The sequence below is a fragment of the Tinamus guttatus genome, unplaced genomic scaffold, assembly GCF_059628265.1.
Source record: "Tinamus guttatus ecotype Peru unplaced genomic scaffold, ASM5962826v1 Tinamus_guttatus_pri_ptg000153l, whole genome shotgun sequence".
In the NCBI taxonomy this organism is placed as follows: Eukaryota; Metazoa; Chordata; class Aves; order Tinamiformes; family Tinamidae; genus Tinamus; species Tinamus guttatus.
In genome coordinates, this window is record NW_028288687.1 from 1676248 (window position 1) to 1748336 (window position 72089).

The 72089-nt window shown below is 42.7% G+C and overlaps 1 pseudogene across 1 annotated transcript; it reads left to right on the forward strand.

The window, feature by feature from the left end:
• Window positions 1-29321: 29321 nt before the first annotated feature.
• Window positions 29322-54796, forward strand: LOC104575679 (FRAS1-related extracellular matrix protein 1-like; annotated as a pseudogene). The gene is made up of 4 exons (XR_015913254.1): window positions 29322-29557; window positions 42482-42757; window positions 52922-53127; window positions 54736-54796. The product of XR_015913254.1 is annotated as an FRAS1-related extracellular matrix protein 1-like (transcript).
• Window positions 54797-72089: the final 17293 nt, after the last annotated feature.

The following is a 72089-nucleotide window of genomic DNA, read 5'->3' on the forward strand; positions in this document are numbered from 1 at the left end:
CAAATTTCCAAACCTCTCCTAGCCACCATTCTGCAAATAGCTGTATGCTGGGATGAAGTGTAGACAAATATGCATTTGAACCTAAGTATCACTTTCTGATAGGAACTGCTGAGAGATGTGTGCTCAAACTTCTCATAGCTGCTATAGGCCACATTTCGGATTTGGAGCCTGAATGGATCCTATGTAATGGTTTCCATGGTTGCACAGGGTTCTATGTACCTGTGCATTAATACTCTAGTCCAGCGAGTAAGAACTTCACAAAAGCAATATTTGCCTCTTTATTTCCCACCATAAATAATTATTGTGTAAATGATTGAATAAAGTTAGAATGTTAAAGTTGTTATATTAAACCTAATAGTTTTAGAGATTATTTTGCTCTTCAGCAGGAAAATTTATCCAAAAACCACAGGTGAGCTCAACCCTGCAGTACTTAGGTGAACAAAATTTTAGGTGACCCCTGAGTCAACACTGTAGGATGTGATGGGTTATGTAATAACTTTCTTTACTAGCTTCCTAGTGCCGTATATCTTATTCTAGAAGCTGACTGCTAGTTCTTGCCCAGTGAAGTCAAGTCTACTCACAGTGGCAGACCCCATTTGGAAGGAGGTCAGGTGAGGCTGAGAATTTACAGGTGAGATCTCAGCTCATGTAATAACATGACATAACTTTTAAGCACAGTAAGTTATGTTGGATCAATCAATTTTTAAGGGAATGCTTCCTTTTGTATTTTAATAGTGGGGTGGAAGGGATTGTCATAATTGTTATCTAGAACTTTCAAAAGCTTGACCTCTACAGGAAGTTTTCAACTTCCTCATTTCTCATATTCATCTCAAAAGCTAGGCTGTCATTTGTGGTAGTTATTAAGAAAGTCTTAATTACGCCCAGCAATCACAGAAGTCCCTCAATAAATTTTAACATGCCTGGGTAGGTCCGCTAGTCTGTGGCATTCGTACAATTTAAAAATGCAAGTGCTTAGGCTATGTGAATGATTCCTTTTAAAGTGACAGTAATTTGCAGATGCTGTTTTAATACTGAGGTAAGCCAGGCTTGAATGAGAGGTAGGCTCAGAGACATTTTTTGCTGTAGGGAAGGCCTCAGGGAACTGCCCATTCACGTAACAAGTGAAAGAGTGTTCTTGTAGATCTATCTGATGTTCCCCGTCTCATACAGTGTACTGGTGAATGGAGCCCTCTCTCCAGAATGGGGTGTATGTATCCACTCAAGGACTGTAGAATGAAATAGGCAGAGACTTTAAGAGAACTCTTCAGAAATACTTTCTTTTTCTCACTGTTGTATCGAAATTTGAGTGACTTCGGTACTTTTAACCATCAGTTGCTATTGAGATATAATTGGTGTTGGGTTCTGAATGCTTGTGAGTGTGCAGAGCTCTCAAAGCCACCCAGTGACTTATCTGAAGTGTTTATTATCTGGCTTACAGATGTGTACTAGATGTGTACTGTTTAAAGAGAAGAGCTCAGTGCGCAGAAAGGTTAAATTCTTTACTTGTGTAAACTGTTTTCCCACTGAAATCAACAAAGTAGCGTTGTGCCTTACCCTAGCTAGGACTTGCTCTCTAATGAATGTGCAGTGTATTGTTCTTGGCTGCTTTCATGAATATTTCAGAATGTGCTGAAGTCAGGTTCTGAATGCATTCATTCATAGACTACTGCACAAAGGATCAAAGGAAAGGCTATTTCTTGATCTTGGGTACAATAACTCCTTTGCTTGCAGGTTTGCTGGCCTGGTTGCCATTGTAGAGATGCTTGTTCTTCACACAGAGATCAGGAACACGAGCAACCTATTCCTTGCTTTGGACAAATGTCTGGAGGTTTCCGAGTTGCCTGGCACATCTAACAGAGCAGGCAGAAACATCTTAACTTTTGCATACAGAGGGGCTGGGCCAGGTACAGTTGTCACTGTGAGGATCTTTGGATCTCATCAAGTCCTGTGAGGTCTTTGGAGACTTTGCTTAACAGCTTTAGGCAAATAGCAGTGGCGAAGGAGATGTTTACCTGACATCTGAAAAATATGAGCAGAAGGAAAGGTGACTAATTTTAAAACGAGCTGTATGTGTCGGGAAAAGCTTACTTTTTAAGCTCAAACTATTCTAAAAATGCTACATAGAATTTTAACAAGGGTTTATGTTTTTTTTACCCTTCCATCTAATTTTGTTTTACATCTTGCAGGTCTCTTTACAGAGCAGTAGTAAATCCTCAGGGCTAAAATAATGTGCAAGCAGTTTCTGGGTCATAAAACAATTACAGAATTCTCCTTAGTACGATCTTTTGCCAGCAAAGCAAGTAGTCATATTCATATAAGAGTTGTTTAAAGACAACATTTGCTAAGGGTGTTTACATCCTGGATAAATTAGAAAAATGTACACAGCAAGGACTACCTCAGTAAGGATTAGATTTTTTTTATACCTTTTTAAGTCTCCAAAGGGGATATTAACTCATTTCACAGAAACGCACATCACTGAGTTGTGGGATAAAAATAATAGAATTGACTGTGCTCAGATCTGTTCTTAGTCAAAATATCATAGGAAGGAATTTAGGAATTTGCTTATCCTATGTAGAGCACTATAGTAATATTGGCTGAAAATCTTCACATCAAAACTGCCTTGGTGAGGGCCTCCCATACAAAGGACAGAGAAACAGGGATGGGTAGCAGATACAGTTTTGAGAGGCAGCCTTTCCTAAGTGATTTTTCTTTCAGAATAAAATATTTTTCTTTCAGGATAAAATATTTTAACTTCTGTTGAAATTTTTCTCTATAGAGTTTTGGTCCTCTAATATTGGTGAAGTTTACTAGAACTGTTTTCATGAGCTTGAAAATGCAAACTGAACTACTCCCAAAGACTCTCTATAGAACACTGCATAAAGTTATTTTCATATTGAAGTCTCAATTTTGACCTATATTGCCGCCACCTCTTACTAGAGAGTGTTGTTGAGAGCTGCTTGTTGTCTAAATGAAATTTTTGTATCGGGAGTGGTCCATCAGAAGATGCTTTAGCAGCAAGTGAGATGTTAGTTCTTTAAATGTGAAGTAAAACTCTTTGCAAGATGTTTCCCCTAGTTAGTCAAACCAAACTACATTGCCCTAGTAAGAAGCCTGCCATCCAGGGTCAAAAGAAATAACACAGTATAAAGACTAACTAAATATTTTCTGGATATAGGTCTATGATACCAGCTCCAAGATCCTCCATCACCTGAAAAAGATAGCAACCCCATCCAGGTAGAAATCCAAAATTAGAAAGACCAGACAGTTTCAAGAGAGAGCAGATATTGGATGTTTGACATCTAACCAGTATTTCTCTCCAAAAGTAGCAAAGCCTTCCTAGCTGCAGCCAAACTATATTGATTTATTGGCCAGTGTTGCACTGTTGGGAATGAGTTGGATATTGTAGCTTCTCTAGTACCTGGGCTTGTCACACTGATCAGCAGTCTAAAGTGCCTTGCCATGACTAAGATGTATAAGAACTAGTGGTCTGTCACAATCACTGTCTGTTACTAGAAAAGTTATTAGAAAGTACCTGCTATTTGTCTTTGAATTTATATAGTTTTAAAAAGTATGGTGAAAGGTTAACTTAACTTCTCCGATAACCAAGTCTCAGCCAGAAGTAGCTACAGCCAATTCAGAACAAAACAAGGTCACTTTTGTGAATTTTGAAAATGTGTTTTGCCCAATCAGAATTCAGGTTTTCTGGATGAATGAGGAGGGTTGGGATTTTGAAGTTTTCAAGGGTTTATTTTAACTAATAAAAATCAAGTGGGAAAGTCTGACCAGTGAGTGACTGGACTGTTTGTTTTGCTAGGTTGAGTTTCAAGCAATTGATAATGTCTTCAGGAGCAGTTCTGTCCTTGCAGTTTGTTTTTCAATAAGAAATGCAAACATTGCTGTTCCAAGGTTGCAGGGAACATGGACTTGGTGGGTTACACACAATTTTACTTTAGTGTGTTGGTTTGCAGTCCTTTTGAGTGTGTGGTAATATGTTGTTGTGGGTGCAGTTAGGGTACATTGGTACATTAGGATAGTGGAGTTAGAGCTCTGTGTGACGCCTGACGAGCAATTTTAACCATACCTTGGACAGTGTCATCCTCTATTGGTGTTAATTCTGCTAATTAGCAACATGGAAATGAAAAAAAATACATATATATGCCTTGAAATCTGCCAATTTAGGGGCTGGCTGCACCCCCTTTTTTTTGCGTGTGTGTGTGTGTTCTTGAATCTACATTAGTACTCCACAGTTCAAATCTTTGTCAGCATGTTGGTCTGGAACAACGTAAAGCTGCTACAGTTCTGATACACAGCAAACAAGCTGGCTAAGTTGAGAAAGGTGACATTCTCCCAGGCCTGCTACAGCTCTGACCTAAGCAAGAATTCCCTTGATACAATATATTGTTGCGGAATTAGACTCAGCCTTTACTGGTGTGTTAACAGGATAGTTCATCCAGGCTCAAATAAATATTATAAAAATTCCCTTCTCTGAATGAGCTGCTTAAATTGGACGTGAGAGAACATTTCCTATCTTGTGTTTTTCTGAATACCTCTTTGTGAAGAGGGGTACAAATCCTAATGGTCAATCTTAATTAATAAATTGTAAGGATATGTTTATTATTTAGCTTATCCTGTTAAAAAGACAGTTGTGTTCTATTACTTCGGGTGCTCTACAGATTGTTGATAATGATAACCTGGATGCTGTCCAGCCCTTGGTGTTGGAAGATCCCCAACATGGATGGATCACAGTGCAGGGTATGTTGTATCAGGTGTGAGTTAAACTGTGGGATGCAATCCAATGCCTGCAAAATGTAAGCATGATGTCTCTTGCAAAACCTATTTCCATAATTTTCCTAAGAAAGATTTGATATCAGTTTCGTGTATTCTGGAAAAAAAATAACAGAAGATCCTGTGGAAATAAGAGGGATTTTCTTACATTTTTCAGTTTCTGCAGTGAGAATATGTAGAAGAATGGTTGCTCCAAGCAGTCCAGTATACACCTGAGGCTGTAAAAATAATCATGTCACTGGTTTGGAACCTGATCTAAAGTTCACTGAAGTGAATAAAAAAGGTCCTGTTGATTTTAAGTCCAGCCTTTACACCATGAACAGAAGACTTGTGTCTTATCTGCTTACATGTGCAAATGCTATTGATAATTTATATTGATGGAGCACATGGTAAGATTCTTCCTGCATTTATATTACAGGAGGTAATAGCTTGAAGTGCACAGTTAAATACATCAAGGATGCAGTTGTCTATTACCAGCATGATGATAGTGGCAGATCCAAGTACACTGATTTAAGAATATTTGATGGAGGGCAGAGTCCTGGTAGTTTCCCATTAACCTCCTGCCTAAACGTGACAGCCTTCCAGTCCTGGCAAACAGTACCAACTTCAGGCCTGCAGAAGGGAAAACGCCCCTTGCCCAAAGACACATATGAAGTCTTGTGATTCTGATTCAAATTACAAATGTATGCTCTTCAAAATAGTCAAGCCAATGAGTGCTGTAGGGATTATCAGGAAATCCATTCCCACAGGGCCAAGTAGGATATATTTATAGTTTGATGGCTATAGTATCAGAGACTGGGAGTAAGTTACCTTTACCAGCTTAAGGTGTATAGGAGTTATTGTCCCTAGGGGTATGATAAATGAGATTACCGTGGGCTAGAATTAGAGGGCTGAAGAGAGAAAAATGGTGAATTATTACTGAAAATGATTTGTGTTTTGTATTTTAAGGAATTATTACTGATGATCCCTATCAAAGTGAAAGGGATCTTCTTGCATATTCTTGCAAAGGGATCTTCTCTATGGCCTTGTTTCATTATCATCATTTTGGAGAGGAGATTTTTTTAAGGACTCAGATGAGTTCATTTAATCTGATAGTTAAGAACCTCCTAATCCTTTAGATACTCAAGTAAGTACAGCCATACTCTTAAAGATGACCTAGTCTTCAAAGGAGATCCTGAAGAATATTGTGTAGCAGGGAGTTGTGCAGGGATATGACCAAGGGAGCCACTCATCTGTGATGATGATAACCTGATATTTTGTATGTCCTATTCCTGTTTTACACTACAGTAACTTGTTAAAATTCTAAGAAGTTGCTCTGCGTTTTCACCAGCGGTAAAAGAAGTGAGAGAAAGCAAAGATACTGTCTGGTATTTTTTTCATACTTTTTTTTTTTTTTTTAAATCATGATTCAGATGGCAGTGGAGAAAGTATAAAAAAGGAATTGAAATTTCAAGCCACTAGAAAGCACAGCGAATTATTATGCATTGATGACTCTCGAGTTGAGCTGGTAGCAGCAGAGGAGGATTTGCTGTCAGTCAGTGGTCAGATTCCCCACTCTCGATCTCCAAATGCTTCAACCATCTTCTAGGCTGCAGTGACTTGCATTACACCAGTGGAAAAATAATTGCCAGAGGAAGTTTTTGCAACTATACAGCAATTTGTTGTCAAAGTAACTCGCACACATCCCAAGGCATCATCTGCACTTTATAGGCACTTCAGATAATTAACTTGCGTACAGTTACTAAACCATGTTTCTCTTCCACTTCTCACAGGTACTTACAAAGCTGAATACATAAGGTCAAAGGAAAAGACTTAACTGTCAGTTTTCTCTTTTACAGATTTTGTGATGGGGGAAGCTAGTTTTCAGATCATTTCAACCATATTTCAAGGCAGGAGGCTTTTCCCCTTCAAAGTGGAAGATAGCTTTCTTTGTAAGCTTCCTTATGCCCCTGTGTGTATTCTGTGGTTTCCCAGGGCCACATGCTGTCCTAGTACCTCATAGGAGATTGCAGTGTAGGGACACAGAGGTGGAAGACCTTTCTGAGGCAGGCAGGTTAAGAAAGTGCTACTTTCTTGCAGAAGTCAGGGGCTGAGAGAGATGAACTAAACAGTACTTCATCTACAGTTTTTACTCAATGTAATTGACTAAATTTTATGAGCAATATGATGGAAAGAAATATATTGTTAAACTAGTTTTCTGTTTGCTGCTTTGATTCATGGTGACAGGTCAAAAATATTATGCTTCAGCTGGTAGTCTGAATGATTTTTCATCAAATTTTAGTCCTACAAAATGGACTACATCCTTTATAGTGCAAGTTTTTCATCAGAGAAATAGAAATAACGGTTATTTATGTCAGTTAGAGTTTGGACAGTCCTATTAAGCTCTAAAATAGGGAATATCAGAGTCTTTGGATCTACTGAGAAGCAAAATAAACAGTGTTTTTCCCAAGTCCCTGTTTTCCTGATGGATCGGTCTCTCTGAAACTGCACTCTATAGAGAAGCATAAATTCCAAAAATAAGAATGTGGTTTATTTCATTGGATTGCTGTTATTCTGCTGTGAAGTTGTTGCAGTGCAAAAACTCCCTGTAAGACAGACAGGAGGGACAAAAATAACATAAATAATGTTCCTGTAGATTGAGTAGGATTTGGGTGGAGGAACAGCTCTCTGGTTCTAAAAGCACACGCTGCTCTTGCTTAGCTTCAAGGAGCCTCTTTCAGTTCCAAATAGCAGGCAGTAGCCTTCATTGCCTCCCTAGGCCAGGCATGGAGAACACCCACCACCCCCGCTGCTTGGAAATCACAGATTTAAACACAAACAAACAAAAAACTCCTTAACAGAAGCCTGATGTACCTTTGGACTTTATCACTGTTTCAGATTTTCACCAATCAACTAAAAATAAAGAAAGCTTCCAGTGCCTTCAACACTGGAGGACATCTAATGGTAACCTTCCTGCACCAAATATAATGAGTTTCAAATGCAGCTTAAGAAAGGCCCTCTGCATGGGCTCATTGAGCTGCATGGACTTGCTGTGGTGGAAGCGGATATGTTGCTGTAAGTCTTCAGGACTTACAGGCTTATAAAATCATGTATTTGTTGCATTTGTCATCTTTTTTTAAAAAAAATCTTGCTGAAAACTATTCAGAGTTTAACGAATAAAGATCCTGTTGTGGGACTTGGGGCAAAACAGAGTCTGTATTGCATCTATAAATATGTGATAGTGTCTGATAATGCACATTTTCTTAACTGATTTAGCAAGAAGTATTTTAATTTAGTGAGGTGGATTCCTAATATAGGAGAAGAAAACAGATCGAGGGCATCAGAGATCAGGAAAGTCTAAAGTGGGGGAGTCTGTGGCATAAATTTTTGCTCCTGTTATCTGCATATGCATTTAAAGCGGCCGAATTAAAGACATTTTAAATCACTTGGCATCTAAGATACAAGCATGAAAATATTGCACATTTATTCTGTCAGTTTTACTGAGCATTTAGAAACAGCCCCCTCTGCTCTAAGTACTGCCCAGAGGTAGAAAGGGTAGATCTTCTTTCTCTTGCCATCTAAATGAGGGGAAATCCATGTGATAAGAACCCCAGGTTCAGGACAGCCATTTCTTCTCATACATGTGAGGATTTTCCTGTGTTTTTTGTCCTGTCTCAAACTGCTGTTATGATGAACGCTCAGTTTATTTTTCCTGGGCCCCTGTGCCCTCGTGTAGACTAATGACTACCATGAACCCACTGCTCTTGCCTGACAGAATAAAGATCAGGGAGCAGGTCCCCATGGGAGGAATCAGAGAAACAGTAAAATCAATGGAAAAAGATCTGTGCTAATCAGAATCCAAAGCAATATTTTAAGTGAGAGCAGCCAACATGATCAATTGTAGAAGTGGGCAATGCTAGACCTTAGTTCTTCCTTTGGTCCCCTCCCCTCATATTTATAGGTTTCTAATTTCCGCTGGATAATGAATATCGCTCTTCATTATAATTATGTTAAAAGGTACCAGCATGATGATTCAGAAACCCTTGAAGATACAGTCATATTTTCAGCAACAGATGGATTTAACACTGCAGATGGAGTGTTAAGAGTGCAGGTAATAACAAACTCAGCAATGTACTGTACTGAAGTATAATTGGAAAGTATTAATCATATATTGGTTACTTCAGCTTCACTAAGTAGATGTTTAATTTTCATCAATCTTTTTACCAGATTCCCGGAAAGATTTCTGTGTAGACAGAGTGTGGCTTCTAGGTGAAATGATTGCAGAAGTTATTAATGACCAAGGCCTTGATCTTGCAGGCATGTGCCCATGGCTTACCCAGGCATGCAGAATAAAAACCATTTGTGTTAATAAGGCTGTCAGATGGGGCCTGTTCAGACAGGCTAAGTTTCAGCTCGTGACTAGTCAGTAGTAAAACCTGGACCCCACTGAACCTGGGAGTTACTGAAACCAGCAGCAACTACAGGGGCAGACTGTGGGGTAGAATGTGGGTGATTGGAAAAGCTCAGTTTATAGAGATAAACCATGAGTCTGGGTCTGTGCAGGGCTGGGATTTAGCAAGCAGACAAACCGGCGGACTGGGCTTTGCTGTTCTTCATTATCTTTCCCAAGTATTGGCCTTTTGAAATCTCCATAGACAGGAACGGTGAACTACTGTTTCCATAAATCCTGCTATTTTGCTGCTTATTTTTGTAAGTGTTTTTTTTATTATTATTGTTTTGGATATTTTTTCAAAAAAAAAAAGTGCCTCTTCTAGAGATTGTATTTGAAACTCAGGTAATTGCTGAACTTCAGGTTGCAAGATCAGGTGAATCAGTGATACCTGATGGCACGGTGACCCTGGTACTTAATGATACTCAAAATTAGAATTTCATTTATAGAATCAAAAACTAGATAGTGGTCCAGTGTGTTTCCTGGGGATCTACTGGAAAAAAAAAGTCCAGATTACACATGGTGGAAAATTTTGTCTTATTTTTTATGTTAATACTATAAAGTAGGCATTTTTTTTTCCTGAAAACTGATATATTCTCTTGAATGTGTTTATGTGGATGCCGCACCTCAGATACTTTATGCTCACATCCTTCCAGTGAATTTTGGTGCCTGGTGAGGCTGCTTCTCTGTTTTCCTCACATGTTTTCCTCCTTTCCTGGGTAGATGTCCTTAGCCATAGTGTGCCATGAACTGTATGGTCTGATTAAGCTTCTAGACAAGAACATGAGCATGCAGCACCCAAATTACAAGTCTAACAAAATACTTGGAAGGCTGAAGGCTTTGGTGTTTAGCTGAAATGGTTGTCTATGGACCCTGAAAAATTTAATGAAAAAATGGAAATCTCTCTGCAAAGTTTACCCTGTACTTGATAGTACAATAAGATCCTGTCTTTTTATCTGATAGGGAAAAGAATTCAGATAATAAAATTTAACATGACTGGAAGTAAAATCAGCGTAACCAGAAACCACAGTTGAACATGCTTTCTAGTTCAGAATTAGCATGCTCTCCTCTTCCTGACATACATTTGTATCCCAGAATGTTACAGCCAAGTGCTACTGATCATTCACCATGACAGTCAAACAAAGTTCTGTTAGTATAAATGGTTCTAAATATTATATCTCTTTAAGGCTATCAGGTAAGATTACTTATCTATAACACAGGTTTCCACATTGCTGTCATGGCTGCGAATCTCACTGTTAGGGCGAGAAAACAAAACAGAATTTTTGTTTTATTTTGTTTCCACTTATTTCACTTATACTTCAAAATCATCTCTCCTTTATCTTCTCTTCTTCTGTGCAGATCATGCCAGTGAATGACAATCCCCCAAGGCTGCAGCTGGGATTAAAGGCAAGACTGGAGGTGAGTTATCCGCACCAGATACCTGCGTGCAACAGATGCTGGCAGTGATGACATGGAGATGACATGTGCGACCGCCCCAGCTGCAGCCTGTGACGTGGTGCAAAGGACAAGAGTCATGGTGGATAAATTTTCCCAACTGTATGTATTCAGAGATCTCCTAGATCCATGCTGGTAATACAGAATCTTGGTCTTCCTTCCTCTCTTCCCTTTTCTCTTCCTCTCCTTCTCTCCTCTCTGTCTTTCTTTCTTTCTTTCTGTCTTTCTTGTCATTAGGCTTTTTCTTCTTGGTTTAAATCATATGTTTTAAAATTTGTTCTGCCCTTGTAGCACCCAGTTACATACCTAAGGGGAGGTTAAATCTCACTGTTTGTTCACCAGTAGGACAGCCTATTTGGTACTTGTTTGTAAGAAACAGGAGAGCAATGTAATACACTGCATATGCATGTAAATAGTGATGCAGCTTAACACGCATTAGGAAGCTGTACAGGTCTGTATAGAAGGCAGTAAGAGGTAAAGCTCACTGTAATACATCATTCCATATCTTGCTTTAAAGGCTTACACTACAGATCAGCCAAAGAGGTTTGAGCAAGTGGGTGGAATTAACTCATGGAGGTGCAGTGGCATGAGTACTTCTATCTGCTCCTGGTTGTCTCGCATTAAGTTACGCTGTGGTGCTTGATTTTTCCAATTATTGAGACTTTTTTTTGGCACTTGTGATTTGTAGCAACCTGCTTTTGGAAAAGAATTGTAGTTCAAATACAACTGCAAAGCACTAGCTTTATAAAGACATTTTATTTGCTGACTAAAGGTGTGTGAAATTTGCTAGGCGGATCACATAATAAGGTAAAGCTATCCTGTATTTTGGTAAGGTGTCAAAGGAAGAATGCTCTGAGTTAAACCATCGGATGGTTTGTTACCCTTTGTGCTTCAAGGTCTTTGGACTAGTGGATACCATGCTTTAATTGCTTAAATCTTTATGCTGGGCAGTTCTCATCAAGTGGAGGAGAGAAAACACTCCTGCACCTCAGCTCCTCATGAAATTCTAAACTTGAATGAATCAGATACTGAACTGAGTGAAATTAAATATAAATTGAGATGAAGAAAATGTTCTTTTTGCAGCTAGGGAAGCAGCCATACCTGTCCAGAGCTGATTTTGATCACTTCAGCAAAACAGTAGCTGGGTCACTAATCACATCATCTCTTTCAATGGCTGGACTTTCTGTAAAACTTTGGCATAGAGGTATTGCTTTAGTGTTTTTTCATTTAAATTGATTAAAATCAGTTTAGTGCATGACTCTCTTAATTTCAAATGTAACTTTTGGCACAGATATTCAAAAAGAAAAATCACACTTTTAAAATCGGCTCTTTTTAAATGCCCATTTCTTTCTTGCTATCTATCATGAGCATAGTATTTAATAGTCTGACAGAGTAATTTAAAAATATAATGAGCTTTTATTATTTTGAGACTTGTAACCAAGCAGTTTATGCAAGGTTAAGGATTTCTGGAGACGAGTGTTTGTGTTTTCTGGCAAACTGAGCGTTGCAGCAGTGCTCCTTTCTTGGGATGAGCCTGGGCTGTCTTCACTCACCTTGGTTTCTCTAGGCTTATGTGCACAACTGTACAATGACATAACGCTAACTTATTGCCCAGTCACCCTAAACAAATACTAAATTGTCTGCTCTTGGGAGTGATTTCAGACCATTTAGATTTCCAGGACTAAGGCCTAGACCTCTCTTGCTGCTACACTGAATTACACGGAAAAATTTCCTTGAACTCAAGTTGCTCTGCTGTCCTTGTTGTTTTAAGGGAAACTATTATTTAAATGTTGTGTTTTTTCAGGTTATTTTCTTTCCCATGCCACTTTCCTGACTTTACTTTATAACTATGCAACACAAAGTACACCAAGTAATATGACACAATTTCTCCCTTCCCACGTATGTTTTGAAATGAAAGAATATTAAAAGACAATCAACTTTTAAAATACATTAATTACATAGGGAAAAAGAAACAGCAACTTATTGCTTGGTATTTGGTCTTTTTTGTTTTGTTTTGATGCAGTCCTGTCATTATTCACTTTTCTACCACAGCAACTACGCTGCCATCACAGGGAAATCAAGCTTGGCAGATAATTGCTTGAGCCTTTGACTTGGAGGAGAGCTTTACTTCAATACATTAATCCTTCTTTCAAGTTCACAACCACCTGCTTCTCTTTCTCCCCCTGCTTTTAGATGTCTCTCGCCACTTGTGACTGCAGCAGCTTCTGAGATAGGAAACAGCTTTCCTTGCTGCTCTGCTCTTTCTGCCAGCAGCCCAGTTCCTCATCCCGTGGGCAGAATGGACTTTCTAATCACTGCCAATTTTGTGCTGGCCTCCTGAATGCTGTTCCTGGCGGGTACTGTTTTTTTAAGTAGATGCCTCCAAGTTGCTGTTAAATAATACATATCTGCCTTGAGATCTGCTGCATTGAGCCTTTGTGCAAGTCGGGTCTTCTGTGTCTCTTGGATTTTCTGAAATATATTCTATGAGATCCCTTAGGTTTTCTTAGAGCTGTTCTCTGATTTTCTTAAAGATGCAGTTGATTTTGAGAATGACAAAAAGGTTGTTTTTCATTTTAGTACAGCATGGAGGCCCACTCAGTTCATAGGATTGAATGCTACATGCCAAAAACATACCTTACAAAACTTAGATTTTTAATTTTAATACTGTACTACTTTTTTTTTTTTAAGATGAATTTTAAAGTTGTTCTCTCTATAATGCTTGGTGGCAGTACATAACTGAAGAGAAGCCTTTTTTGTTTTTAAAGGATTTGTACACTGTCAGATGAACAGATGTTAACATGCATCTGTAGCTGTCTCCACTGGGAACCATATCTACCTTTACTATTTAGAGCTGGTTTGAAATTTTTTGAACCAACTCTGTGTTGAAGGAATAGATTTTACATGGAGAAAACTTCACTGAAAAGCATCTGCTTTCTGTGTCTTTTTTTTTTTTTTTTTGCTAGAACTAAAAATTGATGTATATCTTTTGACTTGAGAATTTCTGTTCAAAATATCAACTTTCTGTGGAAAAAGAGACAGAGAAAATCTATCTGTGTACTTGTCAAAATTCTGTCGAGACATGGTGATGACAACTTCTGGGTTTTAGCTACTTATCATGATTTATTCCTGCTTTAGATACTCCTGTTTGATATTTGTATCAACGTGGTTTTAGTAAATGACTTATTTGAAGTTTATTTCTGATTTTGCTATTGATTTTCTGTGTACCCGTAGGCTTAAATTTTCCAAGACATCTGCCAGTTTTGCCTGCTTTGCTGTAGGAGATGGGATTGAGGGGATAGAGATGGGGTAGAAGTCCCTTAGAGACACCCAGCCTTAGCTTTCTGAGGTGCTTGGTCCTCATGTTGTGAGTCAGGCAGGAATTCCCAGTGTGATTTAAGTTCTAATGCTGTTGCAGAGCACTGGGAAGACATCACCGATGCAGGCGTGCTCCGCAAGGACAAGGTCACACCAAACCCAGGACAGAAAAAAACCTGATCAGAAGAATGGAGCATCCATCTATCATATGAGAGAATTGACATGGGAGCGTTTGACTTGTGGAGCTCAGCAAAACAAAGTGTAATTAGGAGACAGAATTACCTCTAAGTACCTTAGGGAATAAACGTGTGTGCATGGGGGGGACTAAATTATTTAGGGTAATAGGCGACATTGGCACAAAACCAAACAGATATAAACACCAGGAAGAAATTCAGGCTAGCAATTAAAGGACAATTTCTATCCAGTAGAGTAGAAAGATTCTGAACAGCTCTCAAACAGAGGCAAAGAAGCTTCAAAATTGGAGCATAATGTGTATGTGAAAAGGGTTTTGCTTTCTTGACTGGTTTTACCTTACTTGACTGTTTGTGTCAAGTGGGGACAGAAGATGACCAGAGCTGTGGGTTCTCTCTTCAAACGTTTAGTTGGGATTAACCCATGCTCTCTGTGAAGAAAGCCCCTCAGCCCACCCATTTCATACTCTGTTTCCAGCTCTTTAATAAAACTAATAGAGACTTTCACTATGTTATTAAGCAGTACAACTTTTGCAATTACAGAGAGCATTGAGGATCTTCATAGAAGATACTACTGAAGTGGCAAATTTTGCATTATTTTGCTGTTAAAATCTTACTAGTCCAGTGCCAGTGATTTGTATTCCCTCTACAGTACTAGTTACTGGTCATTTAGCCTACAATTCAAGGGGCTGAAGTCTTCAAATGTAGACCTTTTTTGAAAACCACATTTAACTCGGATCAAAATCTGAATAGGTAAGTCTGTGTTAAAGTATTAAATGTTCACAAATACTTGAGCTGTTTCCCAAGAGAAGAACTGATGTACTTTATGTTCTTGGATTGGTTTATGTGTTCTTTCTGGACCTGTACCCTCTGTTCCTCCCTAGGAGGTGAAGCAGGACGTCATTCTCACCTGGGAATAAGCGCTCCGTAATCAGACGGACGAGCATAACAAATAACAGGGAGACAAGTAGAATGAGTGGTGTCCACCTCTACCAACTCTGCCCCTCTCCCATTTTATGAATGTTATGTTCTGGCCCACTGATAACCAGTGGTCCAAGATTCATGTGGGTATGTCATCTAATACGGTTTCGCTTTCATATTGAACTTTAATTACTATATGTATTTTTTAGTCAATTCCTTAGGCTATAGCGCTCTGCCAGAACAGTCTGGTCCAGGACTTATCATGGACTGAATCAAAATCATGCTGTTTCTTCAGCTGTAACATGCTTCTTTGAGCAGGCAGAAAATGCTGTACCATTATAAACTGGATGCTGCCTAGGAGCCAACGGCAACATTGTGCTTCTCTTTAGAGGAGTCAGGCTATTTCAGACTATTTGGCTAATCAGTAAACTGAGAGGTCTGCTGCTTTTCAGACAATATATGATATTGGCTTTGCCTCTGTGCATTGCTTTACATTTTGGATCCTTTGCCATTAGAAATTGAAGCATATAGACAGCATCTAATCCAATTTAGCCTGTTCATTTTGGCAATGCTGGCAATGCTGACAGCTTAAAGAAAACACTTAATTTGACTAAGTGTTTCCAGTTTACATCTCAAAATATTTGAAGTCCTTATGGCCAAACTACTACAGCTCTGTGATGTATGCAGTTCAGACCCGTTTTAGCAAGTTAATTGCTATTTGTGGGATCCTGTAGCCTTTGCTATGCTGAAGGCTCACGTAGGAGTCTGCCTGTAAGGCTGCGCAAGGATGTGGTGATATCTCCAGATCTGAGGTACCCGCAGGCGATGCCGAGCAGCCCTGGACGTGCCCTGGTGAGTCCAGGCTGCGGGTTGGTAGCACTGGAGCTCCTGTCCAGGATGGTGACCCCTCTTCATTGGGAATCTGTGACCACCTCCATTCCAAAGAGCCTTCGTGGGCAATTTCTCCCACACACATTTAAGACTGGTAAAGAGCTTTGGCCCTGAATAGAAGTTCCTCTGTGGCAGCAGAGCATGTCTGAGTGGTTCTCAGCAGCAGCAATCCCCTGTTGTGATGCTGGGTGAGTCACTAGACCTCCAGGGACCTCTTGAGTGCCATCTATGTCTGAACTCATGGGCAGCATGTGCCAGCCTGTGCTGGGCTGCGCTCCCAGGCTGCACCCCCGTCCTCTCTGCAATGCAGCTGGGGAATTGCCACCGTTCCTTCCCTGACAGCATCTCACCCTTCACCTGCTGCCGCCCAACTGGAGGAAGTGGAATCTAAGCTTTAAGTGAATTACTTTAAATACCAAACACAGATCCCAAACACTGAGCAGGATGTAAGTAAAATGGAGAAACATAAACGAGAATAGAAAAGGACTAAAATAATTTATCACTGCAATCAGGGAAGTGTTATTCTAGTGCGAGGCAAGTGTAGTTGCAAATGCAATCACAAATAACTCCAAAGCAGGCTGAGCATCAGTACAGGCTAATGAACAGCAGACATATCTAGGGCTCTGCAGCGATCTTGCTTCTTTACTAGTGCTTGCCACCATGTGTCCTCTGCCACTGCAGGTCACAATAGCTCACTTAGCTGTCTTGCCTGAAGTTCTGGGAAATTTCAAGATATTCCCAATATTCTGAGTGTCTGTATAGCATTGAGATTCATACGTGTTGTAGAACTGAAGTAATGATTCAGAATCGGAATAGATATGTCCCCTTTCCTACAAATATTGCCTTAGAAAATTTCCTGCTATGAATGAATCATTTTGAACTGCTGGACAGAAGCAGGTTATTAAGGATGGTGGTTTGGTAGCACTAGAGAAACTTTCTAAGATGATGAGGCTATCTGATCTTGCAGGGGTTTGAAGGGCAGATGGTCCTGCTACGACAGCACAGAGATAGTTTTCTTTGGTACATAAATGTGATATAATTTTCCTCTGTGTATATGTGTGGGTTTTTTTTTTTTCTTTTAAATGATTTGCTTAAGGCTTCCCTTTCAGAGACGCATGCTGGCAAGTTGCAATACCACTGAGAATGGAAGGTCCATAGCTGCAGTAGGAGTAAGGAACTTGGAAAATGCAACTGGTGCGGAAGAGTGAGCAAGGTCACTGGTGACGAGGCTCTGCTCCATCTGTGCAGGCACGGTCTTTAACAGAAGCATTCCAGCAACGTGGCATTTTGTCACATTATTCCATTCCTTTTAGATTTCAATAGCCAGTTATTTGCCTGCCTTTGGTTATGAAACAAAGCCCCTCTTTGTGCAGCAACACAACGTGGCTATCTCATGTACAGGGGAAACAAAATGCAAATTTCTCAGATAACACAGGAATTGTGCTTGTCTGTGCAAGAAGGAAGCTTTGTCTAGTGACAGGAGCAGAAGAAGGTGCTGGTGCCCAGTGCCTCTCACAGCCAGTCCCAAAAGGTGGAAGAAACCACAATTTGTGGAGTCTTCTTATAACATTGGCATTAAAACCTCCTGTGACCCCATTTCATCTTTCATAAAATAGCAACAAAGATTAGTCTGCTCTTGTTTTCAATTCAGCAGAGCATTTTGGCATTTTTTTTTTCTTTTAAAGTGTACAAGAACCACCCCATAGGTCTGCACAGAGCAATATGCCTGCTAAAGTATTATGTATTGGGTTTAAGTGGTTTGTAAAGGTCTTAGAGAACTTTCAGGTGAGGACTATTAATTACTAAGAAACTTTTTTTTTATTATTTTTTATTTTTTGAGTATTTTCAATGAAGTGGGTATTCTTGCACTATGTGTTAAGATTGTTGCTTCATGCTTTTAGTTTAGGCCTTGTACAGAGAAAAACAACTAGTTAAATAATAAAGTAAAAAGAAACCATAAAGCTGGAGCAAAGATACAAACACCTTCAGGATATCACTCAGAAAAGAACTCAGGATACTAAATTTTTGCACTGCCAATAACAGGAAATGCTCAGGCTTGTTTTGTTTATTTTGCTTTGTTGTAAAATACCTGATTCCTCACTATGAATTCCTGAGATTCAATCCTGGTTGGTATTACTGGCGAGTGAGAAATATCGTTCCTCTTTTAGGAGGTTCTTAACGTGTTGGTGGATCAAAGATGCTGCTCTTGCTCCTGCATTTGTTTACGCGTATTTCTTCTCTCTCTCATTTTCCTCATCTTTCTCCAGTCTTTACTTCATATTCCGCTCCACCCCTTTGCTACGTTCCAGGTTCAGATCTCAGGCTGTCATCACACACGCTTTTCTCTGTGGAGTGCTGCTTCATTGTTCCTCGTATCTTCCTTTCCTCTTCCCCGCTGCTTTCCTAACCAAGCATGTTCTGCTTTGCACTGGCCATGACATGTAAGAACAGCACCACTAAGGTGTGATCCTAGAGCTGTACGCTGATGACTTGGCAATTTTAGGAGATCTTCCAAGAGCAGGTTCCCTCCAGATGGGAATTAGAGGTAGTTCAGGTACAGCTGTGAGTGAACATGGTTCTTCGGTAGTAGTGAACGGTTTGTCTGCATATCAGACAAGAAAAGCTATACTAACATTGTGGATATGCAAAGCTATTCTGAGTTCAAACTAGCGATGCTGTCAGGAGTAAAATTGACCTCTGGCATCAGCTAGAACTGGGCAGAGATACGAGCCAGTGCAGTAGTGCTAGTTAATGCATCCCCAGGGGACAGAAAAGGCTCTTGGCCAGTACACCGAAGACACACGTCTGTTGGTGCCGGGGTGCCAGTTAGAGCATCCTTTCATAAAAATAACCCATGTGGAGAGAAAGAGGAAAGGAAGATTTCACATACTAGAGAAAAAATAAAGCTTACACATAAAATAATAAACTAGACTTAGTGATGTGCCTAATTCATTAATACTTCCCAACTGCCTTTTTCCCTTCTCCTAAGTTATGCTTCCCACAGCATGTTCACTTGTTTTCTCTTTCACACTCATGTACAATCCCTTCCTCTTATTATTCATTTAAATATAATAATAAAACGTTCCAAGGCTACATTTTAAATGGCAGCACTGGGAGCTCAGGGGTCTGGCTGATGGAAGCTTGTCATGCTTTTCCATCATGCTCCTACCTCTGCTCCTGGGCAGGCGTGCTGGGAGCAGTGACACAGTGTCTCTTCACCTCCATGACATGCTGCCCAGCACTTCCGAGCAGGGGACCTCGAGCTCTGCAGCTAACTCGGGTGCATCTGGGGAAAGATGTCTGTCTAGACTGATGTTAAACACCAAACAAATCCCTTTTGGACTGAAGAAGAAACCAGGCAGGGCTTTGTTTCTTGTTCTGCTTCTGGTTTAATATCAGCAGTATGTTGCCCTTTGCAGGCTTCCGTTTTCCCTAGCTTAAGTGACAAACATGACCAAACACAAAGCAGTCCGCAAGTTGCCCATCCCTGCATATAAAATCGGGAGGTTGTCTGTGTATGACAGTCTCTTGGCTTTATCAGATGGCCAACTCTTGATAACCGATACTAGGAAGCAGTTTTGTTCAGTCTAGAGTAATTTTAATCTTTGTTCTCTCAGGAATGTGTGGTGGATGGAGCATCTTCAGCCAAGTATCCATTTGGAATATCTGAATGCTTTGGAGGAAGACCAGAAGGGCGTCTTTGTTAGAGACAAACCTTCAAGTGTGGCTTCTCTCACCTGGCTGCAAGGAGAGCTACGTTGGGATTGATGTGAGTATACACCCTACAATGCACAGCTATTTGTCTAAAAATGATTTTATTGGAATTTAACATGGTTAAAAGTGCATGGTTTTATGGGGCACTACTTTACAATGGCTTGTATGGTAGGAGAGAGGACCCATTTGGCAAATCAGGCTAGACCAAATGGCATTCATTTGGTTAATCACTAGCTATTAAAATAGCATCAAATCATAGCAACCTATTTGTTTATCATTCAGTGCACAATTTTATGCACAGTATATTCGTAACTGCTGTACCCAAGCTAATTTTAAATGAGCCAACAAAGCCATTTTCCAGCACTCTCCTGGAAATGGATCTGTAAACTGACAGATCTCACTGCTTCTGGGACTATGCCCCCATAAAATCAGAGCTGAGGACATTGGCATTTAACTTTGAAATAAGCTGATACATGCTTTATAATAAGCTCTAAAACTGTGTTTTTAATCTTTTGCATTACTCTGGGTTTTCTTCAATTTATGGTGTCCTTAAGCAGGTTATATTAACTACGTCTGTTCAAGCATGAATATTCAGGGCCCATTGCAGATTGCTTTGATACTTCTGTTAGTGATGGCCTTCAGTAAGTCTACAGTGTTTCTTTTCTGTGCTATCATGAATTGAGTAAATGACAAAGCTCTCTTCAACTCAGGAATATAGTGGTAACTTTGACCTTAATCTTCAAAGGTAAAGCACCAATGTATTTCTAAGGGCTGGTCTTTCACACTAGAGATGAGTAGGAGTAGAAGCTCCCAGGGATTAAAAAAAGCAGAGCGGTAGAGCTGTGATCTGTGCAGAGATTAAATTAATTGATTTTAGTCACAAGAAAAAGTAAAAGGATGAAGATGCGGTAGAAACAAATGCACAGAGAAGTCCTTCAGTTATTTGTACTGCACTATTGCTTAGGAGCCTTCATGACGAACCACTGTTTTAAGAGTTCTGCAAAAATTAGAATGCAGAATTTCTCCCTTGGTAAATCTAGGTGTCCTCCTAATCTAGTTTGCCCACCTTTAAATTTACGTATTTTTATTTTGGATAGGCAGAGGCCATACATGCAGAGGAATGAGTACAAATTGGTTTGGCAGAACTGGTCTTGCACAGATTCCCACTGTGTAAGCGAAATTAGGGTGTCCTTATTTTTAGGGATGCAACGGGAAGCATTCAAAGCTCAGAGCTGCCTTAAAGCTAGCTGAATAGTTGGCTTGGCATTTAATTCTACGTGTCAGTTGATTGGTCATTTTATCACCAGTTATGGAGTGAAATTAGATAATCTAGATGCCATATGGTATACAGTATTTATAGTTTAGTATGTTTTCAATATATGTGTGCTAAAGCCTGCTTCAGGGAGTTGTTATGGTCCTTGTGTTTACAGAATTTGGGTTTTGGGTGGAAGAAGAAATTGACAGTTTCTGATTATTTGATTTAAACTGATACATCAGTGGCCACATGGATGAGCCCTAATTAATGTCAGTTTACACTTTCTGTCCTTAGTCAGGAAGGCTTTCAGCTGCTGTCCTGGATTAGACCCAGTGCCCTTGGAGTTCTCCTGCTGATCTCTGGCAATGGTCTGGACCAGAAGATCTTGGAGGAAGGGGTGAGACCCTCCCAGGAGCCCCATGATACTCAACTTCTACCCAGGTCCCCCTTCCCACCCCAGCCAGCCACAAGCATGTGGTATCTCATGAGCATCTCCAACCCTGAAGCCTCTCATTGAGGATCATTGTCAGCATGACAAGCTTTGTTTTCTAAATTCTTGCTTTCCATGAAAGTGCTCTCTTCCCTATAAATCTTGATAAATAAGGAAATACAAGATTAATTATGTGGGACATTAGTCACTCAATTTATGCCATTATGTTCTCAAAGCAAGAATGAATGCTTAAATGAATGCCACGAAATCTTGGAGATCTGCATTTGGAGCAGTCGCAGTTGTGATAAAATAGAAGTGTATCCTTAATCCCAAACAATAGTCGCCTCATACAGGTATGGGGAGCCTATACAGCCTAGGGAGCTGCAAGGTGTGAGTAAAAATAATTTATTGACTGCTTTTCATCAAACAAGATCCCCATGCATGTTCTCAACTCCAGTAATAGTAGTAGCAAAATGTGCTGGGCATTAGAGCACGTGGGCCTTTTTGAGATCTGCTTCACAGCCATCGTCGTCCCTCCTGTATCATGTCTTAGATGCTCAAGCTTGTCATAATGGCAGGCCAGGCAGAAGCTGGCCAAAACTAGACGAGCAAGTTTTTTAAAAGTGGTGAATAGTAGCAATAACAACAAACTCTGACAAAAAGGAATGTTCAATTGGCCTTTAAGAACCCAGAGAGCGTATGAACAAAGCAGAGTTAATAAATGTTGCAGTCTTTTTTTTTTGGATATAATTCCTGCAGAATATGATTTCATAATCTGCGGTCTCTAGTGAACAACAAGACCTCTGTAAACACTCAATATTCAAATAGAAAATTGTTTCTTGTAGGCTTCCATGGCACAAAATAAAAGCTCTGTAAATCTGGGCCTCCATATGTGGTTCTCAGCTGGTGTAAGTCCCTGAATGAATTACATGTGAACAGAGAAATTAATGCTACGCACATGGTGGCCAAACTTGAAAGCAAATATTGCAACTGAGAATACACTGCAGTGGATGGTGAAATATTTGAAGATAAATGGAAGCTTGAGTCCTTGTTGATATGATGCATCATTGATGCATTTCAAGGGATATACAGCTATCACAGTGAGAAATTATAACATGGAGATCAAATTTGGGGGAGTAGAAGGAATCACTTTTTACAACCAGAGATTGAATTTAATCAGAAGGCAAACTGAAAGGAAAAATAGACAATAATGATATGTGATAACATAAGAAATAAATATAAAATATTCCATAATACCATCATTTTGAACATAAATTCATTGGATAAACTACTTTCGCTTTCTTTTGAAATCCCACAATTTAACTGTTGTGGCAAATGAGTAAGTTATACAGGTTTTGAAGCAATTACACTCTAAACCTACCTTTTTTAGTCTCTAAATGTTTATGACAAATTACACAAGAGTTTCTGTGCTTTTGAAACAGTTACAGTCCTGTTGTTGTTGTCATCGTCATCCCCCTTCTCATCCAGGCAGAGGAGGAGGAAAGAGTGTGCATGTTATAATGAATTCTAAATGAGGGCTGTGCCTCCCCTGTTTGTAAAAAGCCAAGCAAAGCAGTAAAAATAATAAATAAAACAAATGAAACCCTCTTTAATCCATTCATGAGCTTGAGTGTCTCAAGCAGGCCATAATATTCAAAGAGAGAGTTCTGAAAGAGATGGATCTGAGGAAAGGGCTGCTGCTGAGACAATGTCAGCCCGTTTAATTGAATTACTTATTTGTCAGTGTTGTATTTTCCCATGTCCGGGATTTTGCTGTTGACTCAAGGCTTAAGGCCTAAATAGAAAGTGCAACAACTGTCATATGTTTTGATCCTGAGCAAGCTGTGTCCTTTCGAAAAGCCAGCGTTGGGAAGAGCACTGGATGTTGGGCTGCAGCAGAGGGCAACAGCAAATGAGCTAATGAAAATGTTCCCCCCATGTATTTTGCCTTGCTGCAGATCACTGCGAGCATGCAGGGAATGTGTCCTGAGAATCCTTACACCTGGTGTTACTTCTGTAGCAGGCTGCTTGCACTTGACTGGGACATCCACGTCTAGGGTAGTGAACCAAGAATGGGGCTAGAAACCAGGAGCTCTCAAATCAATCATTTCTTTGTCTGAATTGATTTAGCATTTTTTGTACATAAAAACTATACCTTAGTCATGAACCATTGCGAATATTCACTGCTTTATGGTCGGAATTTAAACTGTTTTTCTAGTTGATTTGTGGCAGGGAATAAGTGGTTTTATTTCTCTTCCCTAGGTGGTTATCTCACACCTTATGCTCTGCAGTCAGGCAGGAGGGGAGCCCCTGGGACTTGCAATGCAACAGTTCGGGTTGAAGTAGGAGATAAATAAAATTTACATGCTTTTGGACAGTGTATTGTTTCTGCTTGCAAAGAGAGAGCTTGGCACTTCTTGTTTGTACTTGACACTTGAGTGTCTAAGCCACCTAATTACTGCTGCCATATAAATAAGGATAGAGTTTGAAATTTCATAGATCTGTCATAGATATTGACTATTTCTTCTCTTCAGTGCCCATAGCAGCTTTGTTTGCACAAAGATTGAGGAGAAGAACCCGTATGTTAACATCTACTGGTTTAAATTTATTCCTTCTCTTTTTGCCTTTATATAGAGGCAGCATAGGTGTCTCTCATAATGAAAGTCACGATCAGAACTTTGTATAACTTTTTAAACTGTCTTTATGAGAATTTTGAGAACCAGTTCCCACCAGTATGCCAAACTTTAGCTATACCAGGAAAGTGTCAGCCGAGTACTCAAAAAGCTCTAAGGATGACACTGCAAGAAGGATGCTTGAAACTGGCTTCCTCCGTGCAACTGTTGATCCAAGAAAACTCTGCTGAGATAAATTTTAGAACCTAACCAATGGGTGATATTTGCCCAGTTTGCTGTGTCTGGATGACAAATAAGGCCTATGAGCCAAATAAGGCCTATGCATTCAGCATTCAGGTTATCTGTGTCTTTATTTCAAACACTGTTTTTTATCAACTTTTTTTTTTATCAAAGTACTTTGTTGCAGCTTATGTATATTTTTGAAATGATTTGGTCAGCTCTATTCTGAGTGTTACAGACATATGCTCACAAATATATTTATCACTTCTCTGCAGAGGTCTAAAATTTACCCCAAAATTAATCCCTAGAAGAGAACCTTGTGCACTTCATGTCCAAATTTGAGACTCAGAAGGGAAAATTTCATAATTTCATGAATTAAGCTTCTGATTTAAAGTGTCTCTATTAATGACACACTCAGTTTTTATACTTTTTCTTTAATGATTTTTTTAACTTCATTCAGTTCAGAAGAGTTTTAAACACATTCTGCTCATTTCCTAGTTATGATTTTGATGTGTGAGAAGAGCATGTCTGCTCTGAACCCGCCACATGTTAGAAGAATGAATATTAACTTTTGTTTTTTCAAAATAACTTTTTGATTGAAAATTTAAGTATTTAATGATCTGTTTCTCTCCAGAAAAAAAGGGAAAAAGATCTACAGTTCATCCCTGGACAAAGCTCGTGCTGGAGTCCGATACAACAGTGCTGAACTGGAGGTCTATCAGCAGCACCCCCAGCTCTGCTTGCAGCCCCCTCATTAGGGGCACAGGTAACTTCCTACAGCCTTCCTCCAATATTTAAGTTGGAAGCAATCTCTGGCTGTGGTTCTTCAAGTTCTTACTCCCTCAATGTCTTTGGGTAAAGTTTGATTCTATTCAAATAAAACCTGCAATAGAAATGAAGGACACTTCTGATGGAGCAAGGACTCCTTGGTAGCAATTCTGTTGAGATCCTTGGTTTACGTTTCTCTCCCCACTTAGGAGACTAAACTAATTTATTTATGAAAGCAAAGCGACATACCGGATTAGCCACGTAACCAGTTACTGGCATTGTTTGGATTCCCTTGTTTGCTTTCTCATGACATTCCGGTAAACAAGCGACATGTCAGTGAGTGTTGGCACTGCTCGTGTATTATAGACTAGTTTGAAGTGAAAAAAGAATCCTGTAATGGGGCTACGTGCAGGGTGGGTTTTTTTTCCTGTGAGCATATGCTGTGAGTGGGAAAGGCCTGCGCAATGTGAACGGAGGTTTCATTAATGAGGATACGGAGCAGTCCCTGAATAAAAAAAGTAAAAGCCGATCTGGGAGCACCTGTGGAATCTGCAGGCTGGTGTCTGTGCGGAAGAGGCTCCCACGTGCACGCACCGAGGTGTGTTTCCCCTTTAGCCCTGCTCTGGGCCTCCCTGCACATGCGGCGTGTTTGCCAGTTGCAGGCAGTTTGCTCACAGAACGGGTCCCTTCGTGCACGCCTGCTCTCCAGAAGGCAGGTTTTACAAGCACGAGGAAAGCAGGCATTTCCACTGGAACTCCTAATATTTCTCTCTATCAGAAAGACAGGGAGTCTGTTAGGAGATGTTTTTTGCTCTCCTGCAATGCTGTGCTTTAAAGTTCCTATTTGTCCTTTTCAGAAATGTTTAAAATTGGCCTTGCCTTGCTTCGTGTCCTCTGGCTTCTTGCTTTTAACAGGTAGTGGAAGGTGACTTGTGTGTTATGGATGGAGCACTCAAGTGCCGAGAACCTTGATGTCCATCCGGATGCACCGAGTGTCTCTGTCACTGCCCCCCTCCCGCTCACGACTGATATTAAATGGACTCTGTGGCAGCGATGCCGGCAGATGCAAGTTGCTGAGCTCAGCGAAGCTGCAGTGACACTTCAGATTCACGGCTTTGCCCCGGCTGAACTCGCACGCAGGCTGAGTAATGGCACTCGCGCTTTCCTTCGCTGCCTTTTATTGTTTATGTGCTTTTTGCTGCATCAGGGAGCATGCCGCGTCTGTATTATATACGACTGCAGGCGGGCAGACTGGGGCGATACCAGTCCGTGAGGAGCCCGGCATTAATTGCGGCCCCTGGTGCAGCCCGCCGGGCAGGGCGCAGGGCTCCGTCCTGGGGACGTTTTTGCACCGGAGGGAGTTTGCAGCCCGAGGGCAGCGCGGGCCGGGCGCGTGCGCGGGAGGCCGCGGCGATGCGCGAGGTGCGGATGGCCTCTGCTGGGAGCCGCGCTCATTGCACGGGCGTGCGGGTTTTCCGTGCGCAGCGAGCCGGGGTTTTGCTTCAGAGCAGAGCGCGGTGTTGGCAGCACTGCGCAAAACCCGTGGCCGCCACGTTTTCACAACCATAAGAGATACAACTGTGCAAACACTCTTCCTCTGCCCTTTCCCCCCTTCACTAGTCCTTCTGGTTATTCCTTCTAGCTGCCCTGGAGCGTTGGCATGGATCCGGCCAGAGGCTTCCACGGAGCTGCTGCTTGTCGGGCTGCACCTCTCCCTGCCCGCGGCACACGAGGGACAGCAGCCCTGGCCAGCCTGGGCGCGAGCATGAGCGTGTGAGGGACCCAGTGGCATCTCTGACGCTGCCAGCACAACTGCCTGCGGAGTCTGCTGAGGAACCAGATGCAGCAGGGAGAAAAAACCCCGACCTGCCTTCCCCAGCCTGGCATCTGTGCTGTGCACGAGCCAGGCGGGGAGAGGCAGCGGGCTGGGCAGAGGGAGAGGCTGGGGCTGGGCGCTGTTTGGCACCCCAACAGCCCGCAAGCAGTTTTGGTTTGGAGCTGAGAAGCAAATGACTTGGGCTAATGTAAAGCGTGTGATTTCTAAATGCAAAAAGACCTTACTGATTTTTTTTTTTTTAAAAAGTAAATTCTGCAGAGTGAGTTCAGCGGAGAATAAGTCCTCCTAAAAAAGAGAGGCCTTTCTGGGAGGGAGGGGAAGGTTTGAGACCAGGCTAAGCTGGTTGCAGTTGCAGGAAGACCATTCACTATCTGTTGTAGTTGTGACACTCCAGGATGTGTGGAAGGTATTCTGGGATGGTTCAGCACTGACAGTCAGATCATACAGCTCCAAAACCTTTTTGCTTGTTCAATGCTCAAGCCTGTACACACTGCTTGAAGGAAGATATAAAGCAGGTGTTCGAAGCCTCTGGAAGCTTTGCTGTCAGTTACTGTGATTTCCCCTTCCCAACAAAGACTTAAAAGCTGAATGGATCTTTTCAGTTATGTAAATGGACTTTTCCATAAATACTTTTTTTGCAGCATAAACCAAAAGCTGTCTGCATGGTGTGCCGCCCTCTTAGCTCCTACCTGATCTCACCCTGCTGCCTCCAGGTTGGTGCACAGGTGCTGCAGCTCGCAGCCATGTCCAAGACCCAACCCTGCTGCTAGGGTGCATCTTTCACCACGTGTTCCTGATGACCCAAACACATTCCCCAGGGCATGTGCTACTCTCCAGCAAGGAGTAGAACTTGCATATGATGCATTTTTCAATTTTGAAAGATTTTATTCTAATGGAAATTCTGATTTATTAGGAGAAAACCTCCTCCTCCCCAGTTTGAAAGGAATATATCTGCATAAATTGTATATTGAGGCTGGGTAGGCTAACCTCTTGCTCATTGCTTCTATAGAGCCGGGAGCTTGCCCAGCTTCTGCAGTGGGCATTAAAACTCCTTCGCAGGCTCGGCTGGGGTCGAGTTCTTTCTCTGACATTTCACCCTGTGAGGGCCGTGCCAGTTCATGGGAATGCTGCACACTAGGCTGGGAGGGTCAGGCTTAAGCGCAAGCTCTTAACCTGGCAAATGACTGGTGAATTCAGGAGACAGCAGTGACTACAGCTGCCAGTGTGCTTTGGGGCAGGGAGAGAGACCTGGGTGAAACTGAGGGATGTCCTGGTTTGAGGGTAACACCTTAACCATCTTCAGAGAACAAGAAAGTGAAAAAAAAAAAACAAAAGTCCTGTCTATATCTCTCTTTGTTGCTCAGGATGATTTTCATGGAATTAAGCTAATTATTTCTAGGAATGTTTTTCCTTCAGCGCTGTCTTTGAAATTCAGAAATATTCAAATATTTTTCCCAATGTATTCAAGCACCTAAGGTTTAGCAAACTTGATCCATTCATTTACTTGCATGCTTCCAAGCTGATGGCTATCCCTGTTCTAGTTAAGCACCTTCTGTAAGCAGCTTGATGAGCTTCCTCATTAACTCCCTGAAATGGGCCAAAGATCTGTGTAAGGTCAGGAAGTTACATTAGGTTTCCAGGAGGATTGTTTGAAATCTTACTGTGGTCACTGACTTTCTAGGTTACTTGTTTCATTGGGCTTGTGCCTGTCTGTGTTTTCTTTCTGCATCTAGGTTTTGGCAAGCTAAGTCCACTGGCTGAGTGTGAAACACTTGGACAGCGTGGTGATAAGGGCTATGTCTGTGCCCACAGAGCATGACATTTAGCAAAACCTCTAACATATTATATATTACTCTCTGTTTTTAAGTGCCCCCAAAATTTATTGGAGAAATAGCCAGTATTTAATTGGCAATCAGGGACTCCTATGGGAGCTGCTCCAAAGCTTGCCAAACTTGGATGGCCATTTGCTCTACAAGTTAACTCAGGAGTGATTTCAAAAGCCAGCCATGATTCTTCTGGTCTTGGATTTGTAGAAACAGCAGCAAAATTAATTGAATTCACCCAGGGCTGCTAAACACAAAGGTACTGCCTCTGATGGAGTCACTGTAACATGGGAGAACGCAGGACAGAAATATCAAATTCCTTGCACTGATCTTACCCCCAATCCTGGCACTCACGGCTGGTCCTTACCAGAGGCAGGATCTGAAGCTGTGCAGCCATTGCCACGCGTGAGCACAGCCATGGTGCAGAGCAGACACTGTGAGAGGAGGAGCATCCTAGTTGGTGGCCATAAATTGTTAGGGTTTGTGCAAGGTAGAGTCCTCCAGGACCCTCTCCAGGACTGCATCTCCATAGGAACAAGGCTGTTTCATTGGAAGCAGGATAGTCCCTTTGGCTCAATGGAACACTGATTCTGTAGTATTTAAAGATGACAACAAATGTCTTAAATCCCAGGGAGAATTGAGATACTTATTATTTCTAAAGCAAGAAATAATATGACCTCTGTGTTTTAAGTTCGTAGTGGCCACGGTTTTCATTTTAATTTTCCCCTCTTTCCTGTAGGACTGATGCTAGTGTACATGCATGATGACACAGAAAGCCTAGAGGATAGTTTTACCGTGCAGCTGACAGATGGCAAGCGCACAGTCCAAGGGACACTTTACATCTACATCATGCCAGTCAACGATGAAATCCCTCATCTTTCCAGGTTAGCTATTTAAGTGACATTCAGTGCATAACAACTTCTGGGAAAAAAGAAAAAAAGAAAAGAAATGGAAGCAACCTATCTCCTCCTCAGCCTCCTCAAACCCCACCAACAGTAAACAGGAAAATCTGTCTTTCTCTGTATTATTTTTTTCTGGGAAAACAGTTTGTAAGAAGGCTGTAGTGCAGAGCTGTAGCTTGAGACAGACAAGCCTTGCAGTGCAGTCCAGCAAAAATCATTCATGTAGAAATAGCTGGTTTGTGGTCTCTGGGTGGAGGCTTGTTTGTATTTAAGTTAGTGACAAAATTCTTGTTGTCTTCAGTTGGGCCTGAATTGCTTCTTTTTCACATTCTTTTTGTTTATTCCTTTCTGTATTTTTTCTCTATTCTCTTTAATCTACTTTTCACAGTGAATCTTGATGACAAGAACATGGGACTTTTGTTTTTTTCAGTATTTAAGGGCCAAACCTGGTCCTGTTGAAGGCAGTGTTAGGGTTCACATTCCTTTCAAGAGAGTCAGAATGTCACCCCTGGAAATAAGGGTTCAAAATCTGACCTTGATTCAAAGAGAGGGGAGGGAACCCGGCATGCAGCAACAGTGCTCCAGTGAGAGTGACATTAATTGACTCTGTTCACTAGGGGTAAAGGCCTTCTGCCATGATTTCATCCATTAAAAAGGTCTAAATTATAATGCTTTCGAGTGGTATTACAAAACCAATTGTCACGAGAGTGCTGATAGGAGCTTTCATTTATTGGCTCGGTGAACATAGGGAGCAGCCTGGCCTGGTGGCATGTAATGTGATGGGATGTGGGAGATGTGGTTGGACTCACATGACCGCAGCTCCTGCTTTGGCCTAATTCTGTTAAGAATTCACAACTTGGAAAAAAAAAAACCCTGTAGAGCTGCTGAATCCCTCCAGAAATGCCAGCTCTGGACTACAAAAAGAAAAAAAAAAAAAGTTGATTTAGCTTCTTGCTTTTTGTAGATCTCAGGAGCCATGGGTTGAAAGCTGTCACAGTGAGGGTAAAACTCATGTGCACTCTCTGTTTGCCTGTGGTAACAGAACTTCCTGGATTCAGAAAAGTACGTTGTAGAAGTGAAGAGGAATTTCTCTTTTCATCTCAGAAAAGGTTTTGTGACTGGAAAAAATAAACAAAAACTCTTGTTCAAAATAGGGAAGAAAATCAACCTTGATCCTCTGTAACGTGTAGAAATATTTCATAAATGTCATTGTTAATTTTATATCCAGATAGCTGCAATTTTGCAATTACATTTTAGTACTTAGTGGTTGTTAGTATGGCTAGCACTGTTTTTTTTTTTTTTAATTGTGTGTTTCTTTTTGAAAATGAAAGGCATGTTGACTCCCAAACTGTGTTTCTCTTGTTGTAGAAACTGGCAGGAGAAATGCTTCAATAAGTTCAGACCCCTGCTTTTTCCCCCTCAATTTTTTGAAAGAGGAAATTTATCCATGTGAGGTTCTTCCCACTGGCAGAGTTCAAATCCCCATTTCCAGAGGACAAGAAACCCCATGTGATCACAAAATACCCGTTTAGCTCTAGTTGCAAAGATAAATACAAGCTTTCATTACAAAGCGTGAAGTGGTGCACATATGAAATAACATGTTATTCTCCCTAGATATCTCAGACCCCTTGGCTAGGGTCCTTCGTCAAGGAGAGAGCTGAGAAATTTGCTCCCGGTTCCCCCTCTCCGGAGCGGAGCCGCAGCCTGCAGCCCTCACTGAGGGGTGCTGACACTCACCCGCCTGAAACGGCTTTGGCTGCATTCCCAGAACATCGCGTGTGTATTTTTAAAATTTTCATAGAAGTAGTAAACAATGAAAAGTTACAAAATGGACACGTGTCCCTGCTTCCTTCCAGCGTTTCCTCCGGGGCTTGCTGCTGTGCCGAGCCTCCGAGCGGCTCCTTCCGCTGAGGGAAGCGGTGCCATCCGCAGCCTGCAGGTGAGGCGGCCCGGGGGCAGCCGGCATTTATGACCCCCTTACATGTCACCCTGCAACATCTGACGTTTCATGGGACATGGCTGCAGTAAATACCAGGCTCCGGTGTGCGGGGCGCCCCTTCCTAACGGGCCTGGTGCCAGGTCTGATGTGATCCTGGCACCGACTCTGGGGGGCATTGGGAAAGGGAGGGAGGGGACGCGCATGGGCTCGGACCCCGTCGGCTCAAGCCCAGCTGTGAGGGGAGCAGTCGCCCGTGCCACCGTGGCAGGCACTGAGGGTGAGGTGCCAGCCAAGGCATCTGGCCACATGGGTGCCTGGCTCCAGCTGGAGCTCCAGCACAGACACACTTTATTCATTTATCCTGCCCTTCCAGCCTGGCTCCTGTTTTTAATATGCTTCATATATTCCCTCCCTGTGCTCCCATCCTTGTGATTTCCGTGTCGTTGTTGACCTGAGGTGAGATCCTTGTCGCTGTTTCCATTCTTGTGAAGGGGCTTGCTGGAGTCACTTCAGTCATATGTGCACTTATTCTTAGCATGAGCAACCCCGTGGAGACAGGCCTTATTTAATCTTTTAACGTCCACATTATTTTCTGGGCCGTCAGAAGTGAATGTCATCCCTTAAATGTTGTTTATATGTTCCCAGTCCGTGGAACAAACTGAGCCCTTTTGTTTAAGTAGGGGGTAATGTAAGCGAAGAAAACGTCATTTTTATCATTTACCAGTGAGCTCCTGAGCAGGGAGCGCTCTTCTTCCCTCACGGAGACGTGAATTTCCGGGATTCATGTTCTGACCAAAGCCTGTGAGGCTGAAGGACAACATAAGAAAAATTGCATGATCATATGTGGCGAGTCCCACAGTAGCATATTTGTTTAAATGTTTTTAAAAAATTCTATCTGCTCGATGCTAAGAGAAGCCTGTTCATGCTTAATAAATTGGAGAAATTGCTCAAAGATTCTTCATCCATATGAAAGCAGGAGCCCTGTACTGCTGCCAAGAGAAGTGAGACCTGTGGTGTCATGCCGAGTAAGTGATGGTCACACAAATTAGAAAGGCTTAGGTACAGATCCCTCACTCGTGCAGTTTTCCCTGAAATGTGAAAATGTAACAGGGAAATTACTAAGCAACATTCAGTCTTTCCAGCTGGATCTTCCTCTTTTAGATACGATCATGGGCAGTGCACCATGCAGCCTAACAGAAACCGAAGCAACAACTTTAGATAATTTGAGCAGTAGGGCACTGTCCTTTCTCACCTTTTTAAAATTAAAAGCAAGGAAGAAAATGAAGCTTCAGGAAAGATTGCTGCCCATCCCATTGTGCTGAGTCCTATACATCTAAGTTACTCATGCTACAGATTACGCAGAAAAAGCTAATGGCATTCCCTCCAACACATACATATATTGTAATGATTATTGTTACCTAGTTTCTTTATGGCTGTTCTTAAGTAGTCTTTGCCCAGCCCCTCCCTTTAGTACAGCTGCTACTTCAACACCAGTTTGGACAAGTCTCTTGATTCCCAGGAGCTTCAACTTCATTCCTAAGGAGAAAGGATGACACTGGAGGTTCTGGGACATAAATTATGCTCTGATGTTTGGACAGAAAATGTGTGAACCAGTAACCTTTGTGCAATATGAATAGAGGATGAGCTCAAGGGACTTTGGTTCACCCATACTAAAGGTGAAGTTAGCTGCCTTTGTTTTATTTTTCTTTTGTTTCACTATTTCACCGTTTTCCCTATTTTGTTTGTCTCTCTCTTTCCTGTTTTGTTTTTTGTTTGTTTGTTTGTATTTTTCTAGGAATATGGGTTTGGAAGCCAAAGTAGCTGAGAAAAGTCATTTCCTCTGCAGTATTAGAAGCAGAAAACGAAAATTCTCCAAGGAACAGGCAGTGTATGACCCAGAGTGCCCCCAGAGCTGGAGATCTGCAGTTGAAGGTAGCAGTGTCTTTAGGATCTAGGCTCTTTTCCTTGAGACAAATGAAATTCCCAGTCTGCTCCTGATCACATTGATAGAATAAGCACTTTATTCTGAGGTCTAGCCCAGGCAAAATTTCATTTTCCATTCCTGTTTCTCTTGGCTGCAGAGAGATCCATATTCTTTATACATCTCCTGGCTGGTGCAAGCATGACACATCTACAGGATATCTGGGTGAATGAGAAGTTTTCCTCCTGCCTCTCTGCAGCATCCGAGCATCTGCGTCAGTGTAAGTCAGAGAAGAAGCTTGGCCCCTTTAGCTGGGACCCTAGAAACTGTTCCTAGCTACACGTCTCCTTGCACCATCTCTGTGTTGTGCTGAAACATTTTAACTGACTTTTATATTGGTTTGCTAAGCCACTGTGCTGTCTTCTTCCTTTTATAATTAAGCAACTTGAGAAATCCTTTGAGGTCAATAAATTCTGAGAGAGCTTACATAAAACAGAATATAAAGTGGAGAGCTCTGCCATCAGAAGCCAGTAAAAGTCAGTCCCTTTGTGTGACACCTCTACAAATGGCATTATGTCATTGCATAATATTAGTAAGAAACTGTAAGTTCTTTTTTTTTTTTTTTTTTTTGTCCAGAGCTATAAAATTTAACGAGTCTCACATAATCTACTAAAGTGAATGGGAGGGGGAAGAGTACAACAAGGGAAGAAGGTGATTTTAAAAGCAAACTTCTATTTTTTGGCATCCTGAGTGCATAAGGAAATCTAGCTCGTAACACCCAAATATACTTTAATATGCTTTGTTGTATGGATTTAATTTTGTTTTGTTTTGCTTTGCTCTGTGGGAACACACACAAAAGCTTTCAAGAGTCAGGTGGTCTTACGTGACAATTTTTTTTTTCAGTAAAAACAGCGAAATGATCAGAAACTGAAAAATGTTATAGGGCCAGCGAGGGTGACTTTATTCATTCTGGGCTAAGATAGAGTGCTGCTGATCCCTGCTAGATGAAGCAAACAGCATTATCCTAAATCTTCAAAAACAAGGTGATATATTTACAGTGCTAAATGTTTGCTTTTTCAAAGTATGACTTTAAGTGCCCAACCAACAAATCTTTGGTGTCATTGATTTTGCAAGAGGAAGGAGCCGATTCTCTGAGGGCGGCTTTGTGTTACGGTCCTGAATACCCAGGTTGTGCTGGAGTTAAATACGAGCTGTGAAGGCCAGGAGCTAAGCACACCGCTTCCCGCTGAGCAGAAGCAAACATGTTTGTTAGCAATAACCTCTAATAAGGACTGGACTTTCTACACAACGAGCCAAGGGTGGTGGGAGATGTTGTAACGAGGAGCTCGTCTTTGCATCCTGTTTGATCCCCATAAACATGGGAGCACACTGACCAAAACGGCGTGGAAAGGGACCGGTGCAGCCTGTGCCCAATAAATATCAAGACCAAATCTGGGGTGAGGGGGGAATATTTCAGCAGCGATATTCTGTAACCAAATGAGAGGAAGGCTTTTTTTCACACGCCGTAACTGTTCACTAATGCATGCATGAACTAGCTGTCCTTTCTGTCAAACAGCTTCATTAGTATTCTTTTTCATTCTGTACTGGAGTTAGACTGAAAGAGAGATTATATTAAAAGTTGGCTGGCTTTCAGTTGGTCCAATTTTATGTGTTTTTAAATGCGTGCTTTTTATAGGACTAAAAATTGGTCCATAGCCTCTGTAAAAGTAGCAGCTTCTAGGGATGGTTGCTGCTAGCTCTGCGATTGCATTCCCAATTGGATCTTGTGTCTTCATCCCAAATAGCACGGTCCTCCCGGGGCTGCTGAGCTGCCCCGCAGGAGCCAGAGCGGGTGGCTGAGACGTGGGGACCAGCACAAGACCCGTTAGCAGCTGCTAGGCCACAACTTCAAATAATCAATATTAATTCACTGAGAAGCGTATCCAAAAAAAAAGAAGAAATATGGCAGCAATTCTAGAAGGTGCTCCAGCTGCTCTGGCTTAAATGGTCATAGGTTGGAAATGAAGCGGGTTTTTATTATGCTGAGCTATGTCCAAAGCCCTCCTCCTCCTCCGTGCTCTAATACCAAGCACTGAAGTTCTTCCTGGGGTGTTGCAGCCCTTATCTCCTCTATATGTTTCAAGTGATCCCTTCCAGAGGTACTTCCAAGAAGCTTCCAGTATTTTCCAACTTACCTTATAATTTTTCTATTCTTGCAATAGCTCTCAAAAAGGAAATGGTCAGTAAAAGCACCTTGCTAAGGGTTCTCTCTTCTTCCTGACATTTTATCTAGGAAAAACACTGAGGAACATCGGGATTTGCCCTGGACTGATGCAGAGTGGCCGTGTGGGGCCTTGCTGTGGCCGCTGGCAGCACCGGTGCGTACCAAGCGCGTGCACGAGCAGCACCTCTGATAGTGTCAGCGAGGGCTGCCAGGGGTCCCGGGTCCTGTAGGGACCACAACGTATGCCCGGCACAGGGCCGTATAGTGCCCAGCACAGGGCCATGTAGCACTGGCCCAGCAGACCCGACGCTTTGTGCAAGGAGCCGGGCCCGGGCGGGCGCTCTCCGCGCGTGCCGCAGGGTTGGCACGTGGCGGGAGCGTTGGACCCCGCTCCGTACGTGCCGCCGCGAACGCGCTCCGACATCTGGGGAGTCCCAGGGAGACAGATGGCAGCAAGGCTGCCTGCACCTGAATCCTTAAAAGCGTTTGCTCCCCGAGTCGGGCGCGGGCTGCGTTTTTGCAGCACTTTGTGCGCGCGGGGCTCAGCGAGGCAGCCCCGGCCCCGCGCAGAGCCTGGCCCTCAGATTGCTCTGCGTCCCCCTGCCTGTCCACTACAAATGTTAGCGAGTCACCCGGTGTGTGAGGCGGCTGTTTGTGGTGTCTAGACTTGTGATTACTGAAAATTAATTAAACCGAAGGAAATTAGGCTGGAAGGGGAGTAGGCTCCTGGGAGGGGAAAATGGAAGAGAAAAAGGCGACTGCTGTTAACCCTTTCCGGCTACGGAGCGAGAAGAGCTTTTCCATGCCAGGGCATCTGGGAGAGTATTTAGGGAAAAAGTCACAGCTAATGCATGCAAACAGGAGCTGCTGTGAGTAATGCCTGCAAATGGGAGCCACTGGGATTTCGGGAGCGCTGCTGGCTGTTTGCACATGCAGGCCAGGCTGCCGAGCACATCCCGAACTGGCACTCTCTCTCTGCCGGCGCCTTTTAAATAAGTTGCTTCATTGCTAGCCAGACCTGAAATAACTTGCAGAGCAGCAGGTTTGCAGCAAGCCAGCGTGACTCCGGATGACGGCAGAGGATCAGAGTTTCTCCTATGAAATCCAGTAATCAGAGTTTTAGGGGCATGGGAGGGCATGCGACTGCGGGAAGGAAGGAGGCGGTTGCTAGTGGAATAGTCTTCTTTTGCTTTTGGTTTGCCTCTTACCTGCTCTTCTGTTTCTTAGCAGTTTCTCTTATATAGCTTTTCAGCATGGTGTCTAAGTGCTTTGTGCCTTCCCCTTGGCATAAAGCCACCGTCTGGCTAGCAAGCAAGTACAAACTGTAACACCTGGGTGTCAGCTATGAACATTAGGGTGTGCTACAATGGACCCATCTGTAGTACTTGGCACATGCTGGAGATTTTTATATGTGGTTGGCTGAAAAGCAGGATCAGAGAGAGAAAGAGGAGGGAGATGAGGGGAAGAGGACTCCACTGGGCACACAGAGAACATCATTTTGGCAAAGGTGCCAGTAGGTTTCCATGGACTTGTCTGTTTTTTTTTGCTCAGCTCCTCTTTCAATAAAAATATCCAGGTTGATTCTAAGAAAGCAAGAGGAGATTTCCCTAAAGAACAAGCTTAGAAGCTTCACTCTCTGTCTCTAGAGAATAAATTTAATTCTATAAGCAGATTCAATAATAATAGATTTAATAAAAATAGATTTAATCCTCAGCAGTTTTATTGTTCTACTGTGTGAAGCAGGTCTTTCTGACTGACCCCCTGCAGGATTTCTGGCTGGATTCAGAGGGAGGAAGAGCCCATATTCAGAGCCAACTCTCTTGCATTGTTTTCAGACTTTCTCAGCTTTGACAGGGTTGTATCCTGGAATAAATTCCTGTCAGGTTGATATGGACAATGACTGCTGCTGCTGTTTCCACACTTGAACCCAAAGAGTCATGATAATTTCCAGTTTTACTTGATATCTCCACTGGACAGTGTCCATGTCCGTGTGAGAAATGCCAGCCAAGGTAGGGAACAAGTCTCCAGAAGCAGTAGCTTATTGAGATGGGTTTGGCTAAGTGAAAACCCCGGTGCATTCAAAGGAAAGGAAATGTTCTTTTTCACTTTATGTGGCACGGATACATTTTAAAATGCATGGGCAAAGTTTGTAGCTTATTTCCTCCAAAGGGGCCAACTCCTCCTGGCATTCTTATGAACAAGCTCATTAGAATAAAATCCATTATGCGCATAACTAATGACACAAATTTACAAATCTGTTGACAATTATGACCACATCCCTCATGCATTTGCTTGTAACTCACTGAAGTGACCAGAAGAAGGAGTTCAATCCAGAAGTTTTACAGCTCATGAGCTCCGAGTGCAGTGATGTGAGATTATTTCCCAACTGGATTACAAAGCTGTCATTAGCCAGGGCAGCTCGGCAGGACCAGGGCACAAGACCGTAAACTGCCCTCAGGAGACCTGAAATCACTCTGAAGGCAGGGCGAGATACTCCTGGCTGCAGAGACCATTATTTTTTTAGCTGGGGGGGAAAACACATGCGCGTGCACACAAGCCGCTTCTGTTCCAAGTAGCATCTCGTGTCCTCTAGAAATGAATAGAAATCAAATTGAGACACTGGTGTCCTCAGAGTGTTAAATATTTCTAAGTTCTTGCCAGGCGGGTGTAATTTATTGAATGTAGGTTTTGTGAAATAGTGCTCCTGTCAGGGAGAGATTGGCACAAGAGAAATGAAGGCGGCTAATTCTCAGGGGGTCCTCGCTGGCAAAAACCCTCTATTGAGTCCTCATGCTACTTGTGCTCATAACTGCCGAAAAACCAGGAGTGCCATCTGCAAACTGTGATTCATAAACACTCTGTCAGTCTGCCATGGACCCTGACATCATAAAATAACAAGAAGCAGCATTGTAATAAAGAGAGGAGGTTTGCAGTCGACCAATTAAATGCATCTAATTTATTTCTGTTACAGCTGAGGCTTTATTTATTAGTAAACAGCTGCATTTGTTACACTTTTTTTTTTCCACCCCTCCCTATTTTTTTACTAGGAGTGTGCCAACTGGCACTTTTGACAATCCATTAATCCTAAATAATCATCTGGGTACTTCATGGATGGTAGGGAAAAAAATAGCAAAATGGGTTATTAAAAGTTAAAATGTAACCTTGCACGCGGGCTGCAGAGCGCTGCTCCGCAGCGGGTCTGCGTGAGTCACAGCGAGCCCAAGTTGTGCCCTCGATTTACACCCGTGAGCAAGGGCTGAGACGGTCACCTGAAGGGACCTGGATCCGGGGCCGGATCTGGCCCCGTGGATGTGTTTTTTTTTTGCAAGACGGCACGTTTGTGGCACAAGAGGAGCATTTTGCATGTTTGGTTTCCTTGCCTCCTCCTTTCGCCGTGCTGACTTGATTCTCAGCAAAGCTAAAAATCTGCTAATTGGTTGTCAAAGTCTAATTAGCTGATATTACCAAAAAAAAAAAAAGGATAAGTTTGCCTTTTATAATTGGAGCTGAAGCCCCCCACTTCCCCTCCCCTCCAGCCCCCTGGTGTGTGTTAATTGAGCTCCAGGACTTTTCAGTGTGTTTTAATGCTCTCTCCTTTTCAGTGCCCTGGAAAGCTTTGCAGTTAATGAGACAATAATATGTACAATCAAGTAAAAATGCAGTAAAAAGTGGGCCCGGCCTTATGGAATTGGAGTGTGCGAGTGCCCACGTGCATGTGTGTGGAAGGAGCTGGCTCTCTCACTAAACTACCAACACACACTCAAGGTGGCTCCATAATTTCCTCTCCCTTCCTGGGCATTTCCTTCTCCCTTCCCCTCAAAAGGGGGGATTTTTTATTTATTTTTTTTTATTTTTTGCTTAAAGCAATTATTTTACTACTTAGAAAAGGCTGGGTTCTGCCACCCGTGTATATACAGATGTATCCCCAAGCCCCAAAGCTCCCTCTGCAGCCAGACCCAAGCCCACCTGCACATCTCCATGGGTTCCTCCTCACATCCTGTCCTATTCCATCCTCCCTGTAGGTCTCAAGCTCGTCCATGAGCTTCACTTACATCTACCACTTACCATTTTCACTGCCACCTTGGGGGCAGCAGTTAGTGCCATCCTGTGCCTTCTTTCTGTGATTTAATTTTAAAGTTTATCTATTGACTTACATCAAAAAAAATCGACATTAAAAAGAAGCAAGCACAGGTGGGTGCTTTATATATGGGTGCTCTTTTTCAATCTGTATAATAGCGTTGAGTTTACTTTTTCAGTATGTTTTCCTCTTTTCCCTCCTCCTATCTTCCTCCTCCACACCTGCTTTTAATCAGTCTCCTCTGCCCCACTTGTCATCCTATCCTCTCTGCTGCTTTTACCACAAACCCACTAATGTTATATTTCAAGGCAAACTTTCAAGCCCACGACATTTAAGCAAGTAAATCAAAAATCCAAACAAATTCTCCAGCCTCTCCCGGCAGGAGCGTGCGGGAGAGGCTCCTCCAAGCTGTGGAAGTGAAAACAGTTGCATTGCTTTGCCTGTCTGAGTCTGTTTTCCTTTAAATCTGAAAGTGTCTTTTCCTAAAATCTCCCCAAACATGCATGCATCGAGGCCAATGCTGCTCTTAGATGAACGATTTCTAGTGTTTGTGCTGTTTTGTCAAAAGTCACCTCCACTTGGCAATGCAGACCCGAGTGCAGTGTGCACCTGGCTCTGAGAAAGAACCTAATATCAAAGAAGATCAATTGTGTATTTATTGTGGTAGATTATCTAAAATAATACATGCTTCATGATAACCAAACTGTACAGGCAGATGCCCCAGTTTAGCAAGGCCCTGAAATCAGTGTGTCTTAAATATGGGCCTGAAAGCCATAGGTAGCCAGGTACTGGGGGAGCTTCTGGTGCTGGTGGAAATGAGTAACCTGCTGCACTGAGGAGTGATCATTACGGTCTCATCTGTGTCATGGGTTTGGGGGAAATGTCTCATTGCATCTACATGAAGCAGTTTGGATGGTCTTAACAGGGCCAGGACCCTCTTCTTGTAAAGCCAGTTTTATCCTGAGAAGGGCGTGATGGACTTCTCATTAAGGATATCGTTACAGGGGCAATACTATAAGGTGGCAGGCAGTAATGGAAAGTTGTGTCCCTTTTCTGTAAGGGACAACGTAGGTGGACATTGTCATCCCATGCTGAACATTGAGTATCAAAGGATTTCCGTGCTGCTGTGGAAAACCTTGCACTTTTCTCCACCTAGGAAAGATAAGGTGGGTTAACTCTCTTGGCCAGTGTTGCTGTTGCCTCTCTATTTAATCTTATTTGTTTGGATTTTCTGCAGAGAAAATGAGTCAACACTAACACCGTATCTTCTTAATCAGCTTGAGCTTCACTGTGGACTTCCAGCAGCAGGTGTTCCAAGACTGGTGAGTTTTGATGGTTTCCATTGTGCTAGTGGAGAGCTGATAATTATCTTTTTTGAAGTTCCAGATTTGCTCTCAAACATCATTAACATTTTTGCTTTATGAAGGTAAGGTGACTGACTGTATTTATACTGTGAATAACCACACTGACTTTAGACTGGTCTCCTCAGGTATCAGTCGCCTCCTGACTGCATCAAGCCTCCTTCACCAGTTCTGCAGTGGTGTTCAAAGGGTTAACAGCAAAGGTGAGCTAGCAAGTGGGTTGGAAAGTGCAGAACTTAGTGCTGAGTTTGCAGTAAAAAGAAGAAAAAAACACACTGTTCTGAGATGTTGCTGGCTGCCTGCTACATATAATAGAAACCTGTTGTTTTTCAAAGTCAGCTGGCAACAGAATAAGAAAGCCAGAAACAGCAAAAGTCCTGCCGAGCATGTTCACAAATGCCACTATTGTGTATTGTCATCGGCGAGTTAATTGGCAGCAACAGTAGCTGATTGACATTACCCGCTTGCTTTTGAGCGTTGTGAGATAAAAAGTTAGGCTTTGCTGCTGCCTTCGGCTAGCGCGTTGTCGCTAAAGGTCGGGTCTCTGGAGCCTGGGGATGGGCCCATGTGGTTCTCCATGTTTTGTTGTACCACGTTGTCAACCGTTGTGTCACCATTCCATTCCAAGCACTTCTAAAACCAGCAAGAGTTATGGTAGGAAAGGATGTGACTAGGCAGTCTTGCCTCTTTCTGAGAAGTCTGGTTGTTTGATTTTCTAGTGATTTTAATTTACTGTGGCCACTGCTTTGAAAATAAGTAGAAATTGTGTTGGTCCTGGGGTGATAGCATGGAGCTCTTTATAAATAAATCTCATGGAAACAGAACCTCTGTTGCTGAGGTTACAGCATCACATCACTATCGGCTTAAAACACAGTGTTTGTGCTTAATGCTTCCTTCATTAACACATTCTGGCCATTGGCTCATTTGGCTCTATTAACATAATTGTTCTTTCTAAACAACTGGGTCATTCTCTCTCCCCAATTAGAAAATCAAAGCTGGTTTCAATATTTTGGAGAAATCATGCAGCCAGGGCTCCACTATAAACTTACCCTGGCTGTGGTTAAATAAACCGCTTCTCATTCCACTTAGCCAGAGCCTTCAAGTGCATATCAGAATAGGGCATATTTTATACAAACCTTTTCTCTTTGTGGCTTTTTCTGTTGCAAGTGTCCTGTTTGCCTGTGAAACCTGAAGAAAAAAAATATTTTCTCAAGCTATTTTGATAATACTCTTCCTTGATTTTTCCATGCCATGTTGTTGCTTCCCCAACTTCTCCTTCCCCTGAACCAAAGGACCGACTTGCTATTTTTTGCTTCTGGTCTGGGGAATAAAAAGGAATATTCCCCCTTTTGATTCCTCTCCCTTTGGTTTTTCATTTTATTTAATTTTTTTTTTTAGGTGACATTGTTCTACTCGCCAAACCTGTAACTTTAACAGAGGGTGACAGGGTGACCTTGACGACAGATGTTCTTATGGCAACAGATGGCACGAGCAAACCCGAGAAGCTGCTGTACGCTGTCTCCGTGCCACCTGTGCATGGTCAGATTGAGCACATCAATTATCCCGGCGTGCCCATTTCCAGTTAGAGCCAGTTGGATGTGGTGGCCCAGAAGGTCTGCGATGTTCATGACAATAGCCATGAGGCTAGTAAGGATTCATTCAGGTGAGAAGACTTGCTTGGGCCTTTACACTTCAGCTTGCTTAAAAGGGTTAAACTTGCACCTCGTTCACTGCGCACCGAGCAGTGAGCAGAGCATTTAACGACCAGTACTATTGTGCAGAAGAGACTGCTTCAAACCGTAACACAATGTAATTTTATCATTACAGTAATTACATACTTTTATTAACTGTAGTAGTTAAGTTGCATGGCCAAAGGCAATAGGAGTCTTGCAGGCTTCATATTGGGGTCTGCCTGGACAGGCTTTTGTGACTGATGAGCAAGTGAAATCAGAAGATTTAAGTACATGTAAAGAGTTTACTACGTCCCTCAAGGTTGCCAGTGGTCGAAAAGGAGAAGGAAAAATCCCTCATCTGAAACTGTTGTTGCTTTCTGGGCAGTTCTTTCTCCTGAAGGGGAAAAAATAATAATCGTAACATTGTCTGAAATGATCAGGAGAACTTAATCCAGATGGCGGTGTCATTTCTAAGAAAAAGCATATGTTGGCCATTATGATACTTAAATATAATGGTTTTACATTCCTCTGGTGGGCACAAAAGGCACACAACAGAGTTGGCGGGGGTTTTTAATCTCCTGAATGGTGGCAGTGGTGGTGGTGGAGTGGTGGGAGATTTTATCTTCCAAATGGTGCGTTTCCCAAAAGATTGGGAAATTCAATTGAGGAGAGCCTGCTGTAAAAGCTGTGCTCCTGCGGAATGTAAATTTGTGCATTACCCTATCCACTAGCAGTAGAGAAGTTTAATTTACTGTGCCCTTTGGAATATCATCATTTCATGTATATTCTTCTGGATTTTTTTTCTTTTGCTCTAGCATGTTTTTCTTTCTGATTTGCTTTAAAAGTTATTTACGCTCCCCTTGCAGCAAAGTGGGCACTATAACTAATTTTATTCTTACCATGATTAACTATGAATAATTTCCTAAGAAATGAGTCAAATTAACAAGGGGAAGAAGGAATCAATAAATCATGAAAGCAGCCTATTTCTAAGTGGGGTTAAAACCACCATTAAATAAATCACAGATTCTAAATGATGACCCGCTTGGATATAGAGGGGGAAAAAAAGTGTCTATTTAAACCTGCGGTGAAAGGAAAAATGGAAGTGTGGGCCAGCATCTGTGCTCCCGCACACGGCTCGAGGAGGGGGGCGAGGGATGGAAGCAGCTTGTGGAAGGGCCCCGGGATAAGTCGCTCCGGCTGCAGCTGCGGAGGGAGACGAGCCGGGCTCTGCAATCGCTGCCCGCTCCAGCTGTGACGCGGCCGTCGCGCTCCTGCTGCAGCCAGGCACGGCCAGAACAGCTCTGCCTGCTGGACACGTGGTACAGAGACATAAATGTTGTTTAAAAGCACCTTCTGCCTCCCTGGCTGTGCCAAAACAGAGGAATGCAGGGGCTGACCCGACTTGGGTCTGAATATCTCAAATGTTTTCACTCTGCTTTAATTTTTTTCTCTTGTTGATCCTGGCAGAATTTTGAGTGCTTTTGTATGGTCAGGCCTGATTAAAACTGCTTGGAGAGGATTTCAGGATCAGCCCCATTGCTCTTACCTTGTTTTACATTGTATCCTTTTAATCTTGCATTAAGGATCCTAATTTGCCATTACTACACTACCTACTGAGTGTAGTAATGTTACCCAGGGCCTGGTCGTTGTCTTAGTGGAGAATCAGAAATCTCCATTTTGCTCGAGGCCTGCCATCACCTTTGTGCTGTTTGCTGTTGTGCTGTTTTCTACCGCAACAGGTAGAAATGTTTCTGAATTGTAGAAAACTGAGCAAACTTTCTCCCCAAGATTTCCTTGGGAAAGAAGAGGTGAAAATGTTTGCTCCTTAGTTATAGAAAGGTAAAGATGCGCTTGTAACCTCCCATTTTATTTTTTTTATGATATTTTCTCTTCCCTAAACACATGTACAGAATTGAAACAATTTGTTGCTCATGGGGAATGGTTACCTTTTCTTCTGCATGGTCAGCCCAAAAGTTGTCAGCTAGTTTAAATCAGTCTATCCCCATTCACTGAAATGATGCTGCAGCTGTTTAAAGTGGCTCTGTGACTCGTAAAGTTACTTCATGAAGTTGCAGAAAGGATCTCTGTTGTAATGTATCTCTTGGCCATCGTTCCTCATCTCTTTTTTGTGCAGTGGGGAGGTGAGCATCTCGTTGATCTGTTGTGGTATTTGGGGAGCTGCTTGTCCTCTCTATTCTGCCTGTCTGGGTGCTTTGGACAGAGGACTTGGTGCAGTTTTTCTGCAGAAACAACATGTGATATTAGAGCCTCCGCAAATGAACCAACCCAGAGGGAAGCCTTTTTTCCCTAAGTGCTGTAAACACACCACATAGTGAGTGCTCCCTGCCTTGAGGGAGCTCCCATGTAAGTGAATGGGTAGGCATGAGTAGGGGAGGACCAGAGCCCCGTGAAGGCCATGGAGGTCATCTTGGAGGTCATCTTCATTTGCAGCTAATTGCTGCTGCCTGGGGCAGAGACCTGTCTGTTTGGGTGGTCATTGCTGTAAAACTGAGTGGGAATTTGTCATTCTGCTGTAATGCAAATAAACCATCCCCTTTCATGAACCAGCAGCAAGGCAGAGTGGTCCAAGCCCTCATTGAACCCCATTGGTTGTATGGATGCAAAATGTTTTCAAGGAAGATATAAAATACCAATGAGCTCCACTTAGGGATAAAATCCAGATGGGTAGATTGGAAGGACTTTGCTGGTGTGACATTCCCAGTTGTTTGAGGCTGGATTTGGCCATTTCTCAATATGCAGGAGAGAAGCACAGCAAAGGGCTGGGTGCGAGAAGCTGAAGGAGGGCACCCACTGCCACCTCTGCCATCCGGGATTAAAAGCAGGTCTGGTGGGAGATCCGACAGGAAGGATTGGCCTGGAGCACAGGGACTTGTCCTTTGGGAAGGAAGGAGTTAAAACACAGGGATTAAAAAAAAAAAAGCTTAAAAAAATCTCACACACTCACTCACTCACATACACACACACACTCGCACAAAACCCTGCACCCTAAATTAATTTCTGCTGGTAATCTATATCGGGTTAAATAACGCCTCATTATTCTGCAACACAGCTGAGGCTTCTCAAAATGTTTATCTTGTTTTGTAACTGGTACCTTCTGGCATATTCCAGTGCCAACTCTCCTAGCTCTTGCTATATTTCATTCTCACTATTTTTGGAATGGAGCTGCTGGTTCCAGGTGATTTAATAAATTGCTTTTTTTTGTGTTCCTTTTAACTTACCCATCTGCTCAACACATGCGTAACTTGCAATCTGTCGGCAGTTTGCAGAAAGACAAACTGTCAGAGCTGCATGCATTTGACAACTTTGTTCCCAATTAGATTAGTGGTAATTTTAACAGATTTCAGGGCAATCGAAAAAAGGGATGACATGTTATTAAAGCATCAATTTTGACAGACCCAAGCACATACAATTTCAGTGTAAATTATTTTAAATGCTTTAATTAAAGCTATGAAAGATTTACCCTTTTAAGCGGTAAGTGATTGCAAGACAAATATAAAGGGAAAGTGGATAACAGAGTTTCCTAAATGGTTTATGCTGCGCATGGCAGTCCACAAGTCACCACCACCATAATCTATGACTGTAATGTTGGAGGCATAGTTAATTATTCATAGCCTCATCTCTGGAGCAGACGTGATTAAGAACATGAAGAGCATTCAGAGATCTAAGCAGTACCTATGAAAATCTGAGCTCGAGCCTCTCAGAAGCTGTTAGGTAGCAATTTGGGGTGGATATTTTTATAAACATACTTTTATTTTTGCCCCAGTTCAGATGGCCAAAGCCCAGTGGTCAGGGTGACCATGTATTTAGAGCAATGAGGGATTTTCTGTACTTGAAGACACTTTACAGGCTGAAGAAGCCCCGTTTAAAAAAAAAAAAAAAAAAGCATTTATTATTTAAACTGAATACAGCACTCTAAATTCATCACTCTAGGAGCGCTATGCCACATGTGTAGAACAGTTAACTGTTTAAATGATTTTGTGAATCATAACCCCCTTCCAGCGATCTCCACTGAGTCCAGCCGAAGCTCTGAGGCTTGGGCTTGGCCCAGGGCTTGTGCAGCTGCTGGGTCTTACTGGGTGGACATGGGACTCGCTGGAGTCAGGCCTTAATCATGCACTTAAATGTTGCTCGGTGTTGGGTGGCTGCTCTTCCAGGAGGATCACTCTGAGGTGTGTGTATTTTGTGTGGTTTTGGCTATGCAGTGCAGTCCTGCAATGTTTTAGAGCTGTTAAACGCACGTATTACTTTAAAGGATAAAAATTCTTCGTCGCACAGTCTGTGTTCAAAGCTTGTTTCCTGTTTAGTTAGAGGAATATATGTTTTCCCATGATTATTTAGAGTAACAAGGACACTGTTGCCATCCTTCCCTCTTTCCTAAAAGCAACCTTTTTTGTTGTTGTTAATTTGTTTGTTTTCTTTGAGGATGGGTACAATGTGGTATGACTTCCTGAAAAGCTTTGAATTTTTTCCGTCAAGGCTGCTGACCCAAAGCTTTACAATACCAAAAGGCCCTGAAAGTGAGACCAATTGCTGCAGCTAGCTCTGCAGGTAGAAATTCCAGAAAGCTTCTCAGAGTCCTCGCTCTCGCACAGTTTCCAGCTGTTTGAATCTTGGAAAACACAGTGATTTGTAACTGGCACAGGTTCAACAAGTCAAGAAGTCCTGGCTGTGGTGTCTCACCACCTTTGGGACAGCGTTTCCAGTGAGCACTTGCAAACTCCCAGACTGTTCTTCCCTTTGTAGGTCTGTGAACCAAATTCTGAAGGGTTTTGCAGATAGGACAACTCCTGAATCCATTCAAATCCTATACTCTGGTGTTTCTCTCAGCTGGTGTGAATCAGTGAGGCTCCATTTAATTCAATGAACCTACTAAAATGTTCACTGGTTTAAGATCCACCTTATTGTGTCTCGGTCAGTGAACACAGGCCTCTTGGGATATCTGATTTTGGCTTGAAAAATCACCTTCCTCCTCAAAAAGCCAAGGAAGCCATGCACCAGACAGAGATCAAAGCACAGGAGTGAGATTTTTGTGGCCATGCTCCCAAATTGATTGTATTTGCAGGCCAGAAAGAGGATTGGGGCCAGTGTCATGGTTAATGGTCAAGTGGATAAACCTGGGCTAGAGGAGCTAATTATTGAGCACCCTGATGCCAAACCACCTGTGCTCGCTCACACCCCTGTGGCACAGGGTCCTTTCCTTGGGTTCTTCAGCTGGTCACCTGCACAGCCCATTAAAAACCTTCGCTATACAGCTATACTGCATGCCCTGAGGAACCAGCTGTACCTAAAGGAGAATGCCTTCTAGCAGGGCCAATTTACACAGCTGGATGTCAGTAGGCTGGAAGTAAAGACACTGTGGAAATGCTGGGCAAATAGGTAGGTTTTAGTTCATTGTGCACAGTCAGTAGTGGTTTTCCTGTCAACAAACACGTGAGAGAGGAGGAGCTCAACAGGGTGGTTGAGTTACTAATGGTCTCTGTTGCTCCTCTGATGCATCACAAAATAGGGCTGTTGTACCTAAGGACCGAGATGTGATGGTGGTAGGATGGAGAGAGCATCTTTATTTGAATCTTTTAGTCTTCCCTTGGCTAATTAAAGCTTTCCCTTTCAATAGAGGTCTAGTTCTTTGGTTCAAACTGTGATACACTGGAGATTTGAGAGAGAACTGACTTCCATGACAGATTTGAGTCAGGGATATAAACTCAAGTAGTCCAACATTTTTGATTTTAAAAATATTTATCTTAAGATTGTAGGCCCGCTCCAGTTTATGAGACCAAATCATTGTTAAAACTAACCTGTATAAACTAGGCTGAAACCTCTTTCCTGATTATGAAAATGTTTATTTAATCAAGTCACATACAAAACATTGCAAAAAATCCTGCTTGCATACATATTGAGCTTTGCTGCCTAATCTATTTTATAATGTTTTGCAATTAACAGGCCAATGTTCATCAGCTGATAAATAATTAACAGCTGTTGTTGTTTCTAGGGCATGACGTAGAAGGCTTACATAGGACAAAACCCAGCCTGAGTTATTTACTAAGATTCTGACCAAACATACTTTTATAGCTCATAAAAAGCTAAGTTTCTTTGAAAAAATGTGATTTATGGTTTCTCAGGGGGAATCTTCTTTATGACTCTTCTGAACAAATCAGAAGTATTCCTGTGTATTTTTTTACTCATTCCTATATTAGATGACTAAGGTGGAAGCTTGCTTTTTTTTAACCAGTGTTATTCATCTAAATCAAGAAATCAAATGTTAAAAATAATTATTAAAAAAAATACTTTGCCTACAAGTGGCTGATATCTATTGCTTGTCTGGTATTATACTGTTGTTTGACCTTTCCTTGAAATTCCCAGTTCTGGGAGGAGCTACTTCTCAATTTTATGCAAGGTAACCATCCCTAGTCAGCTTAATCAACTTCAGCGGTATTTTTGTTCTTCTGAAGAAAAAGAAAAAACAAACAAACAAAATAAAAATTGTCTTGCTGTTAATTCTGGTTAGAAATGGGAGATATGGAAAACAGCTCATTTGGAGCTCTTCTTTGAACACAGCTTATTTAGATCTGTTTCAAGTGAGGTGGTGTTCTGCGTGAGCCCATGAATGCTAAGAGGAATATCTGAAACTGAATTCTTGCTGGAGGTAAGCTCAATGGTTTCTTGCAAGGCTTTTCTGATTTATTTTCATGCAACATATTCATCAAGCAATTACAAATGGGAGGAGGGTGGTTCCTGTTTACAGCACACACAATCACCCATGATTAAGCAAGGAGTTCATTTCGTGCTCATGAAGAAGTTCAGTCTCCCTCAGAGACAAGCTTTAGCCCTGTTGTACAGATTCTACTGCACAAAAAGCGTGTTTCTTGACTGTGTTTTTTTTATCCAATAGTTTCATCCTGGTTTTCAGATATCCTAAGTTCAAGCCAAAGGGCATCGCCAAGGAAAAGGTCGAAAACTTGAAGATTTTTTCAAAAAATGTGAAGCTCTTGTAGACAGCTGAGGAGAGATGTGATGTATTTGTGGCAATGCATGTCACTGGAGAGATTTTCTGTAACATTTTGTACTATTTGGAGTTTCCTAAGTGTTGCAGGCTTCATGCCCAGGTATATCGTTATGCTGTAGTACAGCCAAGTGACCAAGGTGTGAAAAACTAAGGCCAGGTCAGTATCTGCCAGAATGGGATGCCAGTCTCCCAGCCAAGTGGAGATGATTGGAAGTGATAATTGCTGCTTTGTGAGAGCTGAATGTACTTGTGGATTCCTCACCTATTTCTTAAATACAGACTCAATTGTAAATGCGTGCATTAACTGAAAGCTCTTCCAAATACTATGTTTACCATCTTTTGTCCTGCTTGGGTTCAGTTTTGCCTACCTGCCCTTTATATTTCAGCTCATCTTGGTCCGGTTATGGCATGACGGTGTGTGGTAAAAGATAGAGATGATTGTTTTATATGCCTTGCCAGCACCGAGACCACATTATCTTGGTTCCATATAAATATTGAAAGAGTTGGAGATACATCTCTACTCCTGTGATGCATAAGTCACCCCAGGGCAAAGATACAGACTCAGACCTTGCTTTGGATTTGTGCAGCCCTTGCAGGCGAGAAAGCTGTGCCTCATGGTAAGCAATGTTGTGTGAATGCAAGAAGAGCCAGCAGGCTGAGAATGGATGTTCCTTCTCTCCGTTAACTGGAGCAGGTCTGAGGCTGGGGGTGGTAGAGCTGTTTCCCTTTGCTTGGTGCTAGACTAGACCATAGGCTGCAGTGAAGCAAGTTCCCCAAATAAGGTCAGGCTTGGCTTGATTAGGCATCAGAAGTTCAAGCTGGACTTTACTAATATACCTAGGGTGGGTTTCTTCAGAGGTGGTTGTTCAGCCTTCAGATGCTACCATGTGAAGGAGCCAAGAAATGCTCCATTTCTGTATTGTGCATGGGCTGTTTGGTTCAAGAGTAGCATTAATTGTTTGTGACTCTTCTCCTCTAGACCTTTATTGTAAAACCAGGGTTGTTGGTGGTTCTTGTTGACTGTTGGTCTCTTTAAAAAAAAAAAAAAACTCTAGAAGGTCTCTACAGTAATGTGATAATAGCCTTATGGTTGTGATGTCCTTATAATTAGCAGGAAGTCTGAACATATAATTATGGGCAGCTTAGATCAGAAACTGCTTGTGTTCTTTAGCTAAAGAGGTCTGTGTCTGAACATAAAATCTGTAGATTTTGGCTCTCCTGCGGTTTCAGGAGCAGCCTAGGTGATTCTTTCGCCCTCTTTTATCTATGTAGTAATTCAGACTTCCCAAACACTAGTGTGCATCATAGTGAAGAGAGCTCTGTGTTTCAGCAAGGACAGGCGCTTAAATCACAGCAGCTCTCCTGACCTCAGTGGGATGGGTACCACCAGCCTGCTGGCAATCACACCCCACAGCTGCACCTAAACGCTTGCAAGTCTTCTGGAATATTTTCAAGCCACCCAGCTCATCCGCAGAAGGAAACACTGTGCCTTTAAACATCCTCCCCACTGCGGGCACACACTTTACTGCTTATTCAGAGCTGACAGGTTTAACATGTCGTCTGGTAAATCAGCCTTCATGGTCACCAGAGAGAGGCACCTCTGGCAAAAGTTCAGAAGTCAGTGTTTTGGAAAGATTGGTTTGACCAGCTCTCAAGTGAGAGCAAATCCCAGACCAAATGCAGTCAAATCTTAAACGACATTTAACCACTGTGGTGCTGTAGCTTGCTGATATCCTTTTAACCTGGAGAGGATTCTTCCTCCCATTTAAACCTTCAAGTTTGTTTCTTTTCAGCTCGGTTGGCAGGGGGACCTGGGGTGAAGACAGTTTGTTTTGACTTAATTCTAATTAATTAATTAGCTTGCATATGTTTCTGGCTCAGGACTATGGGACAGACTAGTGATTTTGGATGTTGTTTTAGTATCTAGACTTCTACAGCATTTAGCTTTCCAGTAAGTGTGTATATTCCATTATTGCCTCTTCCATGTTTGTTTTTAAAGGCACTTTTGGATTTGCTGCATCTTGCTTTGTAAATGTTCCACTCTTCCTAATCCTTTCATATTTGCTTTGAAGGGATAACAGCTTCTTAAGGGGGAGAAAAGAGGCAAGCAGGCAAACAGTTAATAGTCAGTGGTGCCCAAATTACATATTTCTTAAACTCATGGCCTAGTTTACTAATCAGTTGTCATAAGATGTCAGATGGGGAACCGTCAGTGAAGAATTGCAGAATGCAGCCAGTGAAGCAGCTAATTAGTTGGACAGTGGCATGAAGGTGTGCGTCCCGGAGGAGCTGAAATTATCAGAACAGGTGAAGAAAGTTTTGATAGATCAGGATCTCAGTAGTAGAAAACTCCGTGCTTGGCTGAATTACAGCGGTCCTGATGGTGAGGGCAGCGTTGTGCCCCGTTGGGGACGGCTCGCAAAGGGGTTGCAATACCTTTATTTGCTGTCTCAAGTCTATTTTCAGAAAGAAACTCAAGTCAGCTGAATGCTTGAAGGAACATGACCTGAGATGTGCAGGAATTAGAATAGTTGAACAGTTTCTGGGTTTAATTCTGAAGAGTCTAGCTGGCTGCCTTCCTTTTTGCCAATAGCTTATTACTCATCCCTGAACTCTTTTCTCCCCGGCTGTTGCAAGAGCTGCTTTTCATTAGCACCTGGAGGCTCCTGCCTGCTGCAGGTGTGTGGTGGTCCTGAGTGAGCCCAGAGCAGGTCCCGGAGCTGTGGTCTGCCCAGAGCAGAGCACACGTGCCTGGGCAAGCAGGTGTTTGGGTTTGCACTACTAGAAAACATCATGCTGAGCTGCTCTCCAAGTAATTCTTTGGTCTGGCCGTGGAAAAATCTGTCTTGGTGGGACCTTGGAAGACAGCAGCTTGCAGGTAGCAGCAAGTCCACCACATGCAGACTTTATTATAATAGTAGTCTGTGATTCAGTAGTACAGCAGGAGGAGGAAAATGAAGAGGCAAAATGCATCAGAGTTCCAGCTGATAGGAACAGATAAATTATAAGTGCATATAGCCTTATTTTTTTAATCATTTTCCTTAAAACATTTTGAATTGTGTTTCATAAATGCTACATGATTTTTTCCTCTCTTCCTTTCATACTAGCCCCTCTGTCTCCCTGCCTAAAGCGTTGTAGGTGGAGGAACAAGACAAATCATCTCCAAAACTCCTGAAGAAAAGCCCAATCACCGTGCAGAACCTGGGAGATGGATGGCCTGCCGTGCCAGTAACTGCTTGTCTTCTGCAAGTGATAGATTTTCACAGCAGAGATGGGGATTCCTCTTCTAAATTCTGCAGTCTCCTCTTTTTGGACATATGGAAAACTCAAAAACAGGTATTTGACTTGGGATTCTTGATACTGGGATTCTATCCTCAATGGGAATCTTCTTTTCGGTGTTTTGATTTTGCAAAATGTTATTGCACAATGTAAGAGCAGTTGCACAAAACGATAGGAATAGTTTTACTGTATTCCCGATTAAGTCTTGGTATGTCTCAGAAGTTATCAGGAGATCTGTTCCAGACCTGGACCTCTGCATTTGAAGGCTTTGGTCTTGGAACTACTTGAATCTATGTGGTGAGCAGCCTCTCCAAAGCAAAATGGGACAACTTGATCCTGGGCCTGCATTAGCAGTTGCAGGATTTGAGATAGATTTGAGATAGAGGATGCCCACAGAGGAGAATGTTCTTCTTTGTGATAGTATCATTATGTGGCAAAGGCCAGTGGACGCTTTCAGGGAACATTTTAGTAAAAATGGCAAAAGGGGATTAAGCAAGCTCAAGTAAACCCCATCTGATATAGACAAGGTGAATGCTGCTGGAATTATTCTTTATTTCTCCCTGTGGCTGCAGCTCTCTGCCTCCAAAACACTAGCTGTGCTCTTAGGGCTAGCAGCAAGTATGAGAATACTCAATATATCTCACTTTAAGATTGCGTTCCTAGTAATTTATGATTTTGTATGACTCTAACAGTTGAGCCTGAAATAACCTGTGATGTAGTATTTGGTATTGCCTCAAGAGTAAGGTCTGAACAGTGCTCTGTAAATTGAGCCCAAGGTTACATCTTAAACAGTAGCAAAACAGTGAAACGCTGAATATCTGTTCAGAAAATGATGGCATCCATTGCATGCACTGTGGAAAAGAAAATGGTGTGTGATTGTCAGTTAGAGATATGGAATACACGGACACAGAGGAAAGGTCATACTAAAGTTGTGGTGGTCTTACTTTCTTTTTGAGTGCCTGCCTGTCTCATGATTTGTGTCCATGAAACTACAGAGGAGTGAGTTGTCCTGAAGGACAAAAAAAGCTGTTAGTTGGTGTCATTTCTTCTGGGCTACTCAGGCCCTTTGGACTTTGTATGAAGAGCTACGATTCCTTTCAGAGCTACTTAGTGCAGGAACCACTGAGAGCTCTTCAGGTATTGATGCTGTGAGCACCCAGGAGCTTTGTCACTGTTAAGCATTTGCCTCTGCAGTGTTTTCACTTCATAACATTCATTTAGGACAAATGATTTAAATATAGTCCAAATTGCATGGATGAGAACAAGAATAAACTTGATAATGTGCTGGAGTTCCTAGAACTGCTCTGTGTAGTGGAAGTGAAAAGTGGAAGATGGTCACTAGGGGAAGAAAATGTTATGAATGTGGAGTCTGCTTAGGTTTTGCTAGAATTCCAAAATATTCATGAAGAGCTTCAGCTGTCATCAGGGTCCAGCATTATCAGAGAGAGGAAGCAGATGAATTCGAAGAACATGATCACCATGGGGTTCCAGTTTCCCAAATACTAGTGTATTAATGTCATTACTGCAGGGATATGTGTCTGCCGTTATTTTAGGAGGAGTGGACAGGTCTACAGTAGAGAAGAGAAAGAATAACCTTCAGCTTCTCTATAAACTAAATCAGGCTGAAGTGTAATTTCGCATTTGAACTTGTTTGTTTTTCTATAGTTCCAGTTAGGTGAGAAGCAGGAAGATCTGGGAATCCTGGAAACTGTTATTTCCAGAGAATTTCCAGCAAACCATTTTCAACTGACAAGCTCAGCCTTAGACTTCAGGGCTGTTTCCTTGTTGTTTTGAAACCTGAACCATTTAAAGTCACATTGCTCTTTTCAAGTTTTGGATTGTGGTTTTATGTTTTAAGACTAGGCTAACAATTTGCTCTTAGTCTTAATTAAAGACTAATTAAAGAAATTTTACTTTTCTGCAGAAGAGGTCGCCATGCCCTGCTGTGCTTTCCCACCCTCTGCACTGACTTCAGCCCATTCCCCTGCCTTCCGGCTGCAGCCTCCTGGGTGGATGCTCCTTAGCAGTGAACACCCTGCATCTCCTCCTCCTGGTGACCTGCAGAAGAGTGTCAGACTGAGCATACCTCCAGAATCCCCTACACCAGGGCAATATCAGACTCTAAATGATGCACAAATAAGTTGGTTTTCTGTTTGTTTGTTTTTTATGTTTTGTTTTTAAGTGTTAATGGTGTAAAAGCTGAAAGGCACCAGTTCTCTTGATCCTGTCAATTTAGGCAAGATAGTTGCTGAAGAGACAGATTCTTTATCCCCAAAAAACTATTTGGACCTTTGAGCTGCTAAATTCCTTCCCCCATTACCTCCCATCTTTCTTTCCAATATAGCACAGCTACTCTGAGTCATTGTTTATCTAATTTAATTAACATTTGCCAGCGCCTGCAACCTAAAACACTGTCTTAAAACATTTGCTTGAAAAGCCTCCTTGTCCCAGAGCTGTCATTTTTTAGCATGATGGATAATGGATAGAAATAATTATCCTGAACAAGGTTAGACAGCTTAAATGATTTGAGTTTCAAGGAATTAGTAAGCTTAGCTAAACATCTTATTTTTCAAGACATTTTAATAATAAAAACACAGCAATGACCATAATGAATTGTAAAATCTGTGTGCTGCTAGAATACACTGTCTCTTGCAGGTAGTTGTGCATGCAACACTTCTATCCAAAGTGATTAAATCAGCACATCATCTGGTACGTCTGTTAGAATTCAGAGCTATCTGAAGTCCTTTCAAGTGTCAGATATGGCAGGAAATAAAGTGGAGGTGTTAGTGGGCAGTTCATTGTGGCCAAGTGTCTCCCTCTCCAGTGTAATATCAATCCATCTGAGCTATAGTTTTTGGAGGTTACATTTCCACCACACAGCATACTCTTATTTTAAATTTCAGGCATAGTTTTTTGAACTTTTCCTGTGTTTTTTTTTTGTTTGTTTGTTTTAGGTGGAGTTTGAGAAGTTCACTGTCCACTTGCAGGTGAGGTAGAATATTATCCAGTTCTGTCTCTTCCTACAAAGCACTTTGATAAGTTCTGCTGATCAAGTTCTAGTCAGGACTAATTCTGCAGCAACTTATAGTAGGTCCAGTAGGTCTATTTTTTGATCTCAGCACTAGCAGAGCTCTGCAGACTGCAACTCACGGACTGTCCTAAACTGTACCACCACTAAGGGCCATAGAAAGCTGTTCTTGGAGCAGCAGCCCCTGTGACAGCCCTGAGAAAATGCCAGAAAAAAGGTAGGAGGATGAGGCTTTGTGAACATGGAGTTATATCAATTTGACAAGGTGCAACTGAGAGCAGAACTGGGCCCGCTGCCTCTGTGTTATTTCCCCAGCCCCTCATTCTAAGCAGATATAAATTTTGAATTAATCAGTGACCTTTAGCTTTGAAGAAAAGCAGAACTTCTGCATGAAATTGCCACAAACAAGAGTAACAATTTGTAATTGCTTAATTTAGCTCCTAGAAATCCAGGTGCAGCCAGGCCTCGGAGGTGCTTTGCACTGCAGAGAAATGGGCTCTTCTCCAGGGAACCTCTATCCAAAGCGCTACGGCACACAAAGAAAGCCAGGAGAAAATTGGTGCTTAGCAGAGAAGTGACAAACCGGGAGCAGCAGGACATGGGAGCGCTCCAGGGACGCCCGCCCTCTGCCCTCCGTGTTGTACCAGGACATCTTTTCAAATAACAACCCTTGCTTTTAATTCTCATTCACCAAGTTTTATATTTGATGAAATTAAGTGAAAATCATCTTTGCTTGTGAAAGCAACAGAGATAGAGAATTTTCAAAACCCAGTTTGTAAAACCCAGAAGTTTCACTTCAACCCTTAATTATGTTTTAGAATATTTTTTTAAAGACCTCTGCATTGGTGCACTAAGATTTAAAATTCCTCTGGCAAAGTGCACTTTTATTGCTCCAGAGCTCACATAAAGCTGAACGGGTGGCTGTATTTCTAAGCAAAGAGCTGGGGGAAAGTGCAGTTTGCAAATGGCAGTAGAGCCCAGAAATTGAACTCTAGCCTTTCTATTCAATGCTCTTTTTATTATCAAGTCACAGAATAAGTAAAATGTTGCAGGGACGCTTTAAATCTCCTGTTGTGTAGAGCATGTGATAAATGTGTGATGGGGAGAGAAAAAGAAATACATGAGGATGCTGAAAATTGGGAAGAGATTTGATGTTGAAGGATTAAATATGGTAAGTTATGTTATTAAATCCATAACTCTGACTAGCTGGAAATGGAGCAGCATGGCTTTGGTGCGCTCCAATGGTTGAGGGATGTTTTTGGGGTGGATGAGGTCTGCTGCTTGGGGCACCTGTGCAACATGGCCCAGGTCATGGAGCCACCATGGCTGCAAGCTCCTGAGGTTGTAGCAGGAAGTGTTACTTGGCTATTTGAAGATCCCTTTCATTCTTTTCAGACTTGAAATGGTCAAAAATTGAATTGCACAAGCCTTTTTAATGTGCTTTTGAGACCATTGACACAGCTGCCATTAAGCTAGCACAGAGAGGCCAGAGCATGGAGCCTTCCTACATTGGCATCAAGGTGGTATGTGAAACACATTGATGTGGAGGAATCCCTGCAGGCTGCAGTTAGCATCTCTAATGGTAGGAAACCTAAATGTCTGAAGTGTCTAATTTCAACTAATGACCTGTTTTGTTTATAAGGGCCAAGAAGTTTCCTGTAGAGTTGGCTTAGGTTTCACTTGTATTACTGTCCTGTAGCTTAGGTTGATGCTGGTGCGGCAATTTTCTAGTTCTGTTTCATTGTGGCTTTTAGCTGTCCTTTAATAGACTGCATAGGGTAAGCACCTCTCTTATTTATTCACTGTCCACACATTGAAATTGGAGGGGGGGGGGGAAAAAAAAAAAAAAGATATCTCCTTCACATTGAAGGAAAAATATCAATTCTTTCTTTTCTCCAGTCTTTTTTCTTCACTCACATAAACTAGTCCCAGACTCTCTCAGATGGTTTCCATAAATGAGAAGCAGCTCTGATCCCCAGCAGGCTTCCAAGGTTTGCTGAGGTGTCACCGTGTGGCTCACGGGGCAGCTGGGGACGCGGCGCACGGGCCCCGTGCAGGCTCCCACGGCTGCTCTCCCCTCGTGCAGCACTCGCTTTTGGTAACGCTCCTGCACCAACAACCTTTAGCATCTCCTAGGGAAGATGCGGGAAGCAGCCTGCAGCTGGGGGCTCGGATGCGGGCAGAAGACACAATGCAAACTCTTGTTCTGATTCCCGCTGCCTCGCGCGCGGCGGAAAGGAAACCTCCCACAGAAATTAGTGTTTCCTCTGCTCCGAGCCTACGGATTGATTTCTGTTCCTCGACCACTGCCAAGCGAGGCTGTTGGGGACTGCTGCTGGCACAGGGGCTCCCGTATTCACCTGCCACTTTGCTCTGGCCCCTCCGCTGCTTTTCTTGCTTTGGTGATTGCCTAGGTGAGAGGAGGCGTGAATTCCCACACAGACCGGCGCAGGAAATAACGGGAAGGGCTGATCCTCCTGCTGTCATTCCTAACACTCTTTTAAAAGTGTCTCAGATTTCAGGGATCTATTGTAACTATTTTTTTCCCTAGCTTGAGAAAATAACACAAAGTTAAATATGCTTTTCTGACAGTGGTTTTAATATGCAATAGAGGAACCAATGTGAATGCAAAGGAGCTTTTACCTGTCTTTTTGATCCTTCAGACAAAGAGGTAAATGAGCCATAAAATAACCATTTTCAGCATTTGTTTTTTATGTGGAGCAGAGATGAGTGGGTCAAAAATGCTACTTTGATGCAAGAGATCACCAAGACAGACAATTAGCCCTATTTAAAAAAAAGAGGTCCAGAAGTCTGCCAGGAAGACAGTTCCTTGGGTTTAATTGCCACAAAAATGATAAAGAGGGGTTTAGATGGGGCACCAAACCTGTCAATAACCATCTGGGACAGTGGTGTGATACAGTGTGATGAAAATAAGACACTGAGAGGTTGGTGTCTGTTCTGTAAGGTGGATGTACCAGGGATGAAATTCTGCTGTTTAAAAGATGTTAGCAAAATTCGTATTAAGGGGGATCTTGATTTCTTCGAAAGGCCAGTTGAGAGTCTCCAGGCAGACGTTTGGTGTACGGTCTGCTTGCATTCATCCTCCAACTCACCTGGTTTCCCAGATCTTTGCAGGTCTGGATTCAGATGGCGGCTGGAGAGAGGCAGGAATAACAAAACGAGTTGTAAGGGATGGGGAAATGGGTCTGTCTGTGAGGTCTGTGGGTGGCAGAGGTACCAATTTGCACACCTGTCCTGCAGGGCCAGAGGAGAGTTAGCTCTGCACTCTTGCCAAGAAAGCAAAATTCAAGGAAATGGAGTTATAATGCACAATGGGGATCTGCTCCTTGGATTTTCTTTTCAGTAGCACAGTTGGGTTTTTGATGCAATTTGTTTCTCATGGTTGTGGACGTGTAATGTAAGGCAGAGCATTCATTATTGGGGAGCCACAACCAATAGATGAATAACACAGTTGGGTGCCAGTGTTATTGTTGGCCCCGTGTAACCATCATGTTGGTAACCTGAATTAATTGCTCATGGCAAAACCAATGGGTTGTTTTTCCCTACCAACTCCTTTGTAATTACAGAGTGAGTAGAGTGAAAGCAGTAGTAAAGTATAATTACGTAGTTACTTTTGTTACAGTTACCAGGTTATTGTTGGCTATGTGTATAATTAACTTGTCGCCACTGTGTGCTGGGTGGCTGGAAGAAGTTCTCCTTCAGAGCGTCAAGTAGGTGCAGTTTCTTCTCTTGCTGGTGTTGTGGGAGGTGGAAAAGCATTGAGTGGTTTTGCTTGGTTGGAAGGAGCTTTGCTTTGACCCTCGCTGCCTTTTGCCCTTGGTCACTCTGTCCATCTCTTGCTCACTTCTCATCTCTTCCCTTCTGAGGTGCTCTTCAGCCCTTGCCTGCCCTGCGCCTGCGTGGCTGGAGCGTTGCTGGTTGTCCTGTAGGGATCTTTGCCAAATGCTGTGTCAAAACTGCTCTAGATGCACAGCAGGGAAGTACTGATGAGCACAGGAAGCCCCTATAAGTACAGTAGTACTTTATTTAGAGACTCTAAATACAAAATGCCTGTTCTTTTCGGTCACAGGCTGACTCTTCTAAACTGTGCATGCTATGACTAGAGCGGATCGGGGGCTTTATTTATATCAAAGAAAAATGAAGTGTCTGCATAGACTTCTATTTTCCACAGGAAAATTTCAGGTTGGCTACTGGAAAAATCTGATGAGGACAATCAAAATGGAGTAGTCTGATTGGTATGGGTTGCACTGGAATACACTGACCTGCTGAACTCCAGTGGGCAGATGCTGCCCAAGTCCAACAAGCCTCAGCTCAAGCGTCTCCTCTTTGCAGGTGCATCCAGGTGTTAACTGCGAGTCAGGCACAGTCCTCCCAGCTTATGAGGAAGTTCCTACAGTCCTAAAGCAAAGTGAATTTGGGGCATCTGGAGTTTTGGCTGTGTCAAGGCCAAGGTTCCTCCCTTCTAGTATCTGCTTCAACCAGATGATGTGGGTTCCTCGCTGCCTAATGGGAGCTCATTCCCTGTGCAAAGCCAACATTTCTACATGGACATTCCGATCCGTGTAGAATCACTCTGTGGTTTTCCTGGGGTGTGTGAGGTGGGGCTCTTGCCTGCTATCTTGTGCTGTGTTTGCAGATTTCCGAGGGATGGCTGACTTCTCCTAAATTTAAAATGCCCCCCTTTCACTGTATTTCTATGGAAACTGTGAGGGTAGAACAACGTTTGGAAAAAACATTGATATGATATCTAGCTGCAATCAAGTCAACGGCATCCGATTGGTATTTGGAGTATTAAGGACTGTAGGCATCCAAAGCAGTGGAGATGCAGTTGGATGTAGGTGAAACACAGGACAAAAAACAGCGCTCCCCTCGCGCAGGGTTTCCTACAGTGGGTCTCTAAGAGCATACGTGGTATTTTGCACTGCTGAACTTCTCCCCAGAGGAAAATAAAAGCCTGCAGGGGAGTAAAGGCTGCTCCGCTACCACGGTGCAGGCGGTGGCTCGTCCTTGTCCGCGCGCAGAGGTCAGCCGTGGTGCAGCACTTTGCAGCCATGGCTGAAGGGAGGCGATTTCCGGCCCTCATAAAAACCTTTATGCCTCTGTGATGGGGATGCTGTGATGCAAATTCGCTGTGTCAAAGGAAGAGGCTGCTCTAAGTGAATTAGTATGAGAAGAACTTATTTAAGAAGTGCTGACTCTGCACTCTCCCCTATGTCCTCGCTTTTAAAATTAAAGTCTGGGTCTACTGCTTACTATGATCTATATTTAGATACTTGTAAATGAAGCTTTGCAGTCACATGGCTGCATTTTTTGTACGACCTCATGAAGCTGGTTTTCCACATTACTGAGATTTATATGTTCGCGTTTACATATTGCAGGTGTTTCCATAAAGCTCGGGATATCCACATTAAGGATGATGGCCTGGAAGAAAATCATGAAGTGTTTCACATTATACAGAGTGCAGCTATGCTGTCCTGGGGCAAAAGTTGCTTCTGGAATCAGGGATTTGCAGCCAGGTAAGATTGATGGATGCAAAGCGTTGTGGAGCACCTCCTGCAAGCAAGGGTCACGTCCTGCGAGGGGACGGGATGCCTTTGGGGATGTTTGTCATGCTGTCCTCCCAGCGCGCTGCTGAGCACCCAGCAGAATATTTCAAAATGTCAGAGAGTGCTGCAGTGCTGAGCTCATGCTATGTAAATGATAGCGTGATGAATTATGTGCTGTATGGACTACACACAAATCCTGTCCCAGCCAGCCCTGGAAAAGAAGATAGCATTCTTGCTGGTGTGTCCTCTGCTGCAGGAAGCTTGCCAGGAGGACACGCAATAATTCATGCTTTGCTGATGCTTCGTGAAAGTTGCTGCCCGTACCTTGGCTGCTGCACTGCTGACCCCAGCAGCCGCCCGGCCGGCGCCCGCAGGGACCGCGTGTTCCCCAGCAGCTATAGGGGGAGGTCAACGTATGCACTGCCCAGCACCCCAGTGCTGGGAGCCCAGGGTAGAGCACCCGTCTGATGAGTAGGGGCTATGGAACGCTCAGGACTATACGCCCCTACTTCGGCCAGGGCAGCGCTCCCCATACCATCCAAGCTATTGTGGCAGCTTCCACAAGATAGCGCCCAGGAACAGCAGATTTCCCAAAGGGAAGGCCAGAGCAGTGGCAATGTCCTCAAGACAGACTGGGAGTATAAAATGTTACAGTAATTTCATATTCAACTCAATCCCAAAAGAGCTCCTGGAAGAGCTGGAGCGGTCAGGCTGGCCAAGGGCCGCAGCTGCTGTGCTGCAACGTTGGGATGTGACAGCAGGAGGGACCGTGTGGCCACCATGGACTCCTGGGGCAGCTGCTCTTTGGGAGGCTGCTTGGGACCCGAAATTCCCCACTTCCCGCTGCCACAGACAAGGCTGCCATCGGCCCAAACGTGGGTCAAGAGTGACACCCTGTGGACAAGTTCCTCTTTTTTAAATTTCCCCCAGGATTTCTCTCTTGCTTCTGTTTTTTTTTTTTTTTTTTTTTTTTTTTCCCTTTGGCTTTATCCTTCCATCCCTTGCTTGCACCAACATCTTTAAGCATCCAGATTGCCCAAGGTTTGCTGCTGCTGGTCTTCGACCCTCCAAGCATGTCTTCATGGGCAGCATCAGAGAGAGGACAGCCTCAAAAGGCACTGAGAAAAAGCACCAAAAAGCACTTTTTCTCCCTTGGTTTGCACACAGAGCTGCACAGCCGGGAGACAGGGCTGGACCTCTGGACTTGGTGATGCCCCAGCACAGAGATGCAGCCCAGCTCATGCCCTCCCTGTCCCTGTGGCTCTGACACCTCTGAGCCCTGTCGAGGGAGGATGAGGGGACACCCTGTGCTGGCTCCCAGGCTGCATGAAACATTGCGCATGGCTCAAAAATACAAAAATTATAAAGCCTGGTTATTTTGTAGTCTCTACAAAATAACCCATATGCTGACCCTGATGGCACCTTCCCAAATTCAGACCTTTTGGGATGGCATGTGGCTGTCCAAACTCTCTGAGCCACCTCCTCGCATTGGTGTCCCAGGATGTACTGATTGACCCCAGCTGACAGCCTGGACACCCTGTCTCCAAAAACAGTGTAGAACTCCATTTTAAGAAACAAATAATTCAGTTTTATATTGGTGAGAAATTCCTCATCACTCATTCAATTATACAAATCTAAAAGAAACTGACTTTCTGGCATGGCTGTGTGGAAAGAGGAGGGTGTCAGAATCCTTCCAAAAGTTTGTCCTCTCTTACCCCTGTGAGTTTAACCCTGTTAAATTTGCAGCCCTATATATACATATATATGTGTGTATATATATATATATATATATATATATATATATAAACATAAAAACACCAGGATTGGATGGGAATTTCTTAATACCCATGAAACAAAATAAAGACGAAGTCTTTTTCCCAGTGATATTTATGTGTTACTGTTAGGTGGTTCAGTTTAGTGCATTCAGAAAACCAGCCTCAGCTACCAACTACCGTATGTTCTTGCTGATAGAAGCTACCTGGTTTGCCTGCACATATCGTGTAGATTCTCTGCCTTTTCCATAGTATTCTAAACCTTCTAAACTTTCCATAGTATTCTAATAAAGAAAGTCTTAGGGCAAAAAATCACTATCTATATTCTTCTTAGGACCTTTCCAACAATCTAGGGAAATTGGGATAGTCGAATGGTTACGGCATCATTCCTGGTCTGCGGTAACCAAGAGTGAGGGTTACCAACAGGAGGTTTTGCTGGAGGCTCAAGACCTGTCTTCCAGATGTAGCAAATCTGAAAAGATTTTTTTTTTTTTTTTTTTTTTTTTTAGAGCCATGGATGTTTCTTGGTGAGAAACATTTAAACCCAGTTCCTGCCTCTGTTCAGGTTAGGCTATGTTAACATTTTGCCTACAGAAAGGTCTCCTTCAGGTTTCCACTGAGCAGCAGTCACTTTCCATATTATTGCGTGGTCAAACGATATAACTGTGTGCTATGGAGCCAGTGATATATTTCACCCCAGGGATGGGTCCAATTCAGGGGAAATTTATTGCTTGTAATCTTCATAATTATGTTGGATGGTCTTACTTAAAGACATGCAGCCACAAGACAGGCTAGATACAGGGATTCAGAGGGAGTTTGCAGCTTGTTGTGCAGGGGATCAGATGGTGTGTTCAAATGCAATAGTTACTGACAATGTTAGAAACAAGGTCAGACCATAACGGTCCATTTTGGAATCTAAATCTGATTGATCTGAGGTAAAAGAAAAGAAAATGTGATGCATAGTATTCAAGTATAGTTGGCTTTTTTTTTTCCCCCCAAAGTGTAGTGTGTTTTTGGAAAGCGTATGGGCATCTTTCCGAATTCAAAGCTCCATGTCCAACAATGGAGTTTTTACCTTTTAATTAACAAAGCTCTGTAAAGAATTTCAATTCAAAATTACCAAACAAAGGAACTATACAAGCCCCAGATGAGACCTAAACCATTTCCAAAAGACATTAAAAAAGAGAAAAGTATGGGCCACATGTTTTTTCTTATGTCTCTTGAGTCCATTTATTCCAGACATCTGACATGCAATTCAAGTTTCCAATAGTTTTAGGTAACTATGTCCAATTTAGAAACCGCAGCCTTCAGCTAAGTCTACCTACCTCCCAAATCATTCTGGAAAACCAGAGCATTTGTTGATACTCTATATTTGTAGATTTGCAGAGTTCTGTTACGTGCGTGTTTTATGTACTTGAGTTGAGCCTGCTGGCCCCATGCAGTGTAAACCTGTAGTCAGGTAGGTTCTAGTTTCTAATGGGAGCATGTTTGTACTTTTACAAAGTGAAGTTACCATAAAAATTATCTCTTCTTTTGAGCTGTCTTTGGTAGTAATTGCCATATGGCAGTTATGTAAAACTCCCTATCGATGAAGCATTAATGAGCTTTATTTCTGGCTCTGAGACTTTAATTCTTGACCTTTCTGTGACTGAGGGTTCACATCTCTGAAGTGGAGATTGAGCAAGGTCTTAGTAAGAGGAAAAGCCAAACCACAATGGAAATCCTAAATTCAGACATGGACACATCATGTCCTGCTTTGTTTCAAGGGGGTTGCAGCAGAAATAAGTTTCTTCATATTTCTTGAAATCCAGAAGGGCAAGCTTTGGTGCCTGCCTCTGGGCTTTTCAGCTCTGGACACTGCTATGCCCTTTCCTCATTCCCATCAGGAATCTCCTGGGTAAGGATTCCTCAATGTCTGGGACCTACACAAGTAAGCCACTAGACACCATGGCTCTATTAGGCCCTGGTTTCCTCTCCTCCCCTCCATTCTCACCTTATTCCATAAAGCCTCATTCATGCAACTCCATAAATCCCAAAGCCCTGGTCTAAATCACAAGGAGCACTTCCTGCAGAATTTGATATCGAACATCCTCTCTTCCAGTGCACAGGAACCAGAGCCCAAGGGAAATCCTAAATGGTCAGGGTTTACTTCCAAGAGAGTTTAAATTAAGGGACCAAATTCTTTCCTACTAAACTCCCAAATCAGCAGAGTCTTCTGCTGGTAAGAGGCCATGAATTTATCCAGTCATCTCTCATTCCTCTGATTTTTATCTTCCCCATTCTTCTTCCTGTGGGAGCACTTACGCACTCGCAAACTCTGCCACTGGAGAAGAGCAGGATTTGAAACAAGTTCATTATTGTTAAGGGTTTTGAAATGATTTCATGAACAGAGGTTGCAGCTAGTGGTGGCAGAACGTCACTGGTGCCATGGGGCTGACAGTCCTCGTCCCGTTCCCTGCACTGTAAAATAGTTGTGACCTCATCCACTGGCCACCTGGGGCTGAGAGACAACCCATTGCTGCTTAGGGGTTAGGGACTGGGAAAGAAAGTGATTTCCCTGTTTTTTTTTTTTTTTTTTTTCTCCTGAGCATTTCCTCCGTTCTTCTGAGGTAACCTGAGCAGAATCAATATCCTTTTTTTCCAAAAAAAAAAAAAAAAGATGAATAGTGAATCGATGCTTTTCCAGGCTGATGCCATTTTTCATGAAGGCCCTGGATCTTCTGACTTGCCACATGCATGTGAAAAGAAACACATTTATGGTCTTTATGTCCTTTAAAACCAGTGGACTAGCTCCAGCTGGTGCAAACTGTCAGAACCCCATGGACTTGCAGGGAGCTGTGCTGATGCCCACTGGCAGAACATCGAAGCCCATGTCCACAGAATCTCTGTCCCTGCTTTGTGAGCAGAGGACCAGATTATGGTCCTTCAGCAGGAACAGAAAAACAGACTTTTTTCATCTCTTCTTCTATACATTTCAGGGCCAAGTACAGGGGGAAATATGGACTCTGCTAAAACCTGTTGAGATACTTGTGGGTGCTTCAGAGAACCTGCTTCACAATTATGAGGCCATTCTCTTTGCTGGCAAATTAGCAGCTTAGAAAAGTTGTAACGGGGAAAGAAAGAAAGAAAGAAAAAACATGGAAATTCTGTTAATGCAAGAGAACAATGAAAATCCTAGTTCGAGATGGAAGGAACCGAGTGGGCCCCATCCAGTTCATTGCTTGCTAGGCTGGATTTCTGCCTGCAGTAATTTATGCCATAGCCTTGCAAGTGAAAACAGATTTCATTTACTACCGAACAGTGCGACTCTGTGCAGACAGAGTTCACGGCCTCGCAGCGTTTCAGAGGAGGTTTTGTGGGATTATTGCTCCCGCTTTGCAGATGGGAAAGGTAATGCCGGCTAAACTCCGTGGCAACGTGAGGCTCCAGCCGTGGGACAGGAGGGTTGGGGCGCGGGTGCCTTTAACGCTGTCCCCCTCATACTGTCACTGCGTGACCTCTGTGTGAAGTGTCGAGGTCCTGAGAGGGACCCTTTGAACCCTTGTGCAAATACCTTTCCTTCCCCCGGGGATGCCACTAAAGGGGATGTGAGATGCTCCTCTTCTAGGAGAAAGCAAACTTCCAGCTGGAACTGCACATTAAAGGAGAAAAATCCAAAACTTCTGCCTTGTTCTTTGCTTTTCACAATTTTTCTCTCTCTTATAGCAAGAGGAGCCTGAGAAGCAGCCTGGTCTCCCCTGCGAGAGCGATCTGGCTGCATGGCCAGTCCCTGCCTCCGTGCTGCAGCACTTCCCTCTGAGGGCTCTACTGCAGCAGCACAGGTAAAATTAGCATTTGGAGAAAAAAACCCTATGGAAAAAACTATATGTTCCCCGAGAGCCAAATGAAAAAAGAAAAAAAGCCTCAAACTCGAGCTTGCAGACTCTGCTGTAATTTATGATATACCATATGAATCTAACTATAGAACTTCATTTAAAATTTTATAAAGACTGTAAATCTACAATGAAATGTTCTAGGGACAATCTGCTGGCAGAAACGCACCCTCTGCAGACTGACCTGTGGGAGGAACAGTTTGTCAAGGGCTTGATCCGAAGCCTGCCGAAGACAATGGAAATACTGGGGCTGACATCAGTGGCCTTTAGATCAAAAAGCCCCAAAAGCCCAGCATGGAAAAAAGAGTAGGAAGGAGCAGCAAAATTCTCTAATCAATAGGTACTACTATATGAGGGTCTTTAGCAATAGCTTAGCAAGCCATAATGAGCTGCTTTGGACACTTTTATTGGGTATGGTATATATCTTACCGTCTTTATCCTGCAACTTTTAGTGCAGTTTATCTCACTGGAGAATTTGGGAGAACATCTGCTGCAAATGATGGGTAAAGGCATAAGCTGTTGTGGGTGGGGTGAGCCTCAGGAGCCTCACAGTTTGGGTTTGGCTTCTGCCTCGGATTCTTATCTGAACTATACAGATCTCCTGTGGCTGCAAAAATTGGACTGGAAATCACAAGAGTACAAGGCTTCTTGTGAGATTTCCAGCACTTTTCTTATGGTTTTGACTGAACACCAGATGTGGAAAAAAATATTTAACAAAACTAGATGCATTTTTATTTTCACGTCTGCTCCAAAAAGGGGATGACGGTTCAGAAATCTAATTTTATCCTTTCCAGTTACACTCATTGGTAAGATTTGGTTGTATTTAAAATAAAAAAATAAAAAAGCAATGCAATTTAAGCCCAAAGTGTAGCTATTGTAACCAGTCCCTGAAGAATCATTCAAATAGATGAAACTCTAAACATTACATTGACTGTGAACCAAATTAAAACCTTATGCCTTTGCAAATTGAGTGCAATGAAGGAACAGGCTGAATGGCGACCACTAGGAAACAACCACTAATATTTTCTTCTCTTCAAAGATTATTTTTATTTGCTTTTCATGCAGACTTATTTGTATCCTTTGGCCCTTTCATGCCTGCTTTCACTGAACCTCCAAGCTCTTAGGCTTTGTCTTGCACAGACATTTCTAAGGATACTTGAAGTGAATTTGAAATTCTATGCCTGACTAAAAAATTTCAAATAGACTTTTCAGGCTAGTTACCCAAACCTGCAGTCCTGTTTGGGAGTCATGTCAGTATCAGGATGCTCAGTCACCAATCCACAACAAGTTCTTCCAATCACCCTGTTTCAGAAGCTCCTTTTGGATACCTCACAACAGTAGAGGAGATGAGTATGTCTGAAGCTCTTGTCTCCTGTCTCTGGTTTTACCACGTACTGAAATCTTTAACGTGAGGGTGTTTGGTGAGAGGTAGAGAAAAGACAGAAGTGACTGCACTGGTGGTGACTCAGTAGACTTAACAGTCACAATTGCCTCCAAAATTTACATTTCAGTTTGGATGCTGGAGCATTTTTCCCTGCGGGGTGCAAAAAGGCCAGATTAAATGGAAACTAAGGTGGCATTTCTTTTAAGCTACTTATTTGGTCTGCATACTCACATACAAATCAAATGCCACCGGAGAAAATCAGGATATTATCCTCTCTGGGAGCTGTGGAGGAGTGAGCCATAAATCCATGCCGGAGGAGATTATCTAGAACTCACCATGTCTTGTCATTTCAATGATTTTTTTGGCAATATTGGCTTGTTTTCTTCAAAGATCCAGAGCCAAGTGCCCTGTGAACCTCTGCTGTCATTTAACAAAAAGCAAGTCAACAAATCCATAATTGCAAGGAAAAAAAAAGCTTAAAAGTGCGGACAGTGACGCTTAGAAAGAACAGGGAGGAAAAGCCCAGTGTTTGTTTTTAATCCCATTAATTTGGGATGAAGGAGGGGCTCTGCTGAGCTCTGAAAGGTTTTATAGCCCTCTCCTCAGGCTCGGAGAAGGAGCCGTTTGCTCTCCATGAGGTGCTTGGTGCCAAGGCCCTGTCAGTGCTGCTGCTGCTGCTCAGCGCTCGGCTCCCCGGCAGTGCAATTTGCTGTTTGGGCCTCTGCACACATTATTGTTTGGGCTGGGAGCTTCCCCAGCACTTGATTTCCAACACCGGTACCTAAAAACCTCATTGCTTCTTCCTAGATATCTGAGAAGTGTCCACCGGGTTGGAGCCTCCAAGATAGATGCTGTTCCCTCCCCAGTCAAGATAAAGATGCTTGCAGAAGAAGGTGAGGAGGCGAGGACAGGAGTCTTGCGTTGCCTTTCTCCTCTGCAGCCCATGTGGAAGGAGTTACGTCCAAATAACACATCCCGTGGGACTATTCCTAGTCATTTCACAGAAGCCTTATTAAAAAATAGAGACTTTATTAACCTGAGATTCGGGGACTTGAATTCGTGATAGAGACCATAAACTCTCAGCCAATGGCTCATTTTTACAAGAATGATTGCAGGGATGGAGGAAAAAAAAAAAAAAAAAAAAAGAAAAGAAATCTTGTGGAGAGAGGCTTAAGGAGCTCAATTTGGTTAACTTAGCAAAAATCAGATCAGGCAGTGACCTGACTCTGTGCAGTAAATACCTTTATAGGAAGAAATACCACATACAAAAGGGCTTTATAGTCTAATGGAGAAAAAGCATAACAAGATGCAATGACTGGAAACTTAAGACAGGCAAAATACAGATATAAGTACGAGAGCAGGGGCTAACTATGGGGACCAGCTCCTGACGGGGGCTGGGGATTTGTCATCTCTTTGAATCCTGCAATCAGAACTGGAGGGCAGCCCAGACGACTTTAGTGAAGCGTATATTAGTAGGCTCAATTAGGGAGTGAATGTGGGAAATGAGTTTCTCGGGGGTTTATAGGGAAGGTTAAACTAAGTGATCTGAATTCTCCCTTTCAGCCTTAAAAAAAAAAAAAATGGACGAAAGGTGCCAGAAAAGAAGCTAGATACCCAGGCTCAACCAAATTGCAACCACGAGCTTCTGGGGTTCCTCTGGAAGAGTGTCTGCTCGGATCGTGCCGAGCTCCGCGCTTCCCGGGAGCAGACGGAATGATGTACACCCTCCCATGCCACTAGCAGAAACCAATTTGTAGCTGCTTTTCTTCCTCTGCCCCCAGCACACATTTCTTTTTCATATTTATTTTTCTGAAACTAAAAATACACCCTCAGCGGTATTAGTCACTCTACCCACATATTAATAAATTGCATAATGATGCCACCAAGCATCCAAAAACCTTTCAGGCTGTTATATATTATTTCTTTCAATAATATTCTAAAAGGCCAGTGAGTCTTAATGGAGCCACATGGTATTGTATTTAATCCAGAAATCTGGAACTGTCTAAAATCTAATATATAAATTAAGATAATATGCAATAAGTTCCTTTTTTTTTTTTTTTCATTTAATTTGATTCCCCCCATTTGGGCAGGCTGTAACTGAAACACTGCAGAGCTGTGTCTTTTGCAAGAGATTTTGTCTACCGAATCTTAGATTTGTAGCCGTTGTTCTCACTTTTAATTGCTTAGGGCTGTTCTCTCTAGTAACAGTCAGTCATTTGCCAGCCAAAGGAAAGTTTAAGAGAACCATAGTTTAACTGGGCAAAGTTGACAAATTCTCAAGTCACTAGAGCTTTCCAGGGCGTTTTCTTTGCCCTGCTGTGCAGTGGAGAGAGGCCCAGTGAGGTCTGCCATGCAGCTAGCACTGGTGTCTCATTCCCAACTCTCCACGGACTTCCTTTACAGAACTTCTAGGAGCTTATGAGTTAAACCAGCCAGGAACTATTAAAAAATCCAAATCTACAAATGTGTAAAGGGTTGGAAAATGGGGAGGGCTTTAAGTCTGGGTCTCGAGCATGAGGCAGCCTTTCAGAAATGTCTTCTCTGAAAGGTCCACCCCTGCTGCAACTCCCCTGAGCAAGGACGTATCCAAGCATATTCATTTGCAGGGTTTGGAGCTCAGTTGCTTCACTAGCCAGAAGGACAGTACCTCTCTTGGGGTGTGTTTGCAACTGTGTTTGCAGTTGGACATCCTGGGGGAGAAGAAAGCCAGGTGTGGAACCACACCAAGGTGATGGCTTGTAAGCTCAGCTACAGTAGATGCAAAGGAGGTGGTGAAATCTGGAGTCTTAACTTTCCTTGGAGAGAATGTGCATGAGAATTAAACTCCTGGAACTGCACATGACTGTTTATTAAAAGGTGGGTTCTGCATTGCTACCATGTGCAACTACCTACCTGCAATAGCAAGAAGCACCTCGGAGTACAAGTGCTTTATTTAGACCCATTTTTTAGCATGAGAGATTCCCCCTAGAAATGTCTGGGTAATGCAGTGAGAGCTGTGTCGGTCTTGCAACAAACTCCAGTGTGCAGGTCAGCTTGGTTCAGAGAAGGACACACACCATGGGTGAGAAAATATCGATTACACTGGGAAATTTCAGCAGGAGCAGCCATCAAGGAAAAGACACAAGAAGCTCTGTCCTCTCTGGGGTGTTTTGCGACCCAGGGCCTGTATCCAGGTTTGCTCTCAACCTCTGTTCTAGGACTCTTAAAACATTATTATAAGGGAGAGTGAATATTTATTTATTTTTGCACAGGAGCACAAGGTGATTTTCATGCAGTCCAGTAATTCCCTTGTTATTATTGGTGTCTTATAGACCAGCTTCTTCAAGGTGTTGGGATTTTGCCACTATAGCATCCTTCTTTGCATCCGCTTTCAACAATAAAACCCTCGTGGTTTTG